General features: G+C 32.8%; 9 protein-coding genes and 2 long non-coding RNA genes across 19 annotated transcripts; 4 read left to right on the top strand and 7 right to left on the bottom strand.

Moving 5' to 3' along the window:
- The first annotated feature begins 1892 nt into the window (after positions 1-1892).
- On the top strand, positions 1893-8571 carry LOC114394643 (autophagy-related protein 11-like). The gene is made up of 5 exons (XM_028356312.1): positions 1893-3918; positions 4371-6057; positions 6841-7061; positions 7567-7780; positions 7949-8571. Exons 1-5 carry the CDS (start codon positions 2975-2977, stop codon positions 8345-8347), a joined length of 3465 nt encoding a protein of 1154 aa, XP_028212113.1. The 5' UTR covers positions 1893-2974; the 3' UTR covers positions 8348-8571.
- A 984-nt stretch (positions 8572-9555) lies between these two features.
- Positions 9556-13714, bottom strand: LOC114394653. 2 transcript variants are annotated; one of them, XM_028356331.1, is made up of 6 exons: positions 13416-13713; positions 12694-12978; positions 12430-12603; positions 12185-12291; positions 11528-11859; positions 9556-10411 (listed from the first exon to the last, which is right to left on the bottom strand). In XM_028356331.1, the coding sequence occupies exons 1-6, from the start codon at positions 13551-13553 to the stop codon at positions 9840-9842; spliced, it is 1608 nt and encodes a 535-aa protein (XP_028212132.1). In that variant the 5' UTR covers positions 13554-13713; the 3' UTR covers positions 9556-9839. The 2 variants fall into 2 exon arrangements, with proteins under 2 accessions (XP_028212132.1, XP_028212125.1); XM_028356324.1 differs by having other exon boundaries at positions 12430-12978; positions 13416-13714.
- Positions 13715-15915: 2201 nt separating this feature from the next.
- LOC114394669 (50S ribosomal protein L35, chloroplastic-like) lies at positions 15916-18659 on the bottom strand. The gene is made up of 3 exons (XM_028356342.1): positions 18260-18659; positions 18065-18181; positions 15916-16296 (listed from the first exon to the last, which is right to left on the bottom strand). Exons 1-3 carry the CDS (start codon positions 18506-18508, stop codon positions 16219-16221), a joined length of 444 nt encoding a protein of 147 aa, XP_028212143.1. The 5' UTR covers positions 18509-18659; the 3' UTR covers positions 15916-16218.
- A 624-nt stretch (positions 18660-19283) lies between these two features.
- LOC114394679 (uncharacterized protein C12B10.15c-like) lies at positions 19284-20943 on the bottom strand. Its single transcript, XM_028356352.1, has 3 exons — positions 20583-20943; positions 20345-20508; positions 19284-19624 (listed from the first exon to the last, which is right to left on the bottom strand). The coding sequence occupies exons 1-3, from the start codon at positions 20896-20898 to the stop codon at positions 19571-19573; spliced, it is 534 nt and encodes a 177-aa protein (XP_028212153.1). The 5' UTR covers positions 20899-20943; the 3' UTR covers positions 19284-19570.
- A 1265-nt stretch (positions 20944-22208) lies between these two features.
- Positions 22209-25046, bottom strand: LOC114394688 (nuclear pore complex protein NUP43-like). The gene is made up of 5 exons (XM_028356361.1): positions 24252-25046; positions 24026-24095; positions 23176-23401; positions 22753-22826; positions 22209-22616 (listed from the first exon to the last, which is right to left on the bottom strand). The coding sequence occupies exons 1-5, from the start codon at positions 24866-24868 to the stop codon at positions 22563-22565; spliced, it is 1041 nt and encodes a 346-aa protein (XP_028212162.1). The 5' UTR covers positions 24869-25046; the 3' UTR covers positions 22209-22562.
- A 1971-nt stretch (positions 25047-27017) lies between these two features.
- On the bottom strand, positions 27018-30153 carry LOC114394698 (heptahelical transmembrane protein 2-like). Its single transcript, XM_028356370.1, has 4 exons — positions 29725-30153; positions 29540-29614; positions 29355-29427; positions 27018-28029 (listed from the first exon to the last, which is right to left on the bottom strand). The coding sequence occupies exons 1-4, from the start codon at positions 29922-29924 to the stop codon at positions 27352-27354; spliced, it is 1026 nt and encodes a 341-aa protein (XP_028212171.1). The 5' UTR covers positions 29925-30153; the 3' UTR covers positions 27018-27351.
- Positions 30154-38229: 8076 nt separating this feature from the next.
- LOC114394708 (AP2-like ethylene-responsive transcription factor At1g16060) lies at positions 38230-41292 on the top strand. 2 transcript variants are annotated; one of them, XM_028356380.1, is made up of 8 exons: positions 38231-38675; positions 38816-38898; positions 39058-39066; positions 39149-39237; positions 39367-39440; positions 39560-39610; positions 39739-39815; positions 40489-41292. In XM_028356380.1, exons 1-8 carry the CDS (start codon positions 38512-38514, stop codon positions 41037-41039), a joined length of 1098 nt encoding a protein of 365 aa, XP_028212181.1. In that variant the 5' UTR covers positions 38231-38511; the 3' UTR covers positions 41040-41292. The 2 variants fall into 2 exon arrangements, with proteins under 2 accessions (XP_028212188.1, XP_028212181.1); XM_028356387.1 differs by lacking the exon at positions 39560-39610 and having other exon boundaries at positions 38230-38675.
- Positions 41293-42587: 1295 nt separating this feature from the next.
- Positions 42588-44339, bottom strand: LOC114394723. 6 transcript variants are annotated; one of them, XM_028356428.1, is made up of 5 exons: positions 43939-44322; positions 43553-43615; positions 43113-43229; positions 42986-43040; positions 42588-42884 (listed from the first exon to the last, which is right to left on the bottom strand). In XM_028356428.1, exons 1-5 carry the CDS (start codon positions 44008-44010, stop codon positions 42859-42861), a joined length of 333 nt encoding a protein of 110 aa, XP_028212229.1. In that variant the 5' UTR covers positions 44011-44322; the 3' UTR covers positions 42588-42858. The 6 variants fall into 6 exon arrangements, 5 of the variants coding, with proteins under 5 accessions (XP_028212229.1, XP_028212223.1, XP_028212209.1 ...); XM_028356422.1 differs by having other exon boundaries at positions 42588-43040; positions 43939-44323; XM_028356408.1 differs by having other exon boundaries at positions 42986-43229.
- A 1915-nt stretch (positions 44340-46254) lies between these two features.
- On the bottom strand, positions 46255-48404 carry LOC114394762. 2 transcript variants are annotated; one of them, XR_003662835.1, is made up of 4 exons: positions 48021-48404; positions 47394-47453; positions 47162-47287; positions 46255-47049 (listed from the first exon to the last, which is right to left on the bottom strand). It is a non-coding gene; the product is annotated as an uncharacterized LOC114394762 (long non-coding RNA). The 2 variants fall into 2 exon arrangements; XR_003662836.1 differs by lacking the exon at positions 48021-48404 and adding an exon at positions 47565-48003.
- An 11767-nt stretch (positions 48405-60171) lies between these two features.
- Positions 60172-61567, top strand: LOC114376319. Its single transcript, XM_028334400.1, has 2 exons — positions 60172-60715; positions 61479-61567. The coding sequence occupies exons 1-2, from the start codon at positions 60172-60174 to the stop codon at positions 61565-61567; spliced, it is 633 nt and encodes a 210-aa protein (XP_028190201.1).
- Positions 61568-67402: 5835 nt separating this feature from the next.
- Positions 67403-69713, top strand: LOC114371709. Its single transcript, XR_003658071.1, has 3 exons — positions 67403-67665; positions 68653-68819; positions 69111-69713. It is a non-coding gene; the product is annotated as an uncharacterized LOC114371709 (long non-coding RNA).
- The last annotated feature ends 64 nt before the right edge of the window (positions 69714-69777 follow it).

The following is a 69777-nucleotide window of genomic DNA, read 5'->3' on the forward strand; positions in this document are numbered from 1 at the left end:
AATCAACTTAAGAATTATGATCATTACAAAGAAAGCTATAGGCCAACTTAATAGTAAAGATCGTATCTGGGGAGATCAACACCATTAATCAGAGAAGGAAAAAAGTAGGCTAACACCTCATGAATAGCCCAGCTAGGCAAGAAGTACTGAAAAGGATCAACCTCTCATCCCCATAGACTCACATAATCTACAACTTTCTTGAATTGATCATACAAAGGGGGATGCATAGAAGCAACAACCAACAGAATCGTACTAAAGGAAGCCATGAACCCGTTCAGAAAGATATTGTCTAACCATTACCAATTATCCAACGCATGTTATGTAAACATCTTTCCAGATCGAACAAATACCCTTCCAAGTTTAAGAGTCATTTGTCCACTGGACAACATTAGGGATGATACAATTTCCACTCTATACTTAACCCTAAGCCCCTTGACCCACAAGTCATCCAATTTTGATATCAACTCCCTCGCCATTTTCATCAGAAAGACCTTGTTAAAAGTGTGGAGATTCTTGAATCCCACCCCTACGACTTTTGCTTACAAAGAACTTCCCAATAAATGGTATGCTATCCCCTTCCTTGGTCCATATCATTCCAAATGAACCTATGTTGGATTTGCTCAAGAGAATCACAAATCCCTTTAGGAATAAGGGTAGACTGCATAGTATACACATGCATGACTTGAACAACAGTTTTAACTAAAGTAACACTATCAACATAGGAAATATGCTAAGCCTTCCAATATAAGAGACGAGTTTTCACACGGTCAATAATATACTGATAATGAGCCTTTTTCTTTCACAAATGAAGTAGGGGAATCCCTAAATATCTCCCTAAATCTGAGGTGATTGAAAATCCCTCTAGCTGTAGGATTCTATTCTGACATTGTGATTGACAAACTTGGAGAAAAATACTTTGATTTTGTCCTTGCTCACAATAGTCCCAAACAAATCACCAAAAACATTCAAGCACTCCATAATGCATTTGGTTAGTAAATGTCTCGATAAAAAGCAAGAGATTGTTCACAAAAAACAAATGAGACAAACTTTGCCCCTCTTTAGCGAGCTAAATCTGTCTCCAAATCCCTTGATTCACCTTAGACTAGATTATGTGAGAGAATATTTCTAAACACAACCCAAAGATATAATGGGATAGGGGATCCCCTTGCAGGATTTCCCTCTTTGACTGGAAAGTCTAAGCTTTATCACTATTGACATAAACCTAAAAAGAAAGTTGAAATACATTGAAACAACATATAAAAAAATGGTTATTAAAACCCAATTCCTTGAATGTGTCAACAATGATGGAACAATCACCCTAATTTTGAAACCAATAAACAAATTTTTCATATATCAATGTAAATAAGTTAAAAATAATATTAGGTAATTTTTTAAGGCATAATTATTAATTATTGTAAAAAGTCAAACTTAGTATATGTTACTAATATATACTTAAATGACAATATAGTATAGATATTTTCTCATTTTTAATCATAAATCCTTCTATAATTAAAAATCCCTAACTTTTTTTTTTTGAAATAAATCCCTAACTTTTATAATAGCTATTTAAAAAAGTTCATCTTTAGGTAATTTATAATGTATAATTACGTTAAATGCAGTGAATTATTCTAATTTATGAGTTAGCACCAGCTAGAACGACAATTTAGGTATTACGTTGTGCTTAAGTTGATAGTGAGTTTTTTTCTTACAAAATATTAACAGAATTTCTTTTTTTCCGAATACATAACAGATAAGAGTTATTTGCTATACGAAGATATCCAAACAAAATTGTGTTTTTACCTTTACGTTTCGGGAAAAAAGAACCAATAATACTAAATTCGGTGCAATATAATCTTAATCGCTCCATACATAACAATCTTAAATGATTATCATCGAAAAAGTTAAAAAAGTTTTCAATCCTTCCAAACGTTCTATAATTCGTGATATAAGAATTCACTACACTGCCTGCTTTTTCAATCCTTCCAAACGTTCACCAGAGAGAGCGAGAGAGAGAGTTACTTCCCGCAGAAGGTTCTGTGTGGAATCTATAAAACAAAGATGGGGAAAGGAGAAAAAAAAATACTATAGAAAGAGAGAGAGGAAGAAAGAGAAACGGTTTAATTTTAAATTATTAGTGATTAGTGATTGATTTCTAAGAAATCATCAAAGGGGGTTTCGTGACATCCTTGTTCTTCTGCTTAGCCGAGATTCTGGAAAATCAAAATCTCCACGTAATCTACTTGTAACCATCTTCTTCTCCAAGATTTTCGCCTTACCCTTTTCCCTCAACAAAAAAAAAAAAAAACTGTTGTTTGCTTCTCAATTTTTTGTTAAATATGCGTTGTCTCGTGTTGGGTTCTTGCTTCCCTTGACGAACCGGGTTCTGGGTGGGGGCGTAATTTGGGTTTATTTTTTCTTCGACGTCGTTTTTGGGTTTTGATAGTTTCGTCTCTTTTGGGGCATTTTCTTCATTGTCGCCTCTTAATAATGATAAGGGGTGTTTTAGTCTCGGTCTCATTGGTTGTTGCTCACGTGGGTATGGTTGCTTTTAACTAGGGTTTTCGAGGGGATCCGAGGTTAAAGTTCGTGTCTTTCCACGAATATCTCTGTTGGGTACGTGCAAAGTTGAGCTGTTGTTGCAATCTTAAGGGTTGAATTTATTGATTTGAAATTTTTGCGTAAAAATTTGTTTGTTTGTTTTCTTCTGCGGTTGGTTGAACTCTTTTCCGGATTCCGTAATCTGAGGATTTATTAGGTTCCTAATCGAGAATCGCGTCCTTGTTCTTGTTCTATATATTTTCTCCGGTGAAGTGTGAAAGATTGTGTGGTGAAAGTAAGGGTGTTGCATTTGCTTTGGTGGTGTTTTGTGTTGCAGCTATTGGTTAGGGTTTGATTTGAACTCTGTTTGCTATTGATTTGTTTCCTTTTGGGGTGGAAGAAGGGGTTGTGATTCTTGTGTTGATTGGTGGATAAGATGAATTCCTGTGTGACTGGAAGTTTAGTCCATCAGGGCCAGTTGCTTGTTCATATTGCTGAGAATGGACACTCCTTTGAGTTGGATTGCAATGAGAACACACTAGTTGAGTCAGTTATGCGGTCTATTGAATCTGTTACTGGGATTAATTTCAGTGATCAGCTTGTTCTTTGTTTGGATATGAAGCTTGAGTCGCAGCGGCAGTTGTCTGCATACAAGCTTCCATCTGATGACAGGGAAGTGTTCATATTCAATAAAACAAGGCTTCAGAACAACTCGCCTGTTCCACCGCCGGAGCAAGTTGATATTCCCAGTCATTTGGAGCCTCCACTGCCAGCCTCCTCCCATGATCCTCACCCCCTTGATGATGCTTCGGATCCTGCTTTGAAGGCTTTACCTTCTTACGAGCGGCAATTCAGGTACCATTATCATCAGGGTCATGTGATTTATACTGGTACCATGATGAAATATGAGCATTGTGAGAGGCTTTTGAGGGAACAGATGGTCCAAGAAAGAGCGGTGGAGGTTGCAAGGGGTAATTTGGATCAGTACTATCGAATGATTAACCAAAACTATGTGGACTTCATGAAACGTTATATGCAACAACACAGGATGCATTCTGATCTATTGGTGAATTTTGGGAAGGATGTTGAGAAACTAAGATCTATCAAACTTCACCCTGCTTTACAAACTGCTAATCGCAAATGCTTACTGGATTTGGTCAAGGAAGAAAACTTGAGGAAGTCAGTGGAGAATTGCACCTGCTCCCACAGGCAGTTTGAGAATAAAGTGACACAATTTAAGCAGACTTTTGGGGAAGTGAAGCGGCGGGCTGAGGAACTGTTGTCCAGCAGGGCTTTCTTGCCCATCAAGAATTTAGAACAAGTAATTAAAGAACACCAGAGATATATAAATGAACAAAAGAGTATCATGCAATCTCTGAGGTTAGTTCTCTACTTCTCTTTCATTTTCAACTATTTTTTGGGTGCTTTATTATTGACGAAGAGTCTAAGGTTAATGTTTATCCTGACTTTGTGCTGCCAACCTCTTTTGTAACTTTTTTACTTGTTTCATGAGTTTAATATTCAAATTCTGATTCTTAACTTATCATATGTTGTGTTATCAGGCCTGATCTTAAATAATTATGCACCATTCCATGTTGATTGTGAAACTTGTACATCTGAGACTTTTCTTTCTAGTTTTTAGGAGTAGTGGAGTACTTAACAGTTTACTAGAGGAGAATCAGCATGGTATAATACTTGATTCCAGATATCACTTGCTGTACTTATTGAATGTTGTAATTCAAATTATATTTCTTTTGTCTTCTGTGATATTTTCATAATAGCAAATATTATCCATACAGCTTATAAATTATATTTTCATGGGATTTCTGCAGCAAGGATGTTAACACTGTAAAGAAACTGGTAGATGATTGTCTATCCTCCCAATTGTCCTCCTCACTCCGTCCTCATGATGCAGTTTCCGCCTTGGGTCCTATGTATGATGTTCATGACAAAAATCACTTGCCTAAAATGCAGACTTGTGATCGTGCTATTTCAAAGCTAGTCGAGTTTTGCAAGGAAAACAAGAATGAAATGAATCTTTTTGTTCACAATTACATGCAAAACATAACTTATGTTTCTTATCTCATCAAAGATCAGAAGCTACAGTTCCCTGTTTTTAAAGAGGCAATGGCTCGTCAGGATGGCTTATTTGTGGATCTAAAGTTGTTCCATGGTATTGGTCCTGCATACAGAGCTTGCCTTGCAGAAATAGTGAGACGAAAGGCTTCTATGAAGCTGTACATGGGCATGGCTGGGCAAATGGCTGAAAGGCTTGCTATAAAACGGGAGGCTGAGCTCAGGAGACGGGAGGAGTTTTTGAGAGTTCATAGTTCATGCATTCCTAAAGAAGTATTAGCATCTATGGGATTGTTTGACACTCCTAATCAATGCGATGTCAATATAGCTCCATTTGATGGTGGTTTGCTTAATATTGACATATCAGATGTGGATCATTATGCTCCTGAATATCTAACAGGAGTAACTTCCAAGCTGGAGAAGCAAGGAAGCGTTAAAAGTTCATCTGCTTTGAGTAGTGATAGCTCTCACTTGGCTGAGGCTGTAGATATTACTGGTGACTCAATTGAGAGATATGATTCTGAGGACTTGCTTGATGGCAGTGAGTTGATTGAAATTGCTGGAACCTGCAAGATGGAAGTTGAGAATGCAAAACTGAAAGCTGAACTTGCTGGTAGAATAGCTTTGATATGTTCTCTCTGTCCTGAGTTGGAGTATGAGTCACTGGATGATGAAAGGGTGAATAATATATTGAAGAATGCCACAGAGAAAACTGAAGAAGCCTTGCATTTGAAAGATGAATATATTAAACATGTTCAATCCATGCTTAAGATGAAGCAGATGCAATGTGTGTCATACGAGAAACGTATACAAGAGTTGGAGCAGAAATTGTCTGATCAGTATGTGCAGGGGCAGAAGATGTCCAGTGTAAATGATGCGGCTGACTTTCCTCTTGTGGCTGGGAAGACAGATAATTACAAATCAGAATCTATCAGTGGTGAAGCCAACATGCCTTGCATATCTACTTCTGAGCCCATGGATGAGGTTTCATGCATCTCAAGTTCCTTGGATGCAAAACTTGGTTTGTTCACAGAACATACTGGTAAAGCGTTAGATGGGGTGGATGAAAACATGCTGGATTCCTCTGGAGTTCAGAACCCGCAGTTGGATTCATCTATGATGGAGCCGCATCGCGAAGAAGCACAGAGTGCTGATAAAGATAAAAAAGGCAAGATAATAGTACAATTGGGCATGTCACTGACAAACAGTTCTACTGGTGAGAACATGCCTGTGTCACATGATCTTGTACCTTGTGACTCAGCAGTTTGTCAAGACTTGGAATCCAAAGTAAACGATGAAAAAGTGTTGGAGCTACAAAGTGCACTTGCAGATAAGTCAAATCAATTGAATGAAACTGAAACCAAGCTTAAAACTGTTATGGAGGAGGTTGCTGTGATCAGAAGGGAGTTAGAAGCAAGTCAAAAACTACTTGATGAATCTCAGGTAACCCTGTGGAGTTGAATCAGACACATATCGTTTTAGGTTGCAATTTATTTTTCTAAAAATCTGTTGCCTAATTCACCTAAACTATTTCATATTTTGTCTCTGTTTATTCTCAGTTTACTATTTTAATTTCATTTTCCAATCTCTGTCCTTGTTTTCTTCATCCCTTTCTTACATTACACTAGCATGCATTCTACTGGTAATTCTTCTGAAAAGTGTTCAAATTATTTTGTCAAAAAAGCAAAAGTGAAATTTGTCATTTCTTTCATCGTCCTATGTAGCCTCTGCCTTCAAACACCCTTATTCTTGTATTTTAGTTTCTACTATAGATCTATTCAAATGATACTAGATGTATTACTAATAGCAAATTTCTTAAGCATCCATGCATTCATTTTGATATTCTATAAAACCATGCCAAGCAGAGTTTTAGTTTACTCTTGGCAGTTGGTAAGTGTACAGTAGGTAAGTTAGGCTCATAAAGGCATAGTATTCTGTAGATATGAACAACATGCTTCTTTGTCAAAAAATCCAACTAGACTTGAGATTCTTAATTAATTCTTTTATATATTGGATTGAGTTGTGAGATGAAGTTGAATTGATATAGTTGATTAAGAATTTGGTGTCAAAGACTTGTGTAGGATCAGAAGGAATATGAGATGAACTATACATAGTTGATTTTTTTTTTTGCCTCAAAGGCAAAGCTTCATTAATTTCTTACTCATTGTCGGTTCAGTATTGTGCTTGCCTTTTATATTCTAATGTACTTTTCCTTTTTCACTACAGATGAATTGTGCTCACCTGGAAAATTGTTTGCATGAGGCAAGAGAGGAAGCTCAGACACAAAAAAGTTCTGCTGACAGGAGGGCCTCTGAGTATAGTTTACTGCGTGCATCGGTTATTAAAACGCGCAGCTTTTTTGAAAGACTCAAGACCTGTGTTTATTCTCCTGGTGGTGTGGCTGGTTTTGCAGATTCCCTGCGTAATTTGGCGCAATCTTTGGCCAAGTAATTTTCTTACGCTAGTCACTTGTTTCATGAGGTTTCTTGGAAAATTTTATATCCTTCCCCCAATATAGCACCCATTACCACTGAGAAGAAAAAAATGTTCTATGGTGGTAGAGTAGTAGTGATAAAAGTAATTTCCTCACTTATTCTTTACTTGAAATATGGCACACATTTTAGTAGTAGGGATATTCATTCATGAAGTTTGGTGTCAATGAGGCCATCTATAGTAAATGAATTCATTTTGCAATCACTTTGTTATGTTGAGACCTGAGATTTTATACAATTGAGTAAACAGTTCTTGCTCCTTTTGTATTTTCTCTTGCTTGGAGAGAAAGACATGTGTCATCTAATATAAAATAATTTCCGACAAAGCTCCTTGCTGTTTGTCATGAAAAAGAGAAGATTCTAGGCTATTGTTTTAGACTGATGTGCTTTCCAGTGATATTTTTACATTTATTCTTAATGAATTGTGACAAGGATGATTGAAATTCTTTTCTCTTTTCAGTTCTGCTAATGACAGAGATGATGACGATATTGCTGAATTCCGAAAATGCATTCATGTATTGGCTGATAGAGTTGGTTTCATATCTAAGCACCGGGAAGAGCTGCATGAGAAGAACACAAGAACAGAAGCTGCTAACGAACAGCTGCGGAAAGAATTGGAGGAGAAAATCGACCAGGTCAAAACTTATTACAATAAGCATCAACTTGAAAAGCAGGTAATTTATTGTCCTTATGTTGATGATAGTTATTAGCTTTATTTTTTAACATGTGACAATAAATTGTGTCTTCCTTTGAGATGTGCTAGTTTTTAGCATGAATGGTTTTAGTTGAGACCCATTTTAAGCTCTGGACTGAGTTATATCTTGCTTGTGATTTTGGTACAGGCAAATAAAGAGAAGATTTGTTTTGGTTGCCTGGAAGTTCACGATATAGCTGCCTTTGTGCTCACTCCAGCTGGTCACTACGAGGCAATTACTAGGAACTGCTCTAACTACTACTTATCTGATGAATCTGTAGCCCTGTTTGCAGACCGTCTTCCTACCAGACCTAACTACATTGTTGGACAAATTGTGCATATTGAACGCCAAATTGTGAAGATGCCGACGCCTCGGCCTGAGCACGGTGGGGCTGATAAATTTACCCCTGACAAGGGGACTGACTGGTTGACCTTGAATTCAGGCTCAACTCCAAACCCTTACGGTCTCCCTGTTGGCTGTGAATATTTCCTAGTGACAGTAGCCATGTTACCTGATACCACCATTCATTCATCCTCTCCTTCCTGATCCTGCTTCATCCCTGGCAGATTAGACGTGATGGAAGAATTTAATTGTACATAAACTACATTCAAAATCCAAATGCTCTTTTCTTATGGTCGGTTAACCATTTGTACAGCTGATGAACCAATTTAGTTTCAATCTTCCTCGTGTACATATTTCTACCCTTTATGATAATGTATAAATTGTGAATATTATTTACAACTTGTTTATTTGCACGTTTGATATTTTCATCTTATCAAGTTCTAATATTTGGCAACCAATATTGTCCAAATCTACTTGATTCAAGTGGCTGTAATAGAATCAGAAATCATAAAGCTTCATAAAGTCAGATATGGTCTTAGGTCAGAGTTCCCCCCCACCTAACTTACTGCCAAATAAATATACGTGGCTGTGCACGCTCGTCAATCTGATCAAACAGGAAAGTAACATCCCTTTAATATGTTAGGTACTAGGGTATCCAACTTGTCTATAAAACATTGTAGAACAATTAAACCTTGAAAAGACGTGGGTATTTAGAGAAGCAAGACTTTTCCACAGAAGTAAATTCCATATTTTATTTCGTGGGATTAGGGGGGCAAAAAACAGAAAAATAGTCAATCCCGGATTCTTCTATATCTCTCGACCCAGGATTCTTATATCTCGGATACACATATTGTATGTTTGGTTTAACGTTCTTGATTAATGTTAATTTTGACGTAAAAGTGACTAAAAGTTGCTTCAACTAATGGGTCTCATTGGTAGACTGTCCCTGTAAGTGGGATTTGATTTTTCTTATTTAGGGTTTATTTGGATAAGTTTTTTTTAGAAGCACTTCTAAAAAAAATTAAAAAAAAAAAATAAGTTTCTCCATATACTAAAATTAATTCTCCATTAACTACGTTATAAAAGCTCTCATAATTTCTCTCACACTCGTCTTACTGCTTCCATGCTGTAAGGTCCAAAGTTACTTAACGACACTCTTAACACTTAAGAACAATACGGTTTCTTGGGAAACCCTGACAAGTGTGAACAATAATTGAAGAATTAACTTCTTGTCCCTTATCTATTGTTTGGTGGTTGAGCTACAGGGACGTGTATCTCCCCTCCCTTAAGACCACAAAAATAAGATAACTTGTTAAGAGCAAGGCCCCTCAACCTTAGAGTCAAACTGAAGCAACATCTGGATCAAGAATAAATACACCCAAGAAAAAAGAGGCATCCTTGACAAAGCCATAAAAGTATTTAAACTATAAGCCCGATATTTTATTAGGTAACACATTGTTTACTTACATGCAGTCAACTGTGTACAAGAACCGGAAGGAAAGATTAGTAAATTGTGCCAGAGCAAATGTAACAGTTCTTTTCACGGGCTCCACCAGGATTCTTCATTAAAATGTTTCCAAATCCTTGAAGTTCCTATCGTAAAAATTAAACTTTTCATGTCCACTAAGACAATATGTCCTATATGCACCTTGATCTGGGCCATTTTGAATTTCAAACATCAAAATAACTATTGGGCTTAGTTGTCACTATCTTCTGATATGTCAAACAAGAACTTTGAAAGTGATGCAATTCGGGGAAGTTGAAGAAGCAACTCTCCTAATGAGTCTTTCCTCGGCATGCCTAGTGTTTGCTTGCCCCGAGAAACATCTCTGAATTCCTCTTCAGAAGCCTTGACATCCATTTTAATTTTGTTGTTCTGCATTGATTCAAGATCATGGCTAAGTTGAATACTTTTTCCATCAGCAGGTCCTTCATCAGCACTTTCCTTGTCATGTGAACTCTGCAATGCTGCAGGGTCCTTCTGTAGAAGACAGCAGAGAGAATTGACCCTTGTCATGAGTGATTTTTCATCAGAAGTTGTTATAACCTTATTGTCATTGAGAAGATGCTGTGCAATTTCCTCTAGCATTTCCTGAAACTCTGGTCTTCCACCACAAAAGGATGGATTTCCGGAAGTTATTTGTTCAGAAAGGCAATGTTCAATGTGGCCGATAAAATCACTCACTGCCATAGAAGGCCGGAGTCCAGGCAATTTTATCTGATCCCAGTTTCTTGGTCCCTTGAAATCAGTTTCAGAACTTGTACTACCTTCAGTTGCACAACAATCCATGAATTTTATGTAAAAGCAAAAAACAGCAAGTTAATACAATAATACAAAGCACACTACATGCAGATAAAAGTCAGCTTTAGATATCTAAGGCCACCCACACGGATTAATAAATAAGCCATACAAATGACCAGTTAATTGAAGTTCATTATGTAGTTGTGTACATGCAACATAGACATAAATTGCTTAGACAGAGATAAATTGTAAGTATGTAAGATAAAAAAATATGAAGCCCCCTTAGGAATGGAAAACATCCAGCACAGAATATGGTAAGTCCGATCCAATGCCCAATATTATTTCACATTATAAATGCTACACAAATCTCTACCCTGATCCCAGTATATATGTGACAAACTGACAATGATGCTATTCAGCAAGTTCAACATATTGAACTAATGATGAAATTGACATGTTAAAATAACATTGATAGATTTGTGAGCCGTCATTGATATTTTATAACCATGCAATTGACAAATGTTGGAGATTTGTTTCATAATCTGTCAACAAACAGAGCATCTTGTTCTCCACCTCCTACTACTTAATTTTCAAGGTTACATCTCATCCTTTTATTGGTAATTTTTAAAAAATTGAATTGAACACCAAGAAAACAAACATGTTTGAAAGAAATCTGTAATCATGAGATATATGTGAAAACTGTGTACGCATGAACCTCTCTCTCTCTCTCTCACGAATCGAAACACACATATTTCTTAGTCTATGTTTGGATTGATGGCAAGGGATGAAATAATACAAGGTTCCATTGTTTGAAATGTTAAAAATAGAATGAAATGGAATAAGAATTGTTGGAATGGATTCCATTTTAGTTCTGTCCAATACCCCTCTTTTTCTTCCCTTTTTTTCGTGTGGTGGTGGTGCGGGGTTGTATGGGATGCAAGCAGCCTTTTTTCCATTCATCACACAAGCATTCAAACAATGGAAAGATATTATATTTTATTCCTTTCCATTTCATTCCACTCTACTCACCATTAGAACATTAGATATACAAAATACAAACATAACCTTAGGGAATGGGTGGGTGTTTCAAAAGGCCCAATGTCCAGAGGGAAATCAAAACAAGAGTTAAGTTCTTACAGTACCTGAACTGGGGAAAGGTGCTTCACAAGGTAGATTATCCGAGGCAATGCCAAGAAGATCAATGTGTTCAATCTTAAATGATGGTGACAGGGATGAATGAGGTGATCCTATGTCCTGCAAACAAGATGTGGTAGATCCTTTACAATTAACAAGATGCAAATCAAGATCTTCTGGATTGTCAAGGTTCTCAAAAGCAGCTGGTCGTGTATCAAAATGAGGTGAATCCAAGATTATCTCAGGTTGTTGGCTTAAGAAATTAAGATGTGTGTCACACTGGATAAGCTTTTCAAAATGCTTGGCTAACAAGCCTTGTGGAAATTCCAAAAAATGCTGCCTACAAAACCACAAGATGAAGTTCTCGAACATCATGGCCTAGTACATATAGGATCATTGGAAGAAATGCTCTAAAATGTACATTTAAGAGCCCTCTAAAGCCAGCAAATACTACATCAAATGCAACTCAACCTCTCTTCCTCAATTATTTCAATAAGCTATCTTGCTCTATTCTGACAGTATACTCAGACAAAGGTTTTTATTGAATGCTGGTTCTCCTACCCAGCTAACTATAAATCAACAAAACCATAGTATTTTTCAATCTATACCAATGCAAAACAGTTGAGACCACATCCACATATCAGAGGACTGTGAAAAGAATATACCTGTGTTTGCAAGCCTCTCCTTCAGTAAAATCTGATGTTGCTTGCCATATTGTATGCTTTCTAGGCTGAGGATTAGTCTCCTTGAAGAAAAGAGGTTGTCTAGCGAGCTGCAATATGCAGAAACTCACCAATAATTCAATGGAAATGAAACTGAACAGTTACCCATGCATAGGTGTTTGTGTCATTGTATTGTTAAAGAACTATTATAGCAGCTATATATAGAGAAAAATATGAGAATAAATTACCACTACAGTCAATGAGCTAGGTCCAGTATCAGGACAATTTGCCTTAAGTGCCATGATATCTGACCATTGGATTTCCATTTTGTTCTTTAGTTCACCTTCAAGAACTTCCCAAACAAGCTTATGTTTAGCGAAGTAACATTTTGCCACTAAGTCACCCTCATGTTTTGATTTATACTGCCACAAAGAGAACCTTAAGCCAAGTAAAACTCGGTGAAAAATAATTTTCCCCAAAATACTAGTGACATGTAGTAATCTTGGATATACCTCCCATGAACCAATTCTTAAAAGTGAAGCTGGGAAATTTGAAGCCTTAAGCTTCTCAACAGAATCCGATGCAGCAGCACCCCGACTCTCCTTTTTCAATCCAGAGCTTAAAAAGTTTTCATTTTGTGTATTTGCAATAATCACATTCCCTTGAGAAAGCTTCATTTCTATTAAATCTAAAAGCGAAGGGCTCTTCCTCAGACGTAAACCCAGAGGGCTAGGCTCATCAAGTATATTGTACTGGGAAGGAGAACAGGAAGATGCACTGTTTGAAGCATTCCATTGCTAAACGATTTTTAAAATCATGCAAAAGGAGAGCAGGAACTTATCAAAGTGAACATTATTAAGATACAACTCATAAAGAATGAGTATAAAAACATGAGTAAATCACCATTTTAGTCCCCATAAGTATATACCACTGTCACATTAGTCTTTGAAACTAAGGAAATTCCAAATAAATTTCTATCACTAAGTCACATTTTTTTTTTGAATTTCGGACAAATGTGATTGACAGATTAAAACGGTGGTTTACCCAGAAAAACAGTAAAAATGCAATACAAGCATTTCTTTTTCAAACTGTGCTTGTGATATAAAAAAAAAAAAAATGCATGTTCAATGATCTCAGCTTTATATTACATCATTCAAGACACCCCTAATTCAAAAATTAAAACTGTTACACCCCCTGGTATAAGTGTATGTATCTATCAAAAATGATGACAAACCTCTTGTGAAGTGGATGAAGATTTGAAGCGCTTGTTGAGAGGAGCATGCTCTTCTTGTAGCGGTTCCTCGATCTCCAACTTGAACGGCACCGTTTCAAGGTCTGAACGGAGCTTCCTGAAACCCATTACCTGAACCATCAAATTTTCCAGTGAAGTTCAAAATGCTCAAACCGATGACAAATTCGGATATAACAAAAACCCTTAAAAATAAATAAAAAAAAAAAAAGAAAAGCAGCAGCAACGCAGAGAGGAGAAGACCAATGAGAAAGACCACTTTTTGTTTTGGTTGGGTTGGCAATTGGCGGAAACAAAACATTGTTCGATGCTTCCGAGGTGCTGCGCGTGCACGTGCCGAGTGGCGCGTGCGAAACTTTCAATTGTCTAAAACAGAGCAATTCTTTGTTGTTGTCAGCGCGTGTGCTGGCAGACACGTATGAAACAAATTGAGGTTATGGATAATGTGGGCCCCTTCTTTTTGCGCTTTTAAGTGACGGCAGCTTTTGATGCCAATGGTTCAACTTTTGACAAGTGGACTCTTTCCATTCAACGACCAAATGGATAACATACGCGGAATGCTTTCAGCCTTTCACCTCCTAATGCTTTGCATTCTTAATTTTACCTTTTTTTTTTTTTTGTTAATTAATTACACTTTGTTAGATTGCGTTATCAACGTTTTCCTACGTTTTTTTTTTTTGGGTACCATATTCTCCGATCCCAACCACACAAAACCCATCCACTCCATGGGTTTCCACATATTCATCCGTAACTAATTCAATGGTTACTTCAAAATTCATCTCAAAATGACCCAAAAAAATACTTTCTAAAAAGAAGCAAAAATAAAATTATATATATATATTCAGGATTCACAACTGAAACATCAAATTTTCATTGGGCTACCATTGTGAAAACTGTTAAAAGTAGTATACAATACAAAAAAACACAATCCAGATCAAGATTTTCATAACAGAAATAACCAATCTCATGACATAGAACTGAATATTGACAGAATAACATTTCGATTCCAATGAATCAACGCATAAAACTACATTGGAATTCCAATTTGAAGAAATCCCCATTTTCGAAACAGAAACGGAGTCTTTCAATCTTGGTTTTTCCGAAGTGGATTTGACAAAGAACGGCGTGAATTGTCGAGGGTTCCAGAAGGAGAAAGAGGAATGAGGCCTATGAACATGGTACTTTTTCCGTTCGATGCACCCTCACTCATACAGTCGTTCATTTTAATCGCACGACCCAAACTCACTTTCGCACCGTGCGAGACCTATGAAGGTCACACACGCTAAAAGCCGCCTTCAAACTAATTATAAAAGTGTGTCGTGTGATAATTCAACTATAATCGCATTTAACATCAAGTTCAGTGTTATATTTTGTACGAATTTTAACCAAAGAAATAAACTAATCAAGTAGGGTGTTTAGATCTAATGGGAAGAGAAATGGGAAAGGAAAAAAAATGCGTGTTTTCCAATCACATCTTGAGAAATATCAACTATCAACTATCAAGCGTATTCCTTTTGGATTATTTTTCTTTTGCTTTGTAAAAATATCTTCAACCAAAAATACTAGTATTGAAAGCGATATTAGTTTGGCAAAAATAGTTTTTTTGTAAACAATATTACGAATTATTTAAAAAATTTAAATGAAAAAATATGTGAATGGAAAATTTTTATTTTGTATACATAATTAGAAAATAAAATTATTATGTTTTTGAGTGTTGTTTCACGTACAAAATTGTTCCATGCTTTTTTCTAATTAAGGAACGATACGTGAGTCGTGCACTATAAAATTTAACCCATCCTTTTAATTAATGCTTATTAACGATGTATTTTACATTTTAAAGTATCACACTTTAGATGATAAAAAGAAAAGAAAATTAAGATGTGGGCAAGAAAGCTTAATTTCCCTTAAGCAATATCTTCAGATCGAATTTTGTGTATGAATGATAACAAAATTATACCCCTTAAACGAATTCACATATCTTTAACTCGGGCTAATTAAAGTTTAAAGTAACTTCTAATTAGAAAAAGTCTAGGATAAAGAAGACACTGAGTTGCAGAATATTTTTTTAGAGAAGTTGCAGAATATTAATAACTAACAAGATAATAATATTTGTTTTTGCATAATTTGATACTTTACAGGAAAACCTGAAACACCCAGTTTCAAGTTATCAGCTATGTTCTTAAAAAACAATATTATTAACTATGTACCCTAAATTCCACTTAAAAAAAATGCTAGCTAGACAATTTTAACATACTCTTCATTATTAGATAAAATTCATCTGTAAATTCCACTTAACAGTAAATAATATTTTTAGAAGAATGTATTATAAAGTATTTTGTTAATATTCCTCATTAATGATTATCAATTATCCATCTTTTAAAACATCCTTCTTTAAACGGTAAAAAGAAAGGAAAAAAAATCAAGATATAGGCAAGGAGCAAGCTTAATTTCCCTTAAGCAATAAGGTGAATTCGAACTTCGTGTATAAAAAAGTTAAGATGATTAAACCCCTAAAAACTTCACCAAATAGATTATGATGATCACATGATTCATCATAGCTTGCTAATCAATTGCGAAGATAAACTGGAAGATGGTAAACAAATTGCAAAACAGTAATGTCAATAGATACCAACTGTTACATGATACAGGAAGGTGTACCATTATCTTGAGGTACTGATATCTCAATTAGCAAAAACTAACTATAATCATTTGAAAGCAGATTTGAGACGTCACAAATCACTAGACTAAACACGGCTAGGCTTATGACTCAGTCTTGCAAACACAACATCTATGTAGCATTTCTGTTTACTTTCAGATATGGCAAGGCTCCAATTACATTGTCATAGTCGCTCCTGCTGACCGCATGCTGTGCATGAAAATAAAAAGAAGTTAGAGATGAGAAAACCAATCCCGTAATTTAATACAACAGTTCAAGTCCTAGCCAAAACTTTATTCATTCAAACTGCTTTAGACCAGAATAAGAAAATTTCTGAGAGGAAGAATTTCCAATGTAATAACTTCAGGTCAGCAAATGCAACCTTTCAGCTGAATCCAGCAGCATCATTCTAGAAATCCAATTGCTGTCGGGAGGGATGGATGGATGTGGATAATGAGACATACTCAACAACTGGATTTCCCGAATGAGTGTAATATTCATTTTATCTCTTACAAAGCAATCAATTGAAATGAACTATGGTGATATTAGTTTCATCGATAATTTCAATCAGCTTGACACTTTGATGCATGCATATCATAAATAGCTGTATTTTAGCTCTTCACATTGATTTATCAGATATTTGTTGATATTGGACAAGTCAAATGTGGATGTTTTGTTAAATTAAGATTTTGAAATGACCACAAAAAATGTGCAACTTAGAATACACTGCTAAAGGCATTTCAGTGACATATGAGAGTGTTATTTTGGCTGTGCAAGTTCTTATAAATGATAAGGTTGGAATACAGATCACTCAAAATGCTGCTTATCATACATATCAAATTCAAACCAATGTTCAATTCTATCAATTTAATTTACATGATACACGGAATCCTCAAAATCAAATAGCTACTTAATAGAATGGCACCTTATACAGAGTTTTACACAGCATCCCCTACTGCTTGCTACAATGATTAAATTTCAGATTCTCATACAGGGAATGCTAACACAATAGAATGACACTAGTTAAGGAAATAAAAGAGGAAAGTTTTATGGAGAAGTGTTACCAATGCACCCCCATAAACAATGATTTCCAATGCACTGACTCCCATCACAATTTCTAAAAAAAAAATTCTATTTATTAATTCCTTAACCAATGGCCATAGAGTACTCATTAGTAGGACTCTTCAATAATTAGCTGACAGAAGAAACCCATAGCAAAGAAACAAAGTCTCCTTCTAAGAAACAAGAAGTGAGAATTCTTGCTTGGTACTTAGAGAAATATTAATTAACGGCAGTATGGCCCAAAATGAGAAATCACTCAAGAGACTTTTAACTAGATTGAGGACGAAATTAAACCATATGATAGTTACTGTTTCTTAGGAAAGGAAGGCAGTAGGTGAACCCATTACAAATCATTCCCCTAAAAATGGACACAGGCATAAGATCAAGATTGCTTTCAGGTATCAACATACAAACACAAAAAGAAGCAAACTACCAGACACATCTGATACCCGAGTCACTTAATCTTATATTATACATTCTATTTCTAATACATAAGTGCAGATGTTTTAATATCATAATCTTCAATGAGAGAGCAGATTGGAAGAGAGAATTTATATTCCAATTTTTGCTTTCATGCCCCAAAGTAACCCCCATTCCTCTAATCTCACAAGTCACAATCAAACCCAAAGCAAGGAAATTAACAAACACATTAAGACCCTAAAATTCAAATGAAAAGGCATTTAGACAAGCAAATCTAACATACTGCATAACCAACTGCACGTAGAAAAACCTAATCAGCCATTGCCCATCACAAAATCCATCATTATCTAAACTCCTAAATGCGCAATTTTAGATAATTCATTAAAAAAGGGGTATGAATAACCTCCTAAGAACATTTGATTAGATTAAGCAATAAGAAAGTTGTGAGGATGATAAAAATAAACAGATAATTTGAATATGATTATGTGAATCTGACCATTTTGGAGAGTCGGGATTTGCGCTTGGTATTCTTCTTAACGAGCAAATGCTGCTTGCCAGCTCTCCTACGCACTATCTTGCCTCGCCCCGTCACCCTAAACCGCTTTGCAGATGCCTATAGCATTAAATACACATTCAAATTGCATGAACCCCAATTCACAAAAACAAATGAGAGAGAGAGAGAGAGAGGGACCTTGTGGGTTTTCATTTTGTAGCCCTTAGCGGATACAATGGTGAGAGGGCGAGGCCTTAGAGCAAGGGGAGAAGGAACAGTGCAAAGCTTTTGGTGAAGAATTGGACTGGAGATGTTAGCTGAGGAGCTGAGTTTCAGTGAGTTGGCGTTGTTCAATACGGGAAATCGAACTGAACCATAAGAGACGCGGGTATAGCAAGAAGAAGAAGAGCAAGGTAATAATCCCACGGCAAAGGACACCGAAGCCATCTTCAGGTAAGGTAAGGCCCGTTGAAGCAAAAAAATTGTGCTTTATGGATAAAGCTGAGTGAGGTGCTAAGGCAGAGAGCTACTCTTTTGTCCTCAATTTTTTCCCCCATTACATTTCCGTCATTTCACGTCTTGACAATTTCTATTGTTTTACTTGGGAGGTGACCCAAATGTAATGGGAAAAAGATTCGTGTAAAGATGTAAATTTGCATATGAAAAATGAAAATTTTTTCTTTTTATTTCTCCCTTTCATCCTTTACCAAACACAACCTTAGCCCTGAACTTGTGAGCAGGGTGGCTTGGCCATGTTAAAGTTTTTAATGTCTAATATATTTAGCTCTAACACCTTAATCAATAGTCAGAATGGCCGAATGGTCGAAGGTGCTAGCCTTAAGTTCTGGTCCTACTTAGGGAGGTGGGTTCAAACCCCGCTTTTGACAATTCTTTTATTTTATTTTTCTTTTCTGCTTACCTTACCTTCACTCTTCTACTGTTATTTGTTTTCCTCAAGTGCGGTGCATTTGATATTTTTGTTCGAGTTTCGTGATGTATATGGATGATTAGCATTTCAACTTCCAAAATCAAATCACGTATACTTGGGCAAAAGAAAATAATTTAGTTGCCAATTTAAAATAAATTTTATAAAAAGAATCGAGATTAAGATTTATAAAAAGGATTAAAGGTACACTCGATATCCATACTCAATAATCAAAATATGTTTTTAGTCAGTTAAAATATTGAACTACCCAGCTACATTATGATGCTAATAGATCCATTTTTTGTGTAAAAAACTTCAATGGTGAATCCTCATTGATAATTCTTCCAAAGACCAAAGCCATGATGTGTCAGACTTGACATTTTTACTCAAATTAGAAGAGACTACACCAGACCTTATCCCACTACACAGAAAGCAACTAGATCACACTGGGGAGGAAAAGAGAGAGAAGTAAAGTGCATAGGAACTGTTGGAAACAGCGTACAACAAAAACATAAATATTACAGCAAAAAAGATAACTGTAAATTTCACAGATACAGCATTTCAACTGCAGTGTAGTCCCATCTCTAGAGTGTAACAGAAGACGAAGCTAACTCCTCAGGTGTCACGGGATTATGCAGCTGCACCCAAAAGCAAATATCTAGTAAGGTAAGCTTCAAAACTGGAAGTAAACATTAACTGACATATCCTTTAGAATTATTTGAATGAATTTATTTGTCATATGCTACTATTAGATTCAATGAATGGGACGTAGACACTATAATTGACACACAAATCAGCAGAATCATTCAAACACTAGTTGCTTTGTTCCCATCAACATTTCTTTTTTACTTTAAAATTTTGAATGAATTTGCTGAAATCCGAAGCCAGTGCATAAAGAAGGGCCAGAATTTTTGCTTCTAGCAGAGCATCCTCTACTCAACAAGAACTGCCATGCGTAAGAGACGAAGCAGGTAATAGATGGGCTACCTTGTTACCTCCCTCCTAACTCCTAATTCCTAACAAGGAAACAAATTAAGTGTCTAAACAGAGAGGAAAAACTTTAACAACAGGAAATTAATCAGGTGAACAAATTCCAAATCTAAGCAACAAGCCTCCACAAATGACACCCAAGATGCACACTCTCAACATTTACACAAGTTACAACTCAACAAGATTTAGGTCAACACGCATAATTTATTACTAGATTAATAGTCCGTGACACTGACAAATTCATGGTTGTGTAAATACTGAGTTTTTTTCTAAACAAAACGTGCAACAATCAAGTTATCCCCCTTCCAAAGAATGTAATTTAATTCTCTAAACCCAAGCCCTAAATCAATAATGCAGAAATGACTTACAGCTTTTGCGACAGTAAGCCAATGAAAAGCTCGGAATAATTCATCATTCTGGGAAGGGGAGTAGTCATGGTTCCAATACGTGATGTCCTGAAACGTTGCTTTGGTGTCCCAAGAGTGAGAGTTTTCGTCGGAGGTGGGAGGCGAACTCTTACTCAAGACAAAACCTGCAGACACACACATATACATAGGAACAGAAAACATTCACTGACATGCGTGTGTTGAGAGAGGAATAGCGTACCAGAGTAACCGTGCGGAAGAGGGAGTGTTGTTCCTTGGAGTAACCTGCCTCTAAAATGAGCCTCTTGTAACGGTAAACCCTCGTCTTCCCCAACACCTTTGTGTTTGGGTTTGAAATAGTGGGAAACGGAGGCGGGACCGTCGTGCTTGACGCAGCAGGGGAGTTGATGAACGCGACCGCTCAGATCCTTTCCATCGCGCTTCAGATCTATGGTGGCCTTTTCCATGTGACAATTTCCTCTTCCAATCCACCCTGTTCGCTTTGGAGGAGGCACGGATTTTGGCTCTAAACTCAATCCACCAAGCTTTGTAAACATTCTTTCCTTTTCCCTCCTAATTTTATTAGCTCCCAAACACTCCCGTTAAACAAAAAATTAATGAATGATGCGTTGCTTTAAGAAAATAAAATGAGGTTATTAAAAATTACAAAAACAAAATATATTAACAAAAAATCATGGAAGTGTAAAATGTCAATATCAATTATTTTCAACTAAAATTATTTATTTTATTGAATAAATAGTCACTTTTATTTTTGAAAGCGTAATTCACTTACACGTGCACTGAAAAATATAAATATAAAATTTAGTCCTTTTATAACTACAATAAAAATATATTGCGGTCTTTCTTACTGTTATCGTTCAGAACGTTATCAAAATGACATATAAGGGACAAATTTATCACTAAAAAAATTACCTACATAGTTATGAATGTGGGACATATTTATCATATGCAAATTTAGTGACTTTTGATTTTCTGTGATTAAAAATTATTCTTTTTGACATTTGTTCATTTTCTTTATTTACAAAAGTTTTTTTTTTACACAATATAACACCTATTCCCAAAAGTAACTATTTATTCTTGTACGTTTTTCATTTTTCTTCATCTTTCACGCTTTGGTGCCTGCTGCCTTAAAAAGGCTGCAGTTTGATAAATAGCTTTAGATGGAAAATATTAGAAAACTTATTACGGAAGTTGATGGGTATCAACCTCATCTAATAGCTCCTGAACAAGGATACCGTCGCCTAATTGAATCTTCTCTAACTACTGTTAGGAGTCCAGCTAGTTGTTAATGTGGTATGTATAAAGTGGGAATAAAGAAAATGACCAAGCACCCAAAGAATCCTTTTTCTCACAGTTTAGGAAAATAAAAGTCACTAAATTTGTATATGACAAATATATCCTCACATTGATAGCCACATAGATAATTTTTTTACTGACATTTATTATTCTGTGTTATGTAAACAACTTTTTTAATCGTAACAGACGAAAATTTACAACAGAATATTTTTGTCGCATTTTTAACGTTGAGAATTAAATTTTACATTTATATCTTTCAGGACACATTTATCAGCAAATTACACTTTCAGGGATAAAAATGACTATTTATCATGTTTTATCCTTAATCATTTTGGAGAAATCAAATTCTAATACCCCTAAATCATTTCAAGAAAAAGACCTGGCATTCCTACTCTCATTCTCATTTTTCTCTTTTAAAACCAAAAAATAAAAATGGAAATTAAAATTTAAAAACAAATCCGAACCAATACTCTTCAATTATTTACAAAGATTGTAATTAACTTAGTAGGGCATGTCAAATGAATAATATATCAAGGTCGACTGCAGTATCAACTCTGTTGTTTTAACTTTTACGTGATCAGGTTAAAACAACACAGGAATCAAATAGTTGATAGATAAATATCCAGGATACAGAGCCCACCAGCATTAACCACTAGGCAGTGCATTTTAGGAAAAACGGATGATAGTAGTATTGATCCAATGTGCCTCTTTAAAGTCAATTATACGCATGCTACATATTGTACCATCCCAAAATCCATTTGCATGCAAATGACTTTAGAAAAGGAATAGAACATTGCGGAGTACATCAAACACAAATTGTCCGTTAAAACCTCCACTCCTTCTATCAGTTACAAGCTATATCCTTTCGGAAATTCAAGCCACCAAAAAGTAAAAATCCTGAATGTTATTGTCTTGTCAATATGGCTACTGCTTCCCATTCTAAACTACATATCACATCCTGCATAGCAGTCAAGTAGTAAACCATCAGAAATAAATTTTATCTGTTTTTTTATAATAAAAAAAATGAGCTAAAAAATACCATCGATCTTTTCTTCATAATAGTAATACAAACAATACTAACTGCCTCCACTTACAGATGGATTATGTCGATCAATATCAAAGCTATTGATGGCACAAGGTTCAGCCAGCAGCTCAATAGGTTCCTCACCTATACAATGTAAGAATACCACATTAAATTCGAAGACGCACCAAATCAATCCACAATGTAGTTCAATTAAAGGGGAACTTGGTTTGAGAAAATGTTTTACGTATTCCCTTTTAATTATAAATCTTTGAAAACATAAAACAAAATGAAAATAAAGTGACATTTTAGCAATTAAAAGTGAAAATGAGTAAAAGAAAACAGAATATTTTTCCAAAATAAACAGGCCTTAAAATTTTCTTGTTCCACGATAGACATAAATGGAGATTCCACTAGCTTGTAAATAGACAATATAAAGTCCAATTCATTATGAATTGATACTTCAACATGATGCAAATAGCAACGAACTATATACCTTGCTCAATCACACCGAGAATTCCATCCTCTGAGCATATCATGGAAGGTAAGATCCGGGTAGATGAAGTGTTTGATTTTATGCAACAATCATACTGAACCTCCCAAACCTCACTTTCAGATATGGACTGAACCGCAGTGTTGGCAGCTCCAGCACCTGAAAGTATAATTGGTTGTTGCTGCCACCTAAGATCCCAGGCAAAAACCGTACCTAAGGAACCACCAGCCTAAGTACATAATAATCACAGAAACATCAGCAGCAGCATACAAGAAAAAGCACAAAGCATCTTCAAACCACCAGTTTGATTCATTCAAGTCTTACAAAAGAAAATCAATAATCATTCATCTAGTACTGATGTCAAAGCAGTTGTTAATGCATTAGTGAAAAGCAGCTAACAGCTCCTGTAATGTCATTAAACTAGCCTTAATTAGCAGCATGGCATAGATGTACTTTTTGGTTGTGCTGGCATCATGCCACATTCATATTTTATAAACTTTAGTAGGTTATTGACCAATAGAGTTGCATATATTCAACTAGCAGTCTACTGCTGAACATAAAGAAACAACAGCAAGCATCAACATCACAAACAAACATTTCCGCATGTTGCAGCATCAACCATCAAGGTTTAAAAAAAGATGGCCTGCAGCCATGACATCGGCAACAATGTCACGGTTCTTGGGGGTATTTGCAACCGCAATTGTGACTGCATCGGTTGCATTTGTCCACAATTTCCCACAGCCTCAATTTAAAAGTTAAAACTTTGTCAACCACTAAGGAGTAAAACTAAAATCTAAACACAACTATGCTCCCAGCTCTTTACAAGAAGAACATTCACAAAGTGGCATCTTACCAGGCAAGTGTGCTTGCGCGAGGGATGAATGTCAATAGAGTGCACAATCCCAGATGTCAATTTCTTATCCCTGCAAACATAATTACATAGCAACCATCAAGCAGATTTCAGACACAACATAATAAGCTTTCTATGTGGTATGCATTAGAAATGTTATAAATTTTATGACACTAAAATAATTACTCACTCACAGTCACTGCCCTAACATTTTTTTTCTTCTTCTTACCAGTTACCCTTAAACTGGGAAACCGGTCCTCCCGGTTTACGTTGGTCCCACCACTGAAGACCGAAGCCGAACCCACCGGTGGCGAACTCCATCGGCGACGCCCACCTCACTGCGGTGTATGAAACCAACCCGGCGCTATCAAACAACCTCCGGTAATTCAAATTGGAATCCCCGATACCAACCAAGTTGACCTTGCCATCTTCCCCAACGGTGACGCACTCAACGCCACCGTCCATTAGGTCAACGCAAGAAGCGGGAAGCGAATGCAGCGCGCCCTCGGGAAGAGAAACCTCGGATAGGAGCGAGGCATCGGAGGAATTGGAGAAGAGGAAGTGGAGGGAGCCGGAGGAGGTGGAAGCGACGATGAGGGGCTTCTGAAGGAAGTGAGAAGGCTTGAGGGAGGAAACGCGGGAAGGAGAGGACCAGGAAGAGTGGGGCTCCAAGGAGAAGGGGTTTTGGTTGAGAGCGTGGATTTCGATGGAGGAAGCATCGGAATCGAAGTCGAAGAGAGCCAGAACTGCGAATCGGTCGAATGCGGATTGTAGAGGAAGCCAGCGAACTGCGTCGACGTATCTGTGTTGGGGGAACCTCTGTATTGCCGTCGTCGCAGCTGCCATTGCCACTGCCAGGGTTTGATGCAATGCAACTAATCAGCGCCGGTTTTCGAAACCAAAAAAAGAATCTATGACCTAAATATCCCTCAGCATAAGTGTTAACTTAAGAGAAAAATTAATGAATTCGTTCAAATTTATCGAAAATTATGAAATTTGGTGAGATTCATCTTTGTATTCGCTCCATCTTATTCTGTTTGATCACTTTGATTTATTTTTTTTACTTTATAATAAACGCTTCAGGACATAAAAATATATTTAATATTTAATGATATTGTAAAATGACAATCAAAATAGAAAAAAATTACTTGATACTATTAAGTAAAAATTGGTTGGGATACACATGGTGATCCGTCGCTTATAATTTCCCATGCTAGGATTGTATTTTTATTTACCAAGAAAAAACATTACCTAGAACCAAATTACGAGGTTGCCCTTCTCTTTTAAGGTGACCCTCTTTCCCACTGAAGGTTTCCAAGTCAATTCTCGCTCGCGGTGCCATTGGACTGTTTGGGTTGGGCTTCATCGATGCCTTTGTTGAGTTCATAGGAAACATTATTGGTTCTGGTTCATGGGAATGCTTCAAGTTCAAACGTTATTTCAGGTACAGCGGAGACTGGTCGAGGATCGGAGTTATAACACCGCAGAGTGAGGATTTGCTTAAGCTTGCAGCTTTTCTCGTGGTCCCCTTGTGTATTTTTCTTTTTTTGCTCACCGAGCCAACTAATTCTTGAAATTTTCAACTGGGGTATGGAATGGATTGTGAGTTTGGTTGAATATCTTGTATACTGAAGGTTTAAAATTTAATGGATTGCAGTAGTGATCTAAATCTCAAAATCATGTAGTTAGGATAAGACTAGAAGTTGTAGTTCACTTAGATCCTTCAACGCCAATCCACTATATATTGCTTCCGATTAACTGATTTGTTGATTTTACGCGTTGCAATGGAAAGTCAACTAACAAGAACTAAACATGCTACTAAGGATGTTACTTGAATAACCACCGGAGAAATATTAGAAATACATTTTGAATAATGTGTGATCTAAAGTTTTGAAAGTATTCTCTGTGAATTCTAATGCATATAGTAATAAATATTTTTTTTTGGTGAATTGATAATATAATAATAAACATCAATACATTAAATGAAAAGTAAAAAACTATTGCTTCCAAAGTAAAAGTATTTTAGGGTTTTCTCACCTTGAATCAAAACACATACTTTTTGTTTTAGGACATTGTTGCGCTAGCCTTTGAATATGAATTATTAGATTAGCTCGTTGATGAAGGGAGAAGGGAGGGAGAAGATTATGAATTTGAATCCTCTCATTAATAAAAATTAACAACTAATATTCACTCATAAAAAAATATTAGTCTTTTGGATTAAAAATAAAGTAAAATCAAGAAGTCTTTGAAATTGGATTCTATTTATTACGTTAGTTCAACCATTAGTTTTTTTCCCGCTAATATTAACATTCCTACATAGGTAACACATTATCTGCACATGTGACAACTAATGATATACACATGAAATCACACATGATAATCAAATTAATTAGACTAAAATAATTTGACTTCATTAGGACTCATAACGTTACAATGTATATCACATTTAACTTGGATCCTAAATTCAATCACTTACTATTATTTCATCCTCATTATATTTAAAAATTATTAGTTAACTCACATGTTATATGTAATTATAAATATGCATTACCTCCTACATGTCAGATATTAAGTTTTAGCCGTGTGTTATAACTTGTAATCCCTCAAGACTTTATGAAGCAAGGTAAGGAATCACTTTCAACTGTCTTTTGTCCTTAGCGTCAAAATTATTTTTATTTATAATGAATTTAATTATGTACAAATAAATACCTATCCTGGCTAAAAATGGTAATGTGGACTATCTGTTTTTTAAAAAATATCCAAATTATGATGAACTTCGACAATTAGAGAGCTCATTGGGGGAGGTTGAATTTTCTTTACGTATTGGTAACCAATATGCGGGTTATATGACTAAGCTACGGCATAATTCGGGTACGAGACATTAGTAGTGCGAGATGCTTTTGATGGTCTTGAGATTTTTCCTTTGGCATATGTTTATATGATTGTAATCTAAACAAGGCTCATTCAATCTAGACAAAATGTGAAAATGACTATGTTCACGTGCAGCATAAGTGACCATTCTTAGAGACATCCAATATGACTCTCTTCACAAAGTCATTAAATGCTAATATGGTCTTGTGATCTTTTCTGTGATTACATCTTCTATCTAAAGATTTGAATGAATAAGTTGTCAATTTTTTTTTTGCTATAACACAACATTACTGTTACTCTGCTAAGTTAAGAGAGAAAGTTGAAATGCACTCTCATCTCTATCAATTACCTAGCCATTTCTCACTCCAATCATATTGCAATTCATGCAATGGAAAAACCGACATAATATAATTCTAGTTATTTCTCTCTCAAGAGTTTTAAGACACATAATTAGTTGGCTAATTTGCACAAGTAGGTGATCCCAGTCGGAAATCCAATATGACTAGTGTGGCAACACTATGGGCAAGTGCGCCAAGAACAACAAAAACATGAAAAATTTGATGGCTGTGCCCTGCGATATCAAATGCTCCTGGCTTCCATCGCTCTGGTACTCTAGCAACATAAAATCCAGCTCCAGTAGCATACAGAATGGCCATAACAAGCTCATATCCAAGTGCAACAAATATATGCGGCTGACCCCAATATAGGGCAACAGCATGAGCTGCAGGAATTATACCTGAAAAGCCCATTGAGAGGAATAATGACGCCCTGAGGGGTCGAAATCGAGGTGTAGAAAGTGAAGGTGCGAGTAGGGTAATAATGGCAAGGACTCCAAGCACAGATATTGATGCTAAATAGAATAACCTTGCGTTAGGATTGCAGAAAAAAGCATAATAAATTGGAGCAAAGAAGGAAGAGACAATCATAAGAGAAATGCCAGCATAATCTAGACGCCAGAAAAATAGGTTAAAGCCTTTGGAGTGGCACGCCAGAAGATGGGAAAGAGAACTGCAAGCTAAGCATCCCATTCCTCCAGCTAAGAAAACGAACCATGGCCATCGAGGAACTGTTTCTACCCCAGATCCTTTCATCTCACCAAGGATGGAAGGGTCCAGAACATGTCTAAAATGCAAATCCTGAAAAACAATACATAAAAACAGAACCAACAATTGATAAAAATAACTAATTAATACTATAGTTATCTTATGTTTAGGGCACACACTCCATCACAATAATAATAGCCAAGTAAAGATGTAAAAACGTGATTAGACCATGATCTAAAATTCCTCAGACCAAGTCCTACAAGAGGATGATTAAACTCACATTATCCTCTATAATGCAATATACTTGTGTTCCAAAATCAGATGAACTGGCCGATCGGACGGGAAAACCGACCAGGTGATTGGTTCAAATAAAACACAAAATCCAGCCCGAAGGAAAACCGGTCAAAGAACCCAAAAACTGGTTAACAATAGAGAAACCCAATAAAAAAATCGAGAAAAAAACAATTTATAGTGAGTCAACAAAAAAATGCTTAATACAACATTATTTTGACTTGTTTTCATAAAAAAAAAATGCTTAATACAACATTATTTTGACTTGTTTTCATAAAAAAAAAATTTAAATCAACCTAAAATAATTATCATTTTTTTTATTCCAGATGTAAACTTGTTATTATTAATAAATGTTGATGTGTATTGTTGAAACTTTCACTTTTTGACTTGAACTCTTGTATGCACTTTAAATGGTAATAGCCTATGAAATTATGTTTTAGTTTTAGTTTTTAGTATTATAAATTGAAATTATGTTTTAGTTTTAGTTTTTAGTATTATAAATTGAAATTATGTTTCTTTAATTATTTATGTAGTACTACCATAAATACCTAATTCGTAAGACAAATAAAAATAATTAAATTAATTGATTTTAATTAATATTATCAGAAACTTCAATTTCATTATAAAAATATTCATAAAATTAATTGATTTAAGTAGTAATGATATATAATGACACTACTCATAATTTAAGAAATAATTTTTAGGCCAATGAGAATGATTTATATTATTAATAACTCAATAAGTGTATTAACTTTCATGAAAATATTGACATCTCATTAATAGACTTCCCAATAAATTTGAATTGATTGGGCGATATGCATAATCCAGTTTGTTTAAACTTATAAAAACAATTTTAAAATAAGTGTTTAAAAAAATCTTTTTTTAATAATCAGATAAGATTTGCTTATTACAATCAGTAAAAAATTGTTTTTTAAAACATAAACTATTTAAACAAACATATTATATGAAAGAATAAATTACTTATTTTATTAAATAAATATTTTTTTAACAATTAAACAAATTAGTCATAATCGCACTACTATAGCTTCTTTTTTTGCAACAATAATCACTACTCACTATTATTATGCGAAACAATGAACTTAAAAATAAATTTAATAAAACATTACCGGGAAGGCGTCACTGTTAGACCCGTTCATCTCCGCCGCCGTGGTCGTCGACAACCCGAGCGCCGTGGACGATCTGGCGTTCCATTGTCACATTCACAAAATCAGTTCATTCATTCTCTCTCATACCGAACAACAATACTATACAGAAACATCAAAACGACGCGACGATCCTGCGTTTAGCATACCTGAGCAAATTCCAGAGTTCCGAGGTGGTGCTCATCGCCGCCAACACGGCGAATATGAGAAATCCTCCTATATGCCTGCACTCACCAAACGCGAGTAATTAATCATCAATCAAGCAAACGAAGCAATCGCACACCAAATTGAAATGTTTGAAATGAGAGTGTTGGAACTTGGAATTGAATCGTACGTCCAAATGTTTAGGGTTTCGTTGTGCCACGCGAAGATGCTCCACAAGGCTTCCTTCACGGGCCATTCAGAGCGGTAATAGTCCAATATGAACTCGCTGTCCTTTAAGTACTCCGGCAGCTCCTCGAACTTCACCAATCGGCATTTGAATCGCTTCGATTTCGCCGGGATCTTGTTTACGCTCCGGCGAAGGCTAATCATAGTTAATCGCGGTTATAGTGCAGCCTCGCCGTCGCCGACGATTCTTTGCTCTGCGACAGATCTACTATCTACTATTTGCCCCCACAAAAGCACGCACCTCCACACTTCAGTTTCTACGATATCTTGTCTTGCAAATACTTATAGAACCGCGGTAAAATATCGATTGTCACGGTATTCGCGCTTTCTAGAATAAATAAATAATTGTCCACCGACCACGCTTCCCAAAAACGAATACCAGGCAAAAGAGAGACACTATCTTCATTTTTTAAAATAAAAGGAGAATATTTTGAAACTCAAATAAGAAATGAGTATGAGGATATAACAATTGGTTGAACAGAGTTGTTTTATAAACTTTTTAGTACTTTGAATTCCATTTTTACCCATAAATAAAAGAGGCAAAAATGTTAAATAAAAATAAAGTATAAAAAATATAATAGTTACTTAATACAAGAAGTTAGAAGTAAGCGTAGCATGATTTTGAGGATGGTAAAAATAATTTATTTGATCATTATTAAAAAGGAAGAAAATGTAAATGTATGAATACTGGTGTTGATGATACCAAAGAATAATCAAATAAGATTGTTTCAATAAATATTTAAGGTTAAGCAATGAGAGATTACTTCAAGATTAATTCAAGGTCAAGTAAACAAGATCAAGAAAAAGATAAGACCTTAGTTTATTTGTTAAAAGAATCTAATTGGTTGATCAATTTTTGCTTCAAACAAATTATTTTCAACAACTCAAGGCACTAGTAATCGATTACCATATAATCGAACCAAGACAAATTACAAATGGGCTTTTCAAAAAGGGTTTTGTTTTGAAATTTGAATTTGAATCTTGTAATCGATTTCCAGCAGTTACCAGTAATGACACTTCAGACAAAACTTTAAAAAGTCATGACCCTTTAAAATATGATTGTGTAATCCATTATCAGAATATATATGTGTGTGTGTCTGACTTCAAAAAGAATAAAGTTTTAAAGAGAACTTAATTATCAAATCCTCTCTAAATAACTCATAGTCAACCACTTGCAAATCTATTGAGAATTCTTTTAGCAAATTCAATTTGTATCATCTACTCTAAAGAAGATAAATCTTTTTATTCATCTCATAAACTTAGTTGTAATCAAGAAACTGTTTATCTTTTGGATTGTGAGAATCTTGAACACAAGGGTAAGAGATCCCAAGATGTGTTCGAAGTCTGTAAAGAGATAGTGGAAAATCTCACGTAGGTTGCTTGAGGATTGGACATAGGTACGAGAAGTGGTTGAACCAGTATAAATCGAGTTTGTAATTATCTATTCCCTTATCTCATTTATTTTATCGCAACTAATTTTGTCTTTGTACATTGGTTAATTTAATTGTTGTTCATTCTTCTACATTTTGAGTCTATCATATATCATTTAAAATGGGAATAACAAATTGTTATTAGGAAAATTTTAAAATTTAATTCACTCGCTCTTAAGTTATTGATATCACTTGTCTAATAGAAGTGTCTAATAAAATAACAAAATAATATATTCCATTATTATTGTTCTAGTTGTATTCAGTTATTTTGAGCTAGAAAAAATGTATGCATTTATTTTAGAAGCAAATAAAAAAAATATTTTGATAGAATTTATTTTAAAAAATTATTTTTTAAAATAAAAATTTGTATGAGATAAAATATAAAAAGAAATAATAGTCTACTAAATTAAGTTAAAATAAAAGCAAGATAATATGTATCCTATTTAATATTTAATGCATATTATGTTAAATAATATATTAATTTAATTTTATGTTTAAGACAGATTAGATATTAGATACTATAAATATAATATAATATAAATTACAATACTATTTTTAATCTTGTGAAAAGAAGTGTTCGTATTTATTTTTGAAAATATGAATTGTGGGATAAAAGAGGAAGAAGAATAATCTTTGAATTGTTATTTCGGACTCTGGGCAACAAAATATACAAGCATGATATTTATTCAATGAGTGAAAATGCACAAAACTAATGTGTACTTATAATTTATGTATATTCGTGAGTTTTATAGATTTAACTTATCGATTTAACTCGTAAATTCATAAAAATTAATTTTATATAAAAATAATAATAAAATATTTATAAATAATATAACAATAATAATACAAAATAATAAATGATAAATTTCATAATACTTAAATAATTAAGTCTAATAATACATCATTACTAAATAATGTGATGTTATAATAGTGGTACAACATTTCTATTTAGAGTTTGATATTGTTAAAAAAAAGAGTAATATATTAGAGTTGGAACTTTTTCAATTTGGGAACAACACATCAAATGATGTGTTGAACACTAAACAACTCAAAATAACTTGTATTTTTGTCTAATTTTTTTTTAACTTGTTAACAATGATTGTTAACTTAAATTTGAGAGTTTGAATTTACACAAAATCTATTAAAGAGAATTTACACCTGAGTTAACTCAAAAGGGACAAGTGAATTCGTAATCTCTTAAAAATTAGAAAATTAATTTGAAAAATTGATAATGATGATTATAAATGTGTATTTGAATGAACTTGACCTGAGTTAACTTATTGGTTTTTGAGCTTAGCCTCGTAACATTTTAAAATAATAAAATTCTTTTATGTTACGTTATAAAAAATCATGTTAAAATCTCATAAAAAAAAATCGTGTACTTATAGATTGGGTCTGTCCAGGGTGGACCAGTTTTTAACCAGTGCACCAATGAATAAGTTGGTTTTACCTATAATAATAGGAGGTTAAGGTGACCGGTTAATGTATATTTTTATTAATTATTAAATTAAATTTAAAATAATTAAATAATTAACAATTAATTACATTTATTTATTGTTTTAATGTGAATACTCTCTCTTTGATCTCCTCCGTCTCCGTGGCCTTCCATCTCCATAACCAAGACAACAATTCCTTCGACCATGACGACCAATTCATCTTCTTCCCATCAATGCTGTCGCGCCAGATGACATGGCCAAACATGCCGCTCACATTACTTCAAACTTAATTTAATCAAAATTAATTTTACAAATACTTAACTACACACAACAAAACATCTAATCAAGCCTATTTTTTTTCATTAATATCTTTAAGATGCTCTGCATTTTTTTTCCTAGATTAAATTCTTGATTATATACAGCCAAAACAAAGTGTTTTCACTGTAGTTGGAGGTAGTATTAAATAAAATAGTTGGAAATTAATAACGATATTTTTTACATCTTCCTAAAACAAGTTGAGATTTTTTCATCAGATGCATGAATCGTAGACCGAGGTTTTCTACTTTTGTCGGATCGTACTGGTATGATATTAATAAAAGGGGGAATCTCGCGTTACGTACGTCAAATCAAAAGCTAATAAATGAACCCGTGCCCAAATAAATATGGGTGCAAGGCTTAATCAGAGGACATTATTTATTTCTTAAAGTATAAATTAGACTACTCTTATTCATTCACGGACTTACGTTCTATTGAAGCAAATTTCAACTGTGATCTTTCATCAATAAATTATGAATTGATTCCTTCACCAATTCAATGGCTATTTTAATTTTTCAAAAACTTAGCTAAACATTTGTGTTGCTACTAAAATGGACTAATAACATGTACCAAAAAATGGACTAAAAGTTTTTTATATAAATAAAATTAACTCAAATGTGAACAATATGTTATTCTCTCGGAGAAAATAATAGATTAAGTATTGAAAGATAAAAATAATACTTTAAAAATTATTTCTAGGTAAATGGATTTTCTTGTTATTTTCATTTAAATTTAAGTATGAAAGCAACAATACTGTATGTGTGGGTAAGCTGTACTCAGATAGACCACGTTGTATTGGGCCTCTTCTTACTGGGTTTGAAGTCCTGATAAGGTTTCTTTTTGGGCTTTGCTAATTGCTGTCAGGGGTGTCTGCTTTCTTTGGGCTTTTGTTTACGGTGAAGTCGGATTGGCTTTTCTAGTTAATGTTTTCATTATTTAATAATTAATTTGATAAAAATATGGCATTGAAGTGTTCCACAAATGAATAGCTAATGCCGTGATATACATAAATGAATAGCTAATGTGACATTTCGCATATGTGTATAGTGCTGGTTAGCTCAGGATAAAACAGAAAAAATATGAAAAATTTAATATCATAATCTTGGTGTTTATTAATTATTATATTGAGAGCAATGTTTTAATATGCAAAAATGAACTAGTGAAATCATTTATAATTTATAATAAATTTTAACGTCTAGTTTATCTAAATTTTATCTAAAGGGTATATAAAAGGCTTTGCTTTGTAAAGGAATGAAATGTCGAACCAGTTTCTTTTTCAATTTTCACGTACTTACCTTCATTCTCTCATCTCATCAGATAGACCTGTGTAATCCTAATTCTTATTTATAAGTTATAATAATCTTTTGTTCATTTCTCACAAATTTTCCGTTCCACTAAGACCTTTAAGAAGTATGAATTATAAAGAATATGCGTGAGAGGAAGCTTCAAAGTTTTTTGTTTTGTTTTTTCTTTTTTTACGTAAACCAACTCATAGTAGCATTTCATACGAATAATGTCAGAAATACAACTACGAAAATGATAAAAGATAGATGGACTAGCATGAGCTAGTGAGGAAGCTTTAAAGTTAGCACAAACATGTAACACAGAAAAATATTTATTTCGTTAATAATAATTCAGGAATGTTTGGGTACAGTTTATTTCTCATAAGTAATTATTTGGCTTTCAAAATAGTAACATTATAGATTAAACAATTGTTCCTTTTGTTACAACAAAGACGAGAATAAAATATGTAGGGGAAAAAAGACGCACATTGTTCAACATCTTTAATCATTCTCGATTCTATATCAAGATGCCAAAAGGTATGAGAAAATAAATATTTATGTTGGGATAATTTAAAAATGATTTTACAATCTTGTTCAAACATAAATTATAACGTAAAATAAGTTTATTGACTTTGATTTGCGTAAAAAAATTAAATTTGATAATAAATTTTTTTATTAACTTTGATAATAATTACTTAATTTATAAGTCATATTTATCACAAGATTTTATCAATAAACAGTATACAACTTTTATATAGGAATTAAACTTTAACATTTATTTATGAATAAAAAATAATTAATAATGAACATAAGATGAGAAATGATTGTGTGAACCTTTCACTTCCACTACATACTTCCATGTTTTTTTTCTTCAGATTTTGAACCAGAGAAATCAAATCAAACTACAATTCAATACATGTTTGGAACGATGATGTCTAAAGACCACGTCTAACACACACACAAAAAAAAAAAGATCACATCAAACCCATAATATAATGCATAAATAGCTATAAAACTATACATCTAAAGAATGTGAATCACGCGGATCAACAACATAATCCGATTCACAAACAAAAAGTCTTATACTAACTAATTAAGAAATAAATAAATGAAAAACATTTAATTTTAATTTGCGTTAGAAATCACATACTTTTCAATGAAAACTTTATAATTTTGACTTCTTAATCAGTCTCCAAGGTACACCATTTAACATTTATTTTTTATTTTTTTTAAAAAAAAAACACAAACATTTCAATATAACAAACCAAATAAGAACTTGAGACTGGTAAATGACTTTTGGCTAGTAGGTGCAATTTAGGTGACCCTCAGTGAGTGGCAGTGAGAGTCAGTGTTTGAAAATGAGCAATGGTTTGGTTACCAAATTTCTACTAAACACCGAAGCATGACTAATTAATGCATATCCTTTTTGAGTGCTAAAGTGCATGTGTCGTTTTACTCATTAACAATTCATAATCAGTGTGCATGGCAATCCATGTATATCTCCATCCACTATAAGAAGCAAATAGTTACTGCAACCATGATCTAATTCTTAGGCCCCACAAACATTAAAGATATTATAGAGCACGCAAATTCAGAAATGGTGGAAAAGTGGGGCACCCCTTAAACCCAAAAACTGTATAACCCTTTTAATCGTCCACATGGGTAGTTACACCTACATGGGTAACATGGTGAAACTGCTCTGCGTTAAATTACTTGTCTAAGCAGACAACAACATTAGGTAACTTAGTAAGTATATTTCATTTGGAATTTCTCTTTAAAAAATATGGAATATATTGTTCAACCACGCCTACAAAAGTCAAAATTGATCTTGCTAAAAGTTTAGATTAGAGTACTAGTATAATGATTTTTGTCCAAGTGTGAATTAGCTTATTCTTAACCGTTAAATCCCCAATCCTCCCACGCATTATATTATTAACTGATTAACAGTTTTTACTTCAATTCCTCTCAGCCTTACCATACACACGAACAGTCTCGTCTCGAATTTGAGCCTCAATTTACAAATTTTATAGCGCGAAATATGCATATATAAGTTTATCGGCATTAATAAAACTAATTTGTTGTATGAATAAATGAATGGAAATACCCAAATATAATTAAGATAAAAAAAACACAATTGTTGAATAAAAATTTATATTGATAAATCATTTAATCTTATGATTAAAACTTTATAACTTATACAAATGATTGATTTACAATAATATATATAATATATTTTTTTTTCGTTAATATTTGTACTTATTTTAAAATTATATGTATAGCCTTAGTTTTTTTTATTAATTATTAAGTTTAAAAGTTCTCTTGTAAAATATTTATGTACACTACACTTTTAATGTGGAAAAAAAAGATGACAGCTTGCTAGATCTTCAACTTTTTTTTTAAACAAAAGCCTGAAGATGGATAACAATCTTACTTTAAGCCAACATAAAACACACTTTTAATTAGTAAACTCCAGCATATTAATTATAACGAGGACAAGAAGATTTGAATCTAAAAGCTCCTTCAAATGATCTAAATCTCCTTCATTAATCTAATAACCTAGCTATTGGGTTCAAAGTCTAACATATTTTCACTTGTGTTAGTATCGAGGGATGGATCCAGGATTTAATTTAGGGGCCAAAAAGTCAATTGTTAAATGTTAAAAACAGTAAATTATAACAAATAAAATACATTGTATCTTTTGTTTAAGTCGTGTACAACGTTTTTTTATATCATAAAATTCATCAATAATAGAATCTATATCAAATTTTTCAGTAATTTTTTTCTCAATGTAGGTAATCAAACAATCAACTAGATATGTAAATTAATGATAACAATTCAAATTAAAGATATGTGTAAAGTACTTGCTAGGCCCTGGAAGCAAAAAAGGTGTATGCGCAAATGAAAAACATGTGTAAATAGAAGTTTTTATTTTATTTTAGACAATGGGTGTAAATGTAAGAGGGGAGGTGTGAATAAATTCTATTTTTTATATATATTTTCTCTTTTTGGGCTAGGATTGGAATCGGGTCAGGACAACCCAACCCAACTCGTAATTAAGCAACAAGGTTGAAAAAACCTTAATTGCCTAACCTCAAAACGGCTCGAGAAAGAAGGTCACTACCATGAAGGGTGGTACGCCTCTATGGCACCACCAGTGTAGGGCTCGATGACACGAGGCGAGGCCGATGAGGCGGTGATAGTGGCACAGTGGTGGCGTGGTCCCAGAGCTAAAGAAAACGAAAATGCCTTTAGAAATGCATGAATAACAAAAAGAAAATGTAATAACAAATTATATATCGCAGTCCAATCCACATGAACCTCGTTGGGGGACAAGGTGCCCCAGTGAGATAGAATGCAGATCACAAAAACAAAAAGAAAGGAGAAATAATGGGGAGAAGAAGAGATGAGAGGAAAACGTGAAAGAATGAGAAAATAAGGGATTATCTAGTGACCCCTCTCTCTTCTCTGACAGCATTGACGATCTGTGTTGTCTTCTTTGTGCATTAATGCATAATCTCCCTTTCTTTTTTTTATGCAGTGTGATCCTTCCTCTTGACCTAATGGACTTTCCTTCACAACCTAATAGGTCATATAGTCTATTTTTTTATTTTATTTTATTTTTATGTGTCTCCTTTTTTTTTTTTGGATATGATTTGAGAAATTGAAAAGGAGGGGATTAGCCCTATGCCCCCCCCCCCTTCAAATTTTATTATTTGTGTGAATCTAGGATATTCTTAGGTAAGAGTTAATGATTAATTTCTTAAAATATTAACACTTTTTTATGTAATTGAACTTAAAAGTCGAGCCTTTAATTATATACTTGGATAAAATTATTTGTGAATCATTATGTCTCAAATTAAAAAAGATAGAGATAGAATCATACCCTCTACATACATGAAAATAATGTAAACAGAAAATACTTGTTTATGAGGTACAAAACAAAGGATAAACCTATTAAAATTAACAAATCAAGAGACATCAAAGTATTGAACGCTACATCACACAAAGTTGGAGTGAAGACAAGGGAGAAAGAATTTAACACAGCCGATTTTACAGACGGCCAGAAACAATCATCTTAGAGCCGGCTATCCCCATGTTTGCCAGCACAATCTATTCTACCCCTGTCCTTTTGCCCATTCCTTTATAAACCTCTTCACTTCATTCACTACTTCATAATTCATTCATATATATAAACTTATTTTGTATGCACCATTAATATCATCACCATCCATCTTTGTTCTTTCTCGTGCATGGTGCAACCTTCTCTATGGCCAAAAAATCACAGCTGCGTACCCAGAAAAACAATGCTACTAATGACGATATTAATCTTAACGCAACCAACACTGTAATCACCAAGGTGAAACGAACAAGGAGAAGTGTCCCTAGAGACTCCCCACCTCAACGCAGCTCAATATACCGAGGAGTCACTAGGTCGATATATATCTTTAATTAATTGATTCCATGTTAATTCAATTTATTGCCTCTCTGTCTCTCAACTTCTTCAATTTATCATTTTAATTTTAATCATTCCTATAGTTAGCTAATTTAATTAAATTGGCATTCACCATCAGGCACCGATGGACTGGCCGATACGAAGCTCATTTGTGGGACAAGCATTGCTGGAATGAATCACAGAATAAAAAAGGACGACAAGGTTCATGCTCTTTACCATTGTATCAATAGTTTGCATCAATTTAATTATATATGTAGTTTGAATGTTTGATGAAGTTAGCTAATATTTCTAATTTAATTTCCTTCCATGTACTGTGGTGTTCTCAATCTTGTGGGGGTTCTTCACTTATAATTGGTTCAGTCTATCTTGGTACGTATATTAGATTATATATTGATTACAAGAGTGGTCATATCCAAGTTTATGGTTATTAAGCAAGTTTTATACCATCCAGGCGCTTATGATAATGAAGAGGCAGCAGCACATGCTTATGATCTAGCAGCACTGAAATACTGGGGTCAAGATACCATTCTTAATTTTCCGGTACTTAATTGTATTCTAAAGAACTTTCTATTAATGTATGATTATATGGGGTGTGATTTTTCATACTATACGCATCGTGCGTGTGAGATTAACTTAGAATAAAACACATCAAATTTGTGTTGCATGCAGTTATCAAACTACCTGAATGAACTGAAAGAAATGGAGGGTCAATCACGGGAAGAGTATATCGGATCGCTGAGGAGGTAAAGCTCTAGCTAGCAAGCTTCTTTTATGATAATCAACATGATTTTCAGAAGAAAAAAAAAGCAAAAAAAAAACCGTGGCTTATACTGAGACATATTCATTAAAAATTAAATTGCAGGAAAAGCAGTGGTTTTTCTAGGGGGATTTCTAAATACAGAGGTGTTGCAAGGTATATATATATATATATATATCGATCCTATGCATACGGGTTGATTCACTCTTTGAATTCAACCAAACACCAGTTGTAGGCATAATCTTGTGATCCATTTTTCATTACTTGCTTTTCAATGATCTCAGGCATCATCATAACGGAAGGTGGGAGGCTCGGATTGGCAAAGTTTTTGGCAATAAATATCTTTATCTCGGAACTTACGGTAAGTTCTCATTATAATATACTTTTACCTGGTAATGAGATAATTAATAAGAAAATAAATTAATATTAGTAAATAGTAATTAATATAAAACGTGTTCTTTGTTCTTATTTTTTAGCAGTAGTGGCAACACTCAAGTACAGAACCTTAAATAGTTTTGGGTGCTGTTTAATAAAAATTGAAGTTTTATCAAAATAATCATTATAGATCTATAATGTGTGACTTCTCAAGAGAAAGCTTTTATCTGGATTATAGAATAGCACTAGAAATAGTTATTTGCATCTATACTTTGTCCTTTAATAATGTACAAATGGCACAACTCTAACTAGTGTAAGTGATCAATCCTTTTAATTGGTACAGGTCAATATAAACTTCTTTATATTTCAAACTTAAATGAAAGCACTTTTGCAAATTATTGTAAACCAAAACCATCCAGAAGTACTACTTTAATAAATTGCTTCCAGTTCCATAGTTCCATTCATTACTTATCAGTCGTCGTATTCAATGTGGCAGGGAAAGCCACCAACTCTTAACTGATTTGTTAACTTAACCTTTTTCTCTTTAAGAACTATATAATAATATGTCATTATCATCAATACAAAAACTTATATATATTGATCATATAATGTTATCCATTATAAAAATCTCAAATCGACTATCTTTCTAATTTTCGCAGCTACCCAAGAAGAAGCTGCTACTGCCTATGACCTGGCAGCTATAGAATACCGTGGACTCAATGCTGTCACCAATTTCGATCTCAGCCGTTACATTAAGTGGCTTAAGCCCAACAACACCAACAGCAACAATGACCAGATTAGTATTAATCTCACTAACATAAATAATAATTGCACTAACAACTTCATCCCAAACCCTGATCAAGAACAAGAAGTTAGTTTCTTCCACAACCAGGATTCACTCAATAATACTATTGTAGAGGAAGCCACGTTGGTGCCACATCAGCCTCGTCCAGCAAGTGCCACGTTAGCATTGGAGCTTCTACTTCAGTCATCCAAGTTCAAGGAAATGGTGGAAATGACATCCGTGGCCAATCTTTCAACACAGATGGAATCTGATCAGTTGCCACAGTGCACATTTCCTGATCACATTCAGACATACTTTGAGTATGAAGATTCCAATAAATATGAGGAAGGGGATGATCTCCTGTTCAAGTTCAGCGAGTTCAGCTCCATTGTGCCGTTTTACCATTGTGACGAGTTCGAGAGTTGAAGTGAGGTTTATATAATGCATGGAAAAAAGAAAATCCGATATGTTTGTTTATTATTTAATTTGTTGATTATGTTAAAGACCATATTCACAAATCTTTAGCTAAGATTTAAGTTTTTAGAAGAGAGATCATGTCTTTCACTAATATTATAATAAGTGGACTTGTTTTCAATATGTGAATATGAAAATTTAATCTGCTTATATAGGGACGACGTCATTAATCAGATAAAAATGAATATTAATGCGGCTTTGGGGACATTGATCTCACTTTTATGTACATGTACAAGGAAAATTTTACATTATATGCATTACATATGAAAGCTTTGATCAGTGACACGACTGTGGTTCGTGCATGCCACAAACCCTTCATACATACTAGTTTCTTGGGATTTTAAAATTTGTAGAAATTTTGCTGCGAAATTTCTTGCAAATTTTTTTGCAGGAAACTTTCCTTAAAAAAATAATCACATGAAATTCTGCAGCAAACTTCTTGTGAATTTCAAAATCTTTAGGAAATTAGCTGCGAATTTTCTTGCCGATTTAAAATCAGCGCAGGTAACTTTCCTGCAAATTTTAAACATATCTAGATTTGTAATATTTTATAATTTAAAATGTATAATTTTAAAATATTTATATTTTTAATAATATTAAAAAATATTATTTTGTTATTAATAACTAGAATTATTGTCTTAATAGTTTTTACTAATATTATTATTTATTTAGTCTGGAACTTTTAAATATTGTTGAAATATATATATATATATATATATATATATATATATATATATATATATATATATTAACGACGTGAGACTCTATACTTCTCCTTTTCCTGATCACTATTGCTACTCAAGAAGTTATTGCTTTGAACTGTTTGCTTATTCTCGCAAATCAAAGAATGGCTTATGTCAGTATCTTCTACTCCCGCTTTCTGTATGGTCATATTTTTATTTATGATATTTTCGTGCTAATTTATTACTTGAGAAGGAGAGAACGTGTAGATTACTAAAAGAATAACAAAAAATTATTGTGTTAATTTGAAAAAAAAATTTACTTCTCTTTTTGTTTGTCATTTTTGAAATTGGGTTATAAACTCAAGATAAAAGAGGTAACAAAATTTTGAATTTTTAGATTAAATCAGAATAACGTAAAATAACTTTAGTTGATTAAATTTGTTTTTTCATTTTCCTTGTATATTTTTTTAGTATTTTATTTAATTATCTGGACGAAATTGGGTGTTGATACTTAAAGAGTTAAGATCTACATTGAAAATGATTAAATTCATACTTTTTTATGCAAAAATTAAACAAATTGAAACTCGAGTAATATCAATTTATCTGCTTGTTTTTCTTATTTCAATTCAATAAATTTCATTCAAATCATTCTTGTGTTTTTTCTATTCTTTTTTAGAATCACTATTTTAGATTACTATTTTTAAAACTAATTTAAGTGAATCCTTCATTAGAAGCAAAATGAATGAAACAATTAAATTTAACAAGCAACCAATTGTAATGGATATTGAAATTGAATGCAATAAATTCAGAACTGACATAGAAGAATGAAAAAGTAAGAATGCAGAACTGACATTATTGAATGAATCAACTCCAAATGACAATTAACACAAAAAGAAAACAAGCTAAAACTATAGCCATAAACATTTGTAGGATACAGCTGAGAACTTGTAGTTTATATACTCCCCATTTGTGACAATACACCACTGCACATAAGAAACTAGACAATAATGTACATATTATCCATGACACTATGCAGTGAAAGGAAGAGAATGGAGCATCAGCAATGGTGGATATACAAGCTACAATAATCAACGTACCCAGCTAAATCCTTTAGCTGCAAAGATTAAAAAGAAAAAAAATCAAAATCAAAACACAAAGCAGGTACTTCCTAACCTGTTTTCAAGATAATATGTATAAAGTATAACTTAGTCAAACCATCAAAATAGAACTCTGATCTTGGTCCTTTGGTTGGATCAAACCCATGCTTTATCTGTGGCACTGCACTTGTGAGTATTATGAGAGCATCTATATCTGAAAATTGTATCCAATCAAAACTACTTGCCTGCAATTCAGGCGGCAAACAACCATGTAGGTGAAGGATTATAGCATCCATGCAAGAACCTTCCTCGGGAGCACAAACCTTGTCTTCTAACTTAGATACCAACTTCTCTATGTCATCCTACATGAAGATCTTGTTCAATCGTCACATCATATCAGAAACTAAGGAATTTTGGATACAGATTAATTCTTGAAAACAAATGCTTACACACAAAAAAGAGAAAGAAATCTCAGAAAACTTCAAATAAAAAAAAAGGATTATTTCCCCTAAATAAGTTATAATCAAAACATGCACTAAGATTTACACCTTGACATTTAGCAAAAATTTGAAGTATCAAAGGCAACTTATCAGATGCAAACATACCCACACACACTTTCAATGCACATCTATTTCATAGAAACACATAAGCAGGCAGTGACAAAAATTGCAGAGTGCAGACATACCAAATTAGAACAGACAACAACTATATGCTTCTCTAGTAGAACTCCTGCAAAGAATGTTAACCCCTGTAAAGGAACACACAATTAATTAAACCAACTCATAATTGTAAAACTCGTATACAAGCATTATGAAACTATTACACTTTGATCACTTCATTTCAACGTCAGGAATTTGATTTGATTTTGTTACGCACTAAATCAAATCGAGATGAATTAGATTTGATGCCTATGCCTTCTCAACCATTACCCCAACCCTAACTTCCTTCCTTCCTCAATTCCAAAAATTCCAATCGAGATGAATACGATTTGATTCTGTTACACACTAAATCAAATCTTCAAACATCTATAATTCGATAATCTATAAAAATGAAACAGAAATTGAACACTACCTTCAGTTCAGTCAGAGTGAAACCAATTCCGAGAAGAACACGAGCATAGGAGAGAAAGAGAGAACGGAACATGAACGAAATTGATCGTAGAATGGATCCCGGAGTTCAGAAAACACGAGCATGAGTGAGTGAGCGATGAACACGAGAGTGAGCCTTCACAACAAAATTCTTCAAGCGAAAGTGTACTTCAGAGTCTGTTCCTCTTCTCCGATCGCACGGAATATGGAATGCAGTGGTTTTTCTTTTTTTGAAAATGGAATATTCGCTCGAAGAAGCTTCTTCCATGGCCGCAATTGTGAGAGCGCAGTTTTTACACTCACTCACCCATTCTTCTTTCTTTCTATTTTGAGATGGACTAGGGCCCTAGGATTAGGGAGAAAGGTGGAGCGTAACTCTCGGTTCATTTTCAAAATAACTTTTTTAATTAAAATAAATATATAATTTACCTAATTTTTTTCATTTTAAATAGAATGAGAAAATATTATTTACTTGTAATTTCACAGATTTAAGCACTATAAATAAATAAAAAATCTATTTCAATGCTAAGATTTTTAAAATGAGTGTTTAACAAAATTTTGTGGGTTTACAATTGACCCTACATATGAATACTTTTTATTTTTAAATCTCGAGACAAAATATTGTTTTATTTTTAGTATAATTAAAATTAAAATGATAAAAAAAATTATTTATGCATATAAGTTCAAAGTAATGAGAAATACATAAAAACAAATAAACAAACAATCATAATATTTTTAATTATTCTTAATCATCATAAAATATTCACTAAAATAGTAATTTGTTTAGAAAATTATTTTTGATTATTTTAAATCATCAAAAAATTTAGTAAAAACTAATTTCTTTAGAAAATTATTTTAAAAGTAATAATTCCTGCGAAGTAAAATTGATAGAAAAATTCGCAGGAAAATTCATAGGAAAATATATGTTGATTTTGTTTTGCAGCAAAATCTGCAGGAAATACCTGCGAATGTTTATCCGCATAAAAAATCACAGGAAATACTTGCGGATTATTTTTCACAAAAAAATCCACAGGAAATCCACATAAAAAACCACAGCAAATAGCTGCAGATTTTTTGTCCAAAAAAATTCAACAGGAAATTAGCAAATTTCTAATAGTAAGTGCTAAGAAAATTCTTTCATTAAAAGTATTTATTATATTAAAAACATTAAAAAAACAATAATTGTTGTTATGTAATGTAAAACATTTAATCGACTATATTTAAGAAATCACCTCGTGTGCCCGTATATACACGCAATAGACAACCTCTTTTTATATTGTTTCCTTAAAAAAAAAAACTTTTTATATTTTTTAAGGTATTCATCAATTAAAAAAATCAGTATACTTTTTTAACTTAACTGTAAACAAAATAATAAAAATGATCCCCAGAAATATATATATATAATGGATTCAATTCCTCTAAATTGAACTACTCATTTTAGAGAATAAAGTAAGTTGCGCACTTTACAGTTTACAAGAGCCAAATTGAACTAAAATAGATTTTGAAGCACGGAAAATTCAATTTTGCATGGGAGACATTACTCCTACCTTCCTAAGGAAAAATTACTCATTTATGTTGGGCAATAAAATTATTATATTGAAAAAAAAAGTGTTAACAATATACATTTTTAACAAATTTATACATTATTATTATTAATAATAAAAATATAAAAAACTATAAAATCATGCGTTAAGCTCATTAAATAAGATAATAAAAAGGATATATAGAACTTTGTAACTTCTGATAAATTTAACTGAATGAACAAAAAATATACTAGAAAATGTGTTACTAGCATGTTTCTTAAAAAAAAATATTCTTAAATCGTAACACATTACTTGCTGTTCAATGTTGCGAAAACTGATGAGTCAATTAGCAGTGCCTGGCCGTTGACAGAAATGCCTTACAGATTTAAATCGTAATGAAGCCTGAAATATTTGCAAAGGAAGCAGTTAGTCTAAACGTTCACAGTGGACATTCTTTCAAGCCACTTTAGGACCAATATCTATTGAGGTACAAATTTTTTTAGAATACTAATGAATATACATCTTACTCATTGTAAGAATATAGTAGTATCTACTTCTGGTTCGAAGGGCCGATTATTAATTTGGTCTTGCTCAAGGCACTGTTCCAAAATAAACTCTTAAGCAGATGATGACAAACCCGGAACATACGACACATAGCTGTAATTTGGTGCCAAATTCAAATCTTCATTTAGGCACTCCAGTCTTCACAATCACATTCATAATCTATACGTTAGAAATTATGAACTGATTTCAACATTCAAGATTGACAGACAATATCATTTTAACGTCTTGCTTAGATAATTCATTAGTAGCCCAGAACACTGAATAGTGAATGGCTTCCAGTACTAAGCACTTGTCATGACCAAAGGAAACATTTAACCAAACATTTTACTAGGCTCTGAAGAACAAAGGACAAAGGTACAAATCTCCCTGCTATATTCACCAAAGAATTCAGATTACCCTCAGCATATATTTGTTTACCTAAAAACCACTAAAAAATATAAAGTTTAATTGACAGAAGAATATTAATATAGCGTTTTTATTCTGATGAAAGAACTAAGTGCGATGGAACAAGTAGAGCAACTATGTTAATTGGCTCCACAATCACACCAAGAAACTATCTCCTTTCAGACAATGGGAGAGTTGGGAGATGACAAGCATTTCCTTGCCCATATTCAAACATATCATCAGCTGCTCCATCAAACTGTCAAGTCCCTAGCTAGTCTGCTGATTTACAACTGCAACTGCCCCATTTACAAAGTAATGTTTTCCAAGATTAAACCAACAATCATGAAAAAATAGGGATGGTATCTACCATTTCAGGCTAATGAAAAATACAGGCCCAAGAATTCGTTGTCACAGATCCCTCAAAAATACATCCAAATGCATCATATATAGCCTAATGAGTAATGTCCCACTACCATCTTCATACATACTGGATAGTGTAAGAACACTGGTTGTTCTGACCGGAACAGCTGGCATCTGATGATTGTGTATTCAATTATAGCACCTTTGGTCAGAACAATAGATTTAATAAAGATATTGATGGGGTCAAGAAAATTGAGCTGAATCTGTAACAAAATCCAGCAAACAAAACATGATATTGACAAATTCTGGGGTACATTGACTTTACTGTTTTATACTTAAACAAGATATTGAATTAATGGAGAGAATTGAATTCACCTTAAGCCCACTTGTCTGGGGACAACCATTGCAGGAGCTGCAACAGACCCAGGGAACATCACTGCCAGTGTCAATCTGCACATAAGTTCTACATGAATACCCGATTGCACCCTTCTAAAGTAGACACTGGAATAAGCCATTAATTTCATATTAAAACAAAAAACAGAAGATATAGTGCAAGGGAAAAAAACTGACAACTGAGAAGTGGAAGGGAATTAGGACATTTGCTTACGATTGAATAAAGAACAGAATTAGAATTTTGTGAAAGATTTGCAAGAGCTTCAATCATAGACTGCAGCCGTCCCAAAAGAACAGAATTAGAAATGAGGCTAGTAAGTAGTAACAGATTAATAAGATATGAAACTAATTGTCAGCATTTGAAATGAGACCAAAATAGAATAACCTTCATAACCACCAAAGTTCCTCATATCAAATTGCTTTGTTATTGGTACAAAGGAAAAGAGACGGCAGAATTTGTCAAAGCTGTAACTCAATTCAGTTATACAATAGTAATATGTATTACACATACACATAAAAGGTGACTACTATATAGAACCCTGTGACAGAATACCTCATTTAATCTTATGAAATATCACTAACTCACTAACAACATCAATCATTTATATTCTTATTCTTTCTTTTTGTAATTGAAAATTTAGGTGAGTTGGATCCCGGGGGTTACTAGGATTAGGACAAACTTCAAGGCTCAAAGAATACTTATAGAGATACTTATAAATTGTTCACCAATAAAGTTCTCACACTAGTAAGAATAATCGAACCCACGTCATTTTGGGGTATTAGCTCGTTCCTTGCCACGTGAAATAAACAATAAATATAATTAACAATGTTATAACGTTACCTCTATGCTATACTCAGGATGACCCTGAATTCCAAGAATGTGTGGTCTGCAATCGCAAACATTTCCACTCCAGTTTTGTCTGACGATCCAATCACTTGTGCACCCAGAGGAACCTCAAAAACCACATATTGGTGTACCTCAACGATGGAAAGCGATTCTGTCATCATTTCATGGTCCTCTAGGTAGCTATAAGATCGAGCTAGATCTTTCATGAAATGCACTTGTCTAAAGCCAATATCCCACCCTCTGTTCGATTTACCAACTCTTCCACCCAAAGCCCTGCATAGCACCTATAAAATCAAGGTCATTGTCAACATTTTGATTTTAAAGGGCATAGAATACATATTTACAAAAAGCATCATTGAGATTTGAGAGTAATATGCTAGCATCAAGAATTTTACACTTCGACGATTGTTGTGTTAATTTTGTAAAATGAGCGTTTAATAGTTTACAGTAATTTAATTATCTAACTTAAGAAGAATTCTCTCAAATATAAAATACTTGTAATTTTTATACAAAAAATGTTATATTGATATAGTAAATTAATTATTAAAAATTATTTCATATTTTTTTTTGAGAAAAAAATATTTAATATGATAAAATTAATTATTAAAAATATTTCATATCATTTTAAGGTAGATGTATGTTTATTATTACTCTTATATATTTGAAGAGTATTTTTTACAACATATATTTGAAGAGTCAATAATAAGAAATCTCTCATATGTCATAACCAATTGATTATAAATTAATGATGGCGTCATGAAGGTGATTTCAACATTGATAACCAAGCTTAGATTCTGTTCAAATGATGTTGGAAAACTCTCTTTCAGGATTAAAGCGTCTGAAAAGAATCGAGAACAAATATGTTTAGGCATCTTAAAAGCAAATGGAAGCAGATGGAATTTATTACTTTTTTAAGTTATGGCTAAGATTAATACTATTAAGAACATTAGGAAATTATAATTGATTTGTTAAGGTCCACACATTAGGTTTCTATGACGTGCACTCTTGGAGAGATGCTGAGTGCCGATGTGTTTGAGCGTTTGTCCATTTTGTTGTGCTACTATCAAATCAAACTACCAGTAACGAAGAATCACACGGGAAAGGAAATTCTTTTGTTTGTTTTAGCTTCATTTTTTTAAAATCTACATAAAAAGCATTTTTACTTTTTGGTGTATTTTGTTTAACTTTTTTTTTTTTTGGGGGGGGGGGGGGGGAATATAAAAAAGAATAAAAATATTTAATTTCTAAAAAGAACAAAAATATCTAATAAAATATGTTAATTTTGATCCTTAATTATCTCATTCTAATTTTAGAAAGCTCGAATCTCTTATTTTTGAGCTTATACCATCGGATACCACTGGTGTGATTTTAATGGGCTTCTATATTGGCCTAGATAATTGTTGTTTTCACTTTCATGGCCGATTGATCAACTGCTACTCCCACCAATACCTCCTTGGATTAAAGACAAACAAAGAAGAGGGATTCTATACAATGCACCTTTTGAGTGAGGTGCATATCCATCCTGTTTAGATCCAAGGATTACACATATAAGCTGTATAGATACACATAGATGCACCTAATATATATGGTGCATGTTAGAATTGCACAAAAAAGAAAACTAAGATCTTGTTCACTCCTCCCATCTCTCTTCCTACAAATTAATGATTCATCATTCATATAATATAATTCGGACATGAAGGCCAGTCTAGGGTGTAAAGTGATTGATTTCTCGGGCCTCCCTTTTCTTCTTTTGACCAGAACTGAAACATTTCCTATATAGCTAGTTTGGGCCTTCCCCATTTTAGAACTTCTTTTCGTAAATTTAGAACACCAAACGCACACTCTCAACCCCACTCCAACTTTCTTCTATGCTTTATTAATAAATAGACAATAGTATTATGATGCTTAGGTGCCTGTTTAGTGAGGTATGGAAAACGAACCTTTGAAAATTGTTGCTATAAAACCTAAGCACTATGGGGAAAAACAGTGAATACACCCAACTTTTCAGGCTCCCGGAAAACCATCTCATATGTTAACAATATATAGGTCTTGAAAACATAAGAGAAATGATACTTGTATGACAACTTGTATAATAAATCTTACAACAAAGAGAGAAATGGAAAAAAGTGAGAAAAGAGAGAAAAATTTGAAATGTAATGCATGATATGATAAAGAGAGATAGACACATAAAATAGTTGGTGTTTTATAAATTATAATAAGAATTATTGTATAAGTATTATATCTCTTACTCCATATATATCAAGCTCTAAGATTTGCATATTTGGACATCAATTGAAGCTTAAAAACACTTTTATTATAAAGTAATACATTTTTTCTTTATTTTGTGTCTTGAAATTTAAAAAAGTACATTCCCAACTTTTATCCAAACATAACTTGATTGTAAAAGATGAAATGTGTCATTTGTCTTGGTACTCTTTTATATATTTCTTTTTTTCCATTATAATTGTTATGTAAGAGAGAAAAAATATTATAAAATAATTGTTATTTTTAACATTTATTACGCTTTTTTACTTATATATCTCTTATAATCTTAATGATAAACAATAAAATCTATAAATAAATTAATGATAATATAATGTTAATTTTGTAAAAGTATTATTTTCTTTCATTTTTTTCCCTATCCATATAAAACAACTTAGAAAAACTATTATTTTGAAACAAATGGGGTATATTATGAGTAACACACTGTTGATTGAAAATCATTAAAATTAAAGAAATTTGTAAGTTAATGTTTTATTTAATGGGTTTCACTCAATATTCTGTAGTTTTTAATGAACAAACATATTAAGGAGACTAAAATATATTTTATTTTTAATAAAAAAAATCAAAGTTAAGAATAAATGAAAACATTCATAAGTGAAGTATAACAAAAAAATGTTAATATGTAAAACTACTATTTCAACAAATTTGCACAAATAATTTTTTGTATTAGGGAGGAGTATTAATAACCCTCTCTTTAATATTATCTTCTTTTTTTAACTTTTTCATCTTGATTAATATTTATTAAAAATCACTATTTTGGTGGGTTCGCATAGAATTCCTCTTGTGTTAGAACATGTATTATATTTTTTTCAATTTTAATTAATAGTTATGTAAAAAGAAATGGCCATCCACAAGTGCTTTGGTGTATTTATTGCTAGTGGTATTTTAGGCATAGCAATATTTTTTCCATTTTATTATAATTATCGTGTAAAAAAATTATCATAAAATAGTTTTTATTTTAATTTTTCAATACAGCATTAATTATTTTTTTCTACTTATATTCCTTATGTAATACTTTCTCTTGTCTCAGATATAATAAAAAACACATTTTTCATAATCTCAAATATAAGAAAATTTCAACTAATTTTATTCTATTTAATGTTACTATTTCTAAAATATCTTTTCATTTAATTGAGGTTTTAGTTTTAACTATTTTTTTTATTCCTAATACCAAGTTCTAATGAAAGGTAAGTTTGAGAAAAAATAATTTTCAATTGAGATTAATGCAATTAAATATGATTAATTAACTTTCTTAATTAATATGAATTAATTTTTTTCCTTATATTTGGGACAGTGTATTGTTAATGATATGAGTTTAAAAAATTAAAAATAAATTAATGATAGGAAGGTTAATTTTGTAAAAAAATTATTCTCTTTTATTTATTTATTGATTTTGTGTGTATAAATAAACTTAGAAGGATAATTATAATGAAAGGGTGGACTGCGACTCTAAGTATAAATATTATATTCTTTTCCTATAAAATGTTATCTGAGTATGTTATGGAAGCAACCTCATTAATCAACTTTAATGACAATCAATTCTATAAAATAAGGAAGGCTAACTATTCTATTTGCTATCATGTACAGGAAAAGTCAAGAGTAATCTATATTAGCTTTGAAATTGATTGACTCGTCAATTATGAGTTCAACTTCGGATATTGATCCGTCAGTTAAGTGATTATAGTTGCTTAATAGTACAGGTCAAATATCATTAAAATCAAAAGATTGTGACTTGGCTATTTTAATTTGGATCATTTCCCTCACTCATTTTCTCCATCCCCTCTGTCTCTCTCTATTATTAACCCACTTTTTTATGCTTTAATACACTTTTTCTCTTATCAAATTTAAGGCCTCATATATTTATCACAACCATCTAGCACTAGACTGACCCCAATTAGTTAAATTAGTCTGAATTATTGCAACATCACACTAAAATTTAGACAGAATATAATTATTATTGTTTTATTTTCTTTTAAATAATGTTATGATATTTACTACTGCTCTTATGGTTCTATTACACTAGTTCTATTAACATGTCTTTTTGTACACTTTTATTGAATTAAACTTCCTTTTTGATTTTTTATTATAAAATCATTTTAGAGTAACATACAATAATTAAAATCCTAAACTTATAAAAACTAATAATTAAAAAGTTATGCTAAAAGTACAAAAAGTAATAAAAAAAAACATATTTTAATCAATATTCTCTTTATTTAAACCATACCTTGATATTTGAATCCATATTTAAATATAATGCAACCGTGGTTTTATTAAATATATTATCGGCAAATGAAACTCAAATTATAGTTTTACATTTAACTTAAATATATTTTTTATATTTATATTATTCATTTTAATATTACTGTCTAAATTTTTTTTTGTTTTACTATCTAATTTTTTTATATTTGATTTTAATATTTTTTGTCAGAAACTTTTAATTAATGATATGATATATAATAAAATATTAAGTGATGACATGAAACACTAATAAAATGTCATGTTATTATTAAATTAAACAGACCTAACCAATGACAGGTATTAAATAAAAAATTTCACATAGTAAAATAATAAAAAAGTAAAATTTTGATAGCAAAATTAAAATAAATTATGTTACATAAGAAAAACATATTTAACGTCTATACTTTTCCAAATGTATTTTGAGATGTACCATTACCAACTAACCAACTACAATCCAAACATTAAAAAAAAAAGGAATAGAAGGGCAACTTTTGAAGAAGGACAACTTTTGAAGAAGGACATTGTTGGAATTATGGTGATTGAGGAAGGTTAGGCGAGGAAGGGAAAAAGAGGACAGAGGTTGCTTGCGCAAATCTAGCTAATCTGGGCTTTCTGGGACAACCAGTAGAGAAAGTAAAAGGATTGAGATTGAGATTTGAGAGAAAGAGAAAGAGAAAGAGAAAGAAGAGGTTAAACACACACAAAACAGAAGAAGAGAACTCTCCCACCATGCCATGCCCAAAACCGTACTACACAATAAAGCACACCAACCATTCATTTCCTTTTGCCCACATTTACTATCCCACATTATGTTTCCACAGACAATCGCAGTGCCACAGAACCAACTAGGCACTCCTTCATGTCCTTAGCTAGTTTAGTTACCTCACTTCTACCTTTCCCCCACAATTATTCCCTCCCTTCAACACATGCACCCCCTTTTCACCCTTTTGCTGCACCCAACCCACCATCCACTCTCTCCCATTGTTTTCTGAGTGATACTCATGGCACCACTGATGGGAGGGTGCTTTTGGCTTTGGTGGCGGCTGAAGCAGCAACAGCAACAGCAACACCAGCAGCACCGGAATATGGCCACAGATTATGGGATCCAACCATGCTTTGTCTTTCACTCAACAAATATCCTTGTGAGGCAAAAGGGTTTCAGTGAACTCCAATTCTTGCCTGTCACTATGTTGTGCTTCCTATTCTCTTGATTGTTAGTATCTTGCTCCTGGTGGTGATATTGGCTAGATGGCTCAATCTATGTTAGCTTAGTGGTATTAGCATTTAGCATTGCTATTATTATTTTTGTTTACTTACTCTCTTTGTAACCAATGTTAATATGCAAGGAGTGAATATTTCCTTCAAAGCAAAATGTTATGTTGCTTTGCCACAGGTTTTTTTCTTCTTTTTTTTTTTTAATTTCTTATGATCTGTGTTTGCTGACTGATCTTTTGGATTTGGTGAAAAGGAAAAAAAAAATGGCTTTGTGTTGTTTGTGTGTTTTGAATTGAAGTCCTGGGAAAGCCAAGCAAGGAAGGAAGTAGACGTTTCTTCGTTTCAGCTTTGGGTTGCTACATTTTGCAGTAAATGGGGATGCACCTAATCCTGTAGGATTTTAGTCAGTGATGCTTTAAATTTTGGGGGTCCCTTAAGGTACAGACTACAGACCCTTCAACATCCAAACACTCTTTTATTACCGTTTCAAATTTAATGTCAGTCTTTGCTTCTGTCTCTTTAGCAAATTTTATTGATTTTTCTTGGGCAATGTGGGGCTCCTCAAATTAATAAGGGGGTCAAAAAGCAGACTCATTTTAAATACATTACTATTAGTACTGTGCCCAACCCAATTATGTCTAAACTTTAGACTAATAAATTATTAGTTAATCATCTATCTATTCATTCAGGCCTTCCAAGCTTGAACATCTTCCACTTCCACCATAATGAAAAATTGAAAATCCATAAAGACTCATCATCTATCTATCTTTGAATAAGTAGGTACTATCTGAATTTGTTATGGAATTTCGTTTTCAATATCACGTTTTATGTAGTGGTTGTATGATTATTTCGGCTCTTAATATATTGTGGGTTTTATATATATTGTCCAATCAGTGTTTATGGGTGTAGTTGAGGGTGGGTGAGGTGACAATGCAACAGCGCAAGTAGGGTCTTGGGTTGCAAAATACTGAAACTTGCAGTCCAAAGGAGCCTGTGTTTGAGCACAATCATAGAGCATTTTTTAATTTTAATCGAATTAACTGGGCTAGAAACACAAAAACAGACACAAAGACAAAGAAAGTTGAACTACGGGTGACGAATGCTTCTTTAGTCTATTTGCAAGTGTCCTATCAACTGTGCTCCGAAGCTCCTCTTTTCTCTCAATCCTTTTAGTTTTAGTATGCACGTGAAAGTGGGGATTGTGCAGTGCACCATTAAAAGGAATAAAGGTTAAAATTAAAAAGGAACATGATTCTTCCTCGGAAGGGGACTTCTCTTGTTTTAACCACGGATCCTAAGCGTTCAATTAAACCATACATTGATAATTTAGCCTTAACTCAATTACGTTATTTTATTTAAAAACTCCTTGGGCTCTGGGACTTTATTGGAATATGCTTGTGAGGCATCGTTAGGGTCTTGCTTGAGGTGTTGTTTGTTTTAGTGTTTAGTGATTTATTAGGATTTTATTTATAAAAGGTATTTCAATGGGTTAAGAGAGGAGATTGTTTATAATTTTTTTTATGATTTTGACTCTTCTTAATTGATGTGAGACTATTTTTAGCATACCCGAACAATTACTTTCTTTGAAGGAAAAGAATATATATGAGCTGTTTGTAGTTGCCTTTTACGCCTCAACTTCAATTACTATAAGCAGTGTTTAGTGTCAAAGTAAACAACACCTAACCGATTCCTTCCCTCTTCCCTAATTTGCATATCTATAATGTGAGACGTCTATTGTTAGATTTAAATAAAAAATTGTCTCTAATGTATGGTATATATTTGTTTTGATCTCTGTTGTACGTCTTTCCTACTATTTTTTTTTTCTTTTCATTTTAGTCCTTAATGTTAAAATTCTTTGGTAAATTGATGATGTGGCTAACAAGTCCACCTCATCACCCTGGTATGTATACAATCTTGCCATAAAGGTTCATCCATTTAATTTAATTCATAATAAAATTCTTATTTTTTGATTTCGATTTTATAAGTTTGTATTTTATTAATTTTGGTTCGTTCAGATCCATTTTTCTCATCACCTGCCATCCAAGTACTCTTGGGTCGTGTGCAGCTCTTTTAACATAGCATTGATGCACTTTAAACCTCTCCTCACATATGAATTTGTTGACACAATAGAAGCAACAAAAGACAAAAAAATAAAATAAAAAATCACATGCAGCTGTTGAAAGTTGAAACCAGCATACAACTTTGCACATGAACTACAACTACTTTCCATACAAGCCTTACCATTTCCATTTTTAAGTCAGTAGCAGAGTAGCTATCATATACCAAACCAAGAATTTAAAATAAACATCTTAACCAAACAAGATTGAGCCAAAAAGGGGTCACAACGTGACCACTGACTAGATATCGTTAAAGCCAAAATGATGGATCTAAAATCTGAATCATAGAACTCATATGTTTAAGAAGACACGCAAATAAAAGTTCAAAGCAAAACAAAATGAGAAGGCTCCAAATCAAAATAGTCAAGGAACATACCCAAAGAAACACCTTCTTCAATATCAATGAAAATGCCGTACAAAAGGAGTGTTAAGTAATGAGGGCGCTGTGGCATAAATAAGATATCACAATGAAACAATTTATTTAATAAAAAATAAGAACCATATCTAACACATTGGTAGAAATATTTCCAAAAAGGAGTAACTAAATTGATTAGTCAGAGATCGTAATTAAATCCCGTAACCTGTGAATTTACTTAAAATTTTGTACCCTAACTCTTTTAACCCTTTGTCTGAATAATAATTAGAATAATGTGATTGTAAGGAAGCAAGTGGGTACGGTCGGTCGCATGATCCCATCAACGATAATTTAGATGATGTACTTTGTACATTGTCTTCATAATGAGCTCGTTCCCTGCTTCTCTTTTTGTTTCCATTTAGGACATGTAACAAAGATCCATGTTGTCTTAGCAAGTTTGAATTTTGGACTCAGTTTGGCCACGTAGCATGAAACCAACAAAATAAAATTTGCCAGATTAATTGGAAGTTACCAGTAACAGTGTTCTTATTTCGAAGTTTAGGCGATGTGCATATACAACCAAAAAAAAAAAAAAAAAAGAAAGAAAGAGACTTGAAGAAGTAAAGCATTCTTATCCTTAGAATACACAGAGCATATTTGGAAATCGTTGTAAAATTATGTTAGAGACAAAAGTCATTTTATCAATGGATTGGGACTTTTATTTTTGTGTATATTTTATTTTTATCCGTTGAATTTGTATTGAAACATGCAAAACAACATTTCCAACTACAAATCAAACATAGCATACAATGAGAGGAAACCAATAAAGCATTTGTCTCCAAGGGAGGGATGAATTTATACTTTGCAAATCATGCATGCTTCTAGTGTACTAGTTATGCACTTTGCTAGTTTTCCTATTTCTTATGTTTGGTAGAAGAAATTTTTTTATTTTTTGGAAATAATTTCAATTTATAAATAAGTGAAAATAATTTTTTCTACTTTTATAAGTAAAAATAAAAATTCTTGTCATAATTGAATGTAAAGTTAATAAACTTTCTAATGATAGTTAACAATAACATATCATTCTTAAGAAAATTAAATAATAACTAAACATATTTTGTAATTTTTCAAGGCTCAATTGCATTTTCTCACTTTGCCTATAAAAAAAAGCTTGATAGCGTTTTTGAACTATTAGGTACCGCGATTGTGCGAATTTTGTTTTCTTGATTATAATTGCGCTAATTGAGTTTCTCATATTTTCTATATTTACAATCATACATCTTCATCCTAATTTTATACAGTATTTAATAAAATTATCTGACGTGACAAAGTGAGTGAAAAATACATAATATTTAAATTAAATGACTTTAAAACGTTTTTTTATTATATTAACTTAATTATTGTATCAACAATGTTTGTGATTAATTCTTTTATTTTTATTACAATTTTTTTAGAAACTCGTTTTTATTACAATATTAACCATGAAATGGAATACCTTTTCATTATCAGGAAATTTATAAGCAAATTAATGACTTAAATATTTGATCAAATCAAAATAGAAAAACTTGATTATAAATGAGAAAACTTAAAAGAGTCTAATAAAAGCAATTGAAACATGAGTAATCAAAAAGTACTTCAGTAACTAAAAGTTCAATTGACGTTGTTTCAATAATTGTTGAGAATCTTATTTTTCTTAAAAATAGATTATTTAGAAATGAAAATCAAATGATAAATACGACCCCACTTCTAGCATGGGAACTGGTAAGACCGGCAATCACGAATTTTCTTTTCAACCATGGCAGAGATAAATGAAAGATGATAAACATTATGGACCAGTTTATTTAAATTTTAAAAAAATTAAAAAAAATGTTTTTTATACAAGTGATTTATTAAGAAGTGGATATATTTATTTCTTAAAAAAAATTATTTTAAGTAAAAACAGTTTAAAGATACACATCATAAAATTACAAAATTACTTATTTTAAAAATAAATTAAACTTAAAGAAATCAATCATATATCAACTTCTTTTTCGGATTTTGTGCCCTGTATTAACTTTAAAAGGGTTGAAAGTAATCATATAAAGGTTGAAGTTTTTGTTAAAAAAATCTAATGTATTTAAAATGCAAAAAACATTTATTTTTCTCAATAAGAAAGTTTCCTTTATATCCTTGCTATGCTCTTTTATAAGGATCTTATTAATGAGTGTTTTACGAATAATAATGAAAAAATTAATAAATAATTTTTAACTGAAAAATAGAGTAAGAGTACATTACAAATAATAATAGGGTGCATCAATAACACTGTCCCATGCATTTTTGTTTTTACTTTTACTTTTAACTCTTCCTAGGAGTCCGGGTTAGCATGCTTTTTCCTTAAATAGAAATACTTTATATACTTATAAGAATGGTTGAATTTATTAAATTTCATAAAATATAGTTTCGTTAAATAAAAAGAAATCCAAATAATTTAATGAATCTCAAATAATAAAAAGTAAATTAAAAAGAGTATATTGCCACCGCCATTTCACTGTTCCAAAAGAGGAAAGCAGATAGAGAAAAGAATAGAGGTAAAATAGTGAGACCACCATCATGATTGGATATCAAATATGTACATTCAATGTGAACATATATTTGTAAAATTGAACAGACAAGGATAGAAGTATTTTTCTTCGAACTATAGCATGCTTGGCAAAATTGTCCATTGTTAATGGCATAGAGAATTTTAGAGTACAAAAGGGACTAACAATCAAATACTTTTTGCTTTTGAATGAAAAAACTGCAGGTGGATGCCAGAACAATTTGAACAGCATCAAAGCAAAGGCAAACCTAAACAGAGTCGTCTTAGTCCACAAAATAAACAGGATCTAGGTACTTGGATGAGACCTTTATTTTCAAAATCCAACCACATCCTTTTTTAGCGGTCTCCATCTTAAAAGTAACAAACTACATTATATTAATTTAAAGCATAACCTCTTCCAAAAAAATTAAAGCATAAAAAACTATGCTCAAGACCCAATCACTAACGCAAAGTGCGCTAAGCCCAGTCTCGTACATAACTACATACGCAATAGGGTTAGCTACATTAGAGCCTAAGAGAACAAAATACTAAATGACATTACTAGAATTTGATCAATTACAATGGCATTCAGTAAAAAAAAGTGTTTTGGAACTAGTAATATACCTTTTCTAATTAAGAACACCTGAGGAAGTGTAACGTTGGACAAAGCTTAAGGGGATGCAATTTTCAATTATTTGTCATGAATTAAGAAAACTGTTGAAAATAATCTAACTCTCACATCGGCTAAAGGTAATCCCACATTAGAATATGTAAGTGAGAGACAACCCTCACCCCTTAAGCTAGCTTTTGAGGTTGAGTTAGGTCTTTCACATTATTCATTCTAAGATGATATCAGAGCCAGTTCTGATCCTCGGACCACGCTTCCGCTAGTCCTCGTTTTGTGGTGACAAACACCCACCATTTGTTGTTCATGCCCCGAGCCCAGGAAGTGTTTAGCGTGTTCAAAAATCTTTTCCTAAGCAATAAGAGACAGAATTCTGGTTGACACTAGACGCCATCGTTCTACAATGGATTTATGCCACCATTTCTCATGATCTTTTACATAATATTTTTGAACCCGACACCACGGCAATGGAGGCTTGGAATAGGTTGTGTGATATATTTCAAGATAACAAACACTCTCGTGCTGTTACACTTGAGTATGATTTCACCCACACAACCATGGAGGCCTTTTCAAGTGTTTTTGCTAACTGTCAACATCTCAAGTCATTGTCAGATCAACTCAAGAATGTTGACTTTCTGGTCGATAACAGTAGGTTGGTTCTGCAATTGGTGTCTAATCTCACTGAACCCTACAAGGGAATGGCCACACTCATCCGTCAAAGTGATCCATTGCCTCAGTTTTATCAAGCATGATCGATGCTTGTTCTCGAAGAATTCGGCCTCAAGAAGGCAGCTCAGACCTCGTCCTCCACCATGGTGGCTCGTGACTCGAATGAATCTCAAGAGATGTCTGATCATTCATCAGCACGTTGCACAAATAATGGTGGAAAACGGTATTCAAATCGTGGCAATTCTAGAAAGAATCACAACAACACTAGTGGTCGTGATAACTCAGGCGCTGGCAAGGGAGGCTCTGGTGGCGGTGGCAGCAATCGCAAGGGTGGACAACAACAGCCCCATAACAACCCTTGGCCTGTAGGACAGCAATGGCTTTGGCCATGGATGCAGTGGGCTATTCCTCCTTGTCCGTACCCAGCTGCTCCATGGGCCAGGCCCAATTATCAGCAACCTCCACGCCGACAGCCTGGTGTTCTTGGGTCCAGACCTCAGCAGGCATACACAGCCACAGCTCCTACTCCAACAGACATCGAGGCTGCTATGCATACCCTCGATATTACTTCTCCGGATCCGAATTGGTATATGGACACCGATGCCACCTCTCATATGACGTCCACCTCAGGTAATCTCACGTCTTATTTTAATATGAGTAATCATCGTGGTATCATTGTTGGTAATGGTCAATCAATTCCTATTCATGATTATGGTCAAACTAACTTGCCTTCCAACAAAAACTAACTAGTAATTGGTACACTATCTACACCTACATTTTCAGCAGCTTTAATTTGCTTATATAATAATTATTTTCAAAGTTATACTAATAATGATTTTAATTAGTTGATAATTAATATACTAAAAGTGTACAGAAATTAAACTCCTAATGCATACCATGTTAAAGTGTTCTTACGTTCTCATTAAAGTTGAGGTATAAGGTATTCTATATTTGAAGAAGTGAATCGTACAGTGATTTATCTATGAAATTGGACTGCAGCCTACAAAAGCTAAGGCCCAGAAGCTGGTCAAACACCACTTACGACAAAATAGAAAAAGTAAAAGAATTCACAACACCTTAAACTGCACCTGAAGGTCCAGCACTGTGGGTAAATCAATGGAAAACAGTAAATATAATCATCAATAAACTTTATCTTTCATCCCTCTTTTACATTTTATTTACTTCTTATATTTTTTTTCTCCATCATTTTATCTATTTACGTAAGAGGTCACAGCTCCATGAGAAATTTTAAAGTCAGAAAGACTCAAAAAACCTTAGCAAGCCCTACTTTGCGTGATATAGGCATGATAGATATAGGCGTAATACTAGAGATATCGCATATATTTATGTTGTATATTCTCTAACAATCTTTTATCATTTTCATGTGTGTTAGATGGGGTGCATATTGCAATCCTCCCACATGCACATGCATCTGCTTATCATGCTACTCACGTGCTAGAAAAGGCTTTAGAATTCCATTAGGTAGGCCCAGTTCTCTTGAGCTTGCGAGCATAGGTTCATGACGTCACGACAACATGACATGATAATCAATTTTCTATTTACTCTTAAGTTTGGTCACCTTCATTAGTTTAGTCATTTTAAAGGACTCAGACATTTTGTGTCAAGTTAACCTCCTTAACCAAATAGTTGATACTTTATAGTCCTCAAACAACAAATTTAATTAAAAGATGTGGACATTTGTTAAAGTTGTCATCTATGGTTCAACGAATCACAATTCTTATAAAATCGTACTTGAAAGGCATAAGCATGTTTTTAAGTCAACCACCCTAGACAAATGAGTCACAACAACTAAAATGTTGGACCTAAAAGGTGTAAATGTTTGTTAAGATTGATCAGCCTAGTTGAATGATCCAAAGTCTCTAAGTGTCAAAACTAAAAAACATGAACATTTATTAAAGTTGATCGTAAAGAGTCTACACATGTAATAGACTCATGCTCAAGTGAGTAACAATTCCAACACTTTTTCGATTGAATCATCCTTGTACTTCTACTTGAAAGAGTGATTGAATCAAATGTTGTGTCATTGATTGAATTTCAAGTTCTTAGATGGGCTTGTTAAGATTGGTCAGAATGAAGCAAATTCCCCTAATAGAAGGAATATTTACTTAGTGAAAACATAAACATCCATACTTCAAATTATGACCTATATTTTTACAAAACCAAAGTGTTATTTCATATTATAATTATATAAAAAAAGTTAGGTTTAATTAAGTTTTTCATACCTGGAATATAGCTCGTTTTCAAATTACTACCTAACATTTATTTTCTTTTCACCCAGATACTTGAAAAAAAAATTGCATTTCATTTTACTACTCGTCGTTAGTCCGCATTAGTTAAGTGATGACGTGGTGGACAAAATGTCACGCCATCACACCCTAGTCAATAAACATGTAGGCATAGATGTCCACGCCATTAATTTTTGTGCGGTTATGATTCGATGTGGCAGGGACTACACTTCCAAGATGAGGTCCATCATCGTTTTCAAATGTCGATCATTCGTCACCTCTAAACTCAATTGCGATGAGGCCAAGTCTTGGCTACCTCCGATGAGTATTTCGGAGTCTCGACAATGGTCCGATGACCTTGTCGGATTGAGATCCAACCTCGTCGGTGCCAACGGAGAGGGAGAAAGGTTGAACCAAGCAAATGGGATGGTTTACCACGAGAGTGAATTGAAGAAAAAGGATAAGTTAGTTATCGACGGATGTGCAGCGGATTCGATGTTGGAGGAAGAGGAGAAGGTGGAGCTGGTTTTTTCGATGTGCTAAGATTTCAATGCTGCAAAGTTGACGGCGGTGAACACACACATCAACAATTACCTCGTGCAGACGGTGAAGGAGGAGTAGCGACAGATGAGGCGGTGAAATTGAAGACACTGAAGAGATGTTCCATCTCAAAGATTTTTGAGATGAAAGAGGATGTTGAAGAGGAGAAGTCGTCGCCGGAGATCGAGATGGTGTTGAAACATTTGTCGTTTGATGCTGACAAAGTTTCGATTACGGTCACAAAGTTTCAGTGGCTTTCGAAGCGGCTCGAGGCCTTAAGATCCAACGGAATTTCCTTCGATTCGATGAAATTCGATGAAGGAAACTTGAATTCAACGGATGAGGAGAAGGAATCAGAGATGCTTTGTCTTGCTTGTAAGGTTTTCAACACCGCAACGGTGACCGCAGCGAAACGTGCACATAGACGGTTTGTCTAGCAATCGTTATGAAGAGTGGAAACCTGTACCTACGTGTTTAATAACCAGACATGATGACTTGACATTTTGTTTATCACATCATCACTTAACGGATGTGAATTAATAGCAAATAGTAAAATAAAACGTAAAAACTTTTCAAATATCTCAGTAAAAAAATATATTAAACAGTAATCTTAAAATAGTATATTTTAAGTATCAAAAACTTAATTAAATAAAAAATTTATTATATAATTATTGAATTCATCATCACATCCCTAACAATTTAAAATTAGAGTTACATATTAAATTACTGTAGAAAATGTCAAAATCATGAGGAAGCCTCAATTATTCAAATATATAATGTAACATCAATCCAAACACCAAAAGGTTCTATTAATTACAGTTTATCATTACAAAATGATTGTCACATAACACCAAAAGGATTCAAGTTCCAATAATCAAAGATACAAATCCCATACATCATTTAGGATAGATTTAGTTGCAGAAGGAAAAAAGAATGAAAAAAATAAAAAAGATTCCCTTGAATTTGAATAGTAACTCTCCTCCATAACTAAACCACTCCTTACACGACACGAAGCATGGAAGCAAAAGGTTAGAATAGGCTATTATGCTAAGCAGATGTGACACACGAAGAAACCATAACCTCCTCCTTCTCCTGAATCTCCTTGCTGCACTTGACGATGGCTATTTTGGGCGTGCGCACCGCTCTGCCTCTAGCGGAGTAAGTCCGATACACTAAGCACCCTTTCCCTGACAGCAACTCTTGCTTCAACAATAGCCCTCCACAGCCTCGTAGCTGGCATAACTGAACCCACTTGAAGGATATAAAAGGCGCCTTTTAAAAAAAGAAAGAAACAAGAAGAGGACAACAGAGCAGAGACAGGACCAAAGGCAACTGAAGAGATTCAGCCTGCCTTTAAAATTTTAAATATGGTCCTACATTCAGGATCCACTTTTATCAATATATATTTCATGATCCTACATTCTGTTGTCTTAATTATCCAAAACGTCTAGATACATTAGCGCAGGATTTCAGTTTAACGTTCTGTCTTTCTTGAGTTTAAGTTCTCAACATGTAATTACACCAGATATTCAATGAAAGAATTTTGTTGTTAATCATAATTTTACTTGAGTGCCTTTAAAAAAAAAATAGTTTTACTTGAGTTAAGTAGGATTGCTTCTCCTAAAGTATACGATAGTTTATGTGAAAAAGAAAAACATTAACTTTATTTTTTTAAATATCATTTTTTCTCTTTGGTATCTGAAAAAAAAACATTTGAATAGTTTTACAAATTATTGGAAAAAACCTAAATCTCATATTGACTAAAGATAAAATCAAGATAGAGTGTATAAGTGAGGGACAATTCTTATCCCTTAAACTAGCTTGTAGGATTAAGTTAAGCTTAAATTCACATTTTACAAATTTAACAAAAATACTTAGCAAACATATTAAATAGGCTCCAAAAAAATCTTTTCGATTTTGGTCTCACAATTTATTGAAATACATCAACTTAAAAATTAGGATAAATTGCGATTTTGGTATTCTAATTTTGAATTCATGATTTTGGTCTCTTTATTTCTAAATCAAGACAATTAGCTAGTCTTCTTATTTTTTTTAGAATAAACAATTTTAATCATTATGTCAATTGATCATCTAAAGTCAAATATTAATCTTGATGTAGCATATTGGTGCTAATGTAATATTTATTTAAACTGTTGACATGATGCTTATATAACAATAAATAAAATAAAATAAAATAAAAAATCTTAGTAAGAATTAAATTCATAATCTTTTACTCAAACATAAAATAATAAATCATTAAAATGCATGTTTTATTTATTTAATTTATAAACACTATTTTGTAATATCATTAGTCAATAATTATTAATTTTTTTTACTTATAAAAACTTATAAATTGAAAAAATAGTTTACATATTTTTTATTTTATTTTATCAATTTATAATTAAATTTAATAAATTAATATATAAATTATTTACATCAATTATTTCATAAATTGATTTTAATATACAGATTATTTTTACTCTAATTATGAAAACCAATATAATTACATCAATTACTATGTAAATTATACAAATTACGCAAATTTTATTTCAATATTTAAATTATTTTTATTTTAATTATATAAATTAATAAAAATTCAATATTTAATTTTTATAGAGAACTTACATGTTAGTATTTTTGTTTAACTATAAAAAATTATTTTAATAAATAATTTTTTAATACCAATTACACAAATTAATAAAATTACATAAATTAATATCTAAATTATTTATAAAAATTATGTAAATTTATTTTATTATGGAAATAATACAAATTTTTATTTTAATTATAAAAATTAATATATTTTAATTTTTTAGATTACTTAAATTTGCATAATTTGTATAAATTACATGAAATAATTTCTAAAAATAATCTACATATTAGTTTATATTTTTTAAAATTATAATAAAATAAGAAAAAATTATATATAATAGTTTATTAATTTGTATTAAAATAAAATTAAATACATGTAAAACTAAATATTAAATATTTTATTTTAATTTATAATTTTTATAATTCAAAAAAGTTTAATAATTCTTGAGTAATGATACATGTAAAATAATATTTATAATATTGATTATATTGATTATAAATTTAAAATTATAGAATGAACAAAATTATAATTTAACCTAAAATTAAAATGATAAACATTCAGTACGTGGAAAATTACTTAAATTGGTTTATTACTTTAAGATTATTTAGAAAAAAATATAATAATTTGGAATTAAACTGGTACTTTATTCTAGCTTATGCCTTTGTCCCCGACATTGTCCAGAAAAAAAAAAAAACCCTCCATTGTATAGATTATAGAATCATATCCGTTCCAATAATTTACATATTGAAATCAAATCAGGTTAATCAGATACGTCAGAAGGCAGATCGATTGTTCATGCGCAAAACTACCATTGGCTTTTAGCTTTCACTTTGTTGCAAGTCATATATGTATCCCTGACTCACTAGGTCAAACCTGTCAATTAATAATTCAATTATTGATACCAACTTAAAGCACTTGCCTACCTTATGCAATTTCTAAAACAAAAATGGTTAATGTAAACCCAAGTGTTCCTAGACAGTCACAAAGAGAAAAGTATAAATCTAGTAATAAGATATGATGCGATAAGAATAAAAAATAAAATAATACTATCCCACTCAAACAAACAAGATTATGATTTAGAAAAAAAAATATCAGTTAAATGTATATATTATTCGGGTGTTATTATATTATTATTCTTTTTAAAATCTATGAAGAAAAAATTGGGGCTGAGCATATTTGATTCCCCTCCCCTCCGCCATCCCATTTTTCTTAAATATTTTATACTTAAAAAATATACCGTTTGAAGCTTTTCTTTTTCGCCATGAGGCTAACGGTTGGAACATACTGGTGGCATGTCCTTGTACCTCATTTCACACTCTTCGGAGAGTCGTTGTAGTGCTAAACGAATAAAAGAACAATAAAGGAAACAATGTTTAGTTGTTATTCTTAACAAAATTGTTGGATCATAAGTGTGAGATGAAATCTCATGTGTAGGAATAAAAAGTTTAAATATCATATAAATAAAGAAATACTTATAAATTTAAGTCTTAAGATTTTCGATGAATATAATGTTAAGTTCACTTAAAAATTTATGTAGTTATAGGTAATATTTATCCGGCGAAGGCTAAATGATAAATTTGCTAATTGTTAGATATGCTGGTTAAATAATACTACATTTTTAATGACATTTTTATAAGTCAAAGGATATGATATGTCTCATCTAAGAATATAAACCGATGACTACTAATGAGAAATCTCAACATTAGTAGTAGTAGTGGATTTTATATATAAGAAATAAAAAACAAAATAGATATTGACAAAAGAAAAGATATAAAGAATGACTAGAAGGCGCGCGAGAATGAAGTTTCAGCCTCATGATATTATTAGAGAATAATATTAAAAGTGAAGCTCATGCATGCGTGGACGATTGCCCAGGCATAAATAACAAGAAGTTGGAAGAACTAAGATTTTGTGGACCATAATTACTGGAGAAGGTGACACTTTGTCACTGGATCTTAGTTTTACTATTATATTTGGCTCCTCAAAGGTTTTAATTACTATACCCTCCCTCCAATCTCCAAAAGAGCATACAATGGTGAAATGAGAAGCAAAAGGGGTTTGACTATTGTGGGTAAGGGAGCAAATTAAAGTGGTGCTGTCCACATTTTCATGGCTGTTCTTTGTGGCCTTAAAATGATGGAAATAGATTACCCAAGTCTAGGCATTCACGCAGTCATGAATGTGGACCATCTGATTAGACGGTTAGTATTTTAAAGGTGTTTTTTTAAGTTAAATTTACTAAAACAATTTGTGAATCATTGGATCTTCATCAAACAGTTTTAATTATCTGACTGTGTGAATGCGTAAGTCCGTCGACTACAGGAATCCAGCTCCTAAATGATCAGTATCTACAAAAGAAGGGTTCAGACGTTAATTTATTGTGGCTTGTCCTTTCTAGCCAGCTGCAACCCATGAAAGCACTGCCACCTGAACTCTATATCTAGTAGTGTCAAATTGAACTAAGCCTTTTAATTTCAAGACTAGATAGATAAATAAATAAAATAAAACCAAAAGCATTTCAGAACTATATGAAATTAATGTGAACAGCACCATATATACTAGAGCATGCCTACATGCACCCTGGTTGCATTCATTTGTCCCCAGTCCCCACTTCTCCATCTTTGGGACTTAATTTGGCGTTTTTAAAGCTTTTTTTGTCTTTGTCTGAGACTGCTATCCAGGGAAGCTTTTGTTGGTAGGGGGGCCTTATGGAAGGTACGTAGAAATGATAGTGGCTTCTTTGTGGATCTTTGCCTTTTCCCTCTCAAGATAGGAATGAATTGTTCCACCCTTTTTTTTTTTTACCAAAATCCAAATCATTCTAATGGCCAAATTACTTTTAATTGATTAAAATCAAGTTTTAAAAACTAATCTTAAACTGTTTTGGACATATGTTAAAATTGATATTAACCATAATTTTTATTTAAACATGTACTTTTTTAATACGAGAATTAAGCTCTTAACAGTTAAATAAACAAACACTAATGATTATTTGTGTGAAATCAGGCAGCCTCTACCGTGAGTAAGCTAATGAATGGTGCATGAGTAAATCACAGTAGTTTAACCGTAGCTTCTATTGATGAATGAATAAACAACTGAGATTTATTACCTTGACTTAGTAATGCAGGTTGCTGGAAAATTTACTCTTTGATCCTTGAAATTTGTTTTGGAAAATTTGAAAATTGCAGAGTGGGGATATAAGCTGAGAAAGATCACGAAATAGGTTTGGAAGGCAAAGTACTGATCAGCTGAATATTTGAAGTCCAAATTATCATGTCACTTCAGGAAAAGGAGTTTGATGTTAGTTTTGGGAGCTACTAGGTGCTAGAAAGAATAAGGATCACCATCTGCATAAGTATGCTTTTAACTGAATGCGAGGTTTTTTTATTTATAACTAGTGATTGCTTCTTTTTAAAATTCTGCAGTAATGCAGTAAAAAAGAAAATCAGCATTAAGAAATTAGTTCATGGGGTAAATTTATAATGAGCTAATTGATTATGTTCTGAATTTTGTATCTAGACAAATGGTTCTGTTAGTTGTCCAAGAATAAAACTTAAAAGCTCGTTCTTCTTTTACTCTAATCTTGCAATTAGATGATTGGCATGCTATTTTGTACTGAGTTTTTTTCTTCTGTTTTACTTTTCAGGCACAGCAACTAATATGGATGGCAATCTTTGACATATAAGCCACTCTAAATATCACACCACTATTTGCTAGTCGAAGAAGTTTTATGTTAGTTTTGAGAGCTACTAGGTTCTGAAAAGAATAAAACAGAGCACTATATCTACCCAAGTATGTTCATAACGCGTGAGAATGATTTATCAAACAATTGTTTTTAGAAACACTATCTGTTTATCTTCTAAGAAAGATTACAATACTAAGAAGAAAGAAACAATAGTCATACAATATTTACTAAATGCAATATCCATCATTCAATGTTAAGCTAAATACAATAGTTGGACATATACTATTACCTAAATACAATAGCTATGTTACATATTGTTGCCTAAATACAATATCCATCATTCAATGTCATAGAACAGTATCTTCTAGTAGTTTGGCATCCAACAATAAATATCTATAGATGTTAAGCTTCAGACTGTGAAGAGTCTTGTAACAATATAATAATCAACAAGAGTCATGTTGATTATATATATTGAACTCCTCAAGCCCAACAAACAACCATATGAGTGGCCTTATAAGTTTTCTGCATATTGCTTGCTGAGTACTTCCATATTAATTAGTGCCTTGAAAAGAAGATATCTTCTTTTACACAGTTTTGTTGTTGCATACTGCATTGACAGTGAAATCTC

Source organism: Glycine soja, chromosome 2, assembly GCF_004193775.1.
Source record: "Glycine soja cultivar W05 chromosome 2, ASM419377v2, whole genome shotgun sequence".
NCBI classification, from domain to species: domain Eukaryota; kingdom Viridiplantae; phylum Streptophyta; class Magnoliopsida; order Fabales; family Fabaceae; genus Glycine; species Glycine soja.

What these genes read in the sequence shown, in the direction of transcription:
- LOC114394643 (XM_028356312.1), top strand. Translation starts at nt 2,975, where the DNA reads ATGAATTCCTGTGTGACTGGAAGTTTAGTCCATCAGGGCCAGTTGCTT. An exon ending in TTGGCGCAATCTTTGGCCAA is followed by an intron (nt 7,062 to 7,566) that starts GTAATTTTCTTA and finishes TTCTCTTTTCAG; the next exon opens with TTCTGCTAATGACAGAGATG. An exon ending in AGCATCAACTTGAAAAGCAG is followed by an intron (nt 7,781 to 7,948) that starts GTAATTTATTGT and finishes ATTTTGGTACAG; the next exon opens with GCAAATAAAGAGAAGATTTG.
- LOC114394653 (XM_028356324.1), bottom strand. Translation starts at nt 13,553, where the DNA reads ATGGTTCAGGTAATGGGTTTCAGGAAGCTCCGTTCAGACCTTGAAACG. An exon ending in CTTCATCCACTTCACAAGAG is followed by an intron (nt 12,979 to 13,415) that starts GTTTGTCATCAT and finishes AAAATCGTTTAG; the next exon opens with CAATGGAATGCTTCAAACAG. An exon ending in CTAGCTCATTGACTGTAGTG is followed by an intron (nt 12,292 to 12,429) that starts GTAATTTATTCT and finishes TGCATATTGCAG; the next exon opens with CTCGCTAGACAACCTCTTTT.
- LOC114394669 (XM_028356342.1), bottom strand. Translation starts at nt 18,508, where the DNA reads ATGGCTTCGGTGTCCTTTGCCGTGGGATTATTACCTTGCTCTTCTTCT. An exon ending in ACAAAATGAAAACCCACAAG is followed by an intron (nt 18,182 to 18,259) that starts GTCCCTCTCTCT and finishes TTAATGCTATAG; the next exon opens with GCATCTGCAAAGCGGTTTAG. An exon ending in AATCCCGACTCTCCAAAATG is followed by an intron (nt 16,297 to 18,064) that starts GTCAGATTCACA and finishes TTTCATGCACAG; the next exon opens with CATGCGGTCAGCAGGAGCGA.
- LOC114394679 (XM_028356352.1), bottom strand. Translation starts at nt 20,898, where the DNA reads ATGTTTACAAAGCTTGGTGGATTGAGTTTAGAGCCAAAATCCGTGCCT. An exon ending in TCTTCCGCACGGTTACTCTG is followed by an intron (nt 20,509 to 20,582) that starts GTACGCTATTCC and finishes GTGTGTCTGCAG; the next exon opens with GTTTTGTCTTGAGTAAGAGT. An exon ending in GGCTTACTGTCGCAAAAGCT is followed by an intron (nt 19,625 to 20,344) that starts GTAAGTCATTTC and finishes TTTTGGGTGCAG; the next exon opens with CTGCATAATCCCGTGACACC.
- LOC114394688 (XM_028356361.1), bottom strand. Translation starts at nt 24,868, where the DNA reads ATGGCAGCTGCGACGACGGCAATACAGAGGTTCCCCCAACACAGATAC. An exon ending in TCCCAGTTTAAGGGTAACTG is followed by an intron (nt 24,096 to 24,251) that starts GTAAGAAGAAGA and finishes TTATGTTTGCAG; the next exon opens with GGATAAGAAATTGACATCTG. An exon ending in CGCGCAAGCACACTTGCCTG is followed by an intron (nt 23,402 to 24,025) that starts GTAAGATGCCAC and finishes TTATGTACTTAG; the next exon opens with GCTGGTGGTTCCTTAGGTAC.
- LOC114394698 (XM_028356370.1), bottom strand. Translation starts at nt 29,924, where the DNA reads ATGATTAGCCTTCGCCGGAGCGTAAACAAGATCCCGGCGAAATCGAAG. An exon ending in GAAACCCTAAACATTTGGAC is followed by an intron (nt 29,615 to 29,724) that starts GTACGATTCAAT and finishes TGGTGAGTGCAG; the next exon opens with GCATATAGGAGGATTTCTCA. An exon ending in GAACTCTGGAATTTGCTCAG is followed by an intron (nt 29,428 to 29,539) that starts GTATGCTAAACG and finishes ATGGAACGCCAG; the next exon opens with ATCGTCCACGGCGCTCGGGT.
- LOC114394708 (XM_028356380.1), top strand. Translation starts at nt 38,512, where the DNA reads ATGGCCAAAAAATCACAGCTGCGTACCCAGAAAAACAATGCTACTAAT. An exon ending in AAATACAGAGGTGTTGCAAG is followed by an intron (nt 39,611 to 39,738) that starts GTATATATATAT and finishes CAATGATCTCAG; the next exon opens with GCATCATCATAACGGAAGGT. An exon ending in TCTTTATCTCGGAACTTACG is followed by an intron (nt 39,816 to 40,488) that starts GTAAGTTCTCAT and finishes TAATTTTCGCAG; the next exon opens with CTACCCAAGAAGAAGCTGCT.
- LOC114394723 (XM_028356400.1), bottom strand. Translation starts at nt 44,010, where the DNA reads ATGTTCCGTTCTCTCTTTCTCTCCTATGCTCGTGTTCTTCTCGGAATT. An exon ending in TCACTCTGACTGAACTGAAG is followed by an intron (nt 43,616 to 43,938) that starts GTAGTGTTCAAT and finishes GTTCCTTTACAG; the next exon opens with GGGTTAACATTCTTTGCAGG. An exon ending in TTGTTGTCTGTTCTAATTTG is followed by an intron (nt 43,230 to 43,552) that starts GTATGTCTGCAC and finishes ATCTTCATGTAG; the next exon opens with GATGACATAGAGAAGTTGGT.
- LOC114376319 (XM_028334400.1), top strand. Translation starts at nt 60,172, where the DNA reads ATGCTTGTTCTCGAAGAATTCGGCCTCAAGAAGGCAGCTCAGACCTCG. An exon ending in TCATATGACGTCCACCTCAG is followed by an intron (nt 60,716 to 61,478) that starts GTAATCTCACGT and finishes CATGTGTGTTAG; the next exon opens with ATGGGGTGCATATTGCAATC.